This window comes from Hippichthys cyanospilos, chromosome 20, assembly GCF_059441005.1.
Source record: "Hippichthys cyanospilos isolate Australia breed blue-spotted pipefish chromosome 20, RoL_Hcya_1.0, whole genome shotgun sequence".
In the NCBI taxonomy this organism is placed as follows: domain Eukaryota; kingdom Metazoa; phylum Chordata; class Actinopteri; order Syngnathiformes; family Syngnathidae; genus Hippichthys; species Hippichthys cyanospilos.
Genome location: NC_142388.1, coordinates 13,417,171 through 13,478,118, shown reverse-complemented (window position 1 = coordinate 13,478,118; position 60,948 = coordinate 13,417,171). Strand labels below are relative to the sequence as shown.

The 60,948-nt window shown below is 38.8% G+C and overlaps 1 protein-coding gene and 1 pseudogene across 2 annotated transcripts; both read right to left on the bottom strand.

Annotated features, from left to right (window-relative positions):
* Nucleotides 1-531: 531 nt before the first annotated feature.
* LOC148407468 (uncharacterized) lies at nucleotides 532-35,002 on the bottom strand (annotated as a pseudogene).
* A 2,831-nt stretch (nucleotides 35,003-37,833) lies between these two features.
* On the bottom strand, nucleotides 37,834-44,910 carry LOC148407467 (intraflagellar transport protein 20 homolog). 2 transcript variants are annotated; one of them, XM_088404171.1, is made up of 3 exons: nucleotides 44,751-44,910; nucleotides 42,695-42,805; nucleotides 37,834-39,499 (listed from the first exon to the last, which is right to left on the bottom strand). In XM_088404171.1, the coding sequence occupies exons 2-3, from the start codon at nucleotides 42,744-42,746 to the stop codon at nucleotides 39,090-39,092; spliced, it is 462 nt and encodes a 153-aa protein (XP_088260297.1). In that variant the 5' UTR covers nucleotides 42,747-42,805; nucleotides 44,751-44,910; the 3' UTR covers nucleotides 37,834-39,089. The 2 variants fall into 2 exon arrangements, with proteins under 2 accessions (XP_088260297.1, XP_088260298.1); XM_088404172.1 differs by lacking the exons at nucleotides 42,695-42,805; nucleotides 44,751-44,910 and adding an exon at nucleotides 41,440-41,560.
* Nucleotides 44,911-60,948: the final 16,038 nt, after the last annotated feature.

Here is a 60,948-nt window from a genome sequence, read left to right as displayed (position 1 = left end):
AAATGTATCACTTCATTTGAGGACACCTTTTTAAATTTGTGGAGCACTTCTTTTTCATAACTTGGCTTAATAATTGTAAAAATAGCAACTATACATTTGCTATGACCAATATAATGCTTGGAATAAAGTACTGCTTTTTTGTGAGAACGAATGCACTGATTGCAATGAAAACAATGTTTTTATTGTGAGAAGATTGCTTTGAGAAGGAATGCCTTCTAAAATTTTGCCGTTGGAAGGCCAACCCAGAACAGCCTGCTCAGGTTCCAGCACAGATAACTTTACTTGTTAATTACAAAATATCTTGGAGCATGTCTTGCTACACGAGATGTTTTATCACACATGTACAAACCATCGACTTACATGCATGTCAGGCCACTGTACTTCCACGTCAAGAGGAGCCAACTGAGGTGGCTCGGGCGTTTGCTTAGGATGCCTCCTAAACGCCTCCCTGGAGAGGTGTTTCTGGCAAGTCCCACTAGGAGGAGCCCTTGGGGATGACCCAAGACACACTCAAGAAGCTATGTTTCCCGACTAGTCTGGGAATGCCTGGGGGTTCTCCCCGGAAGAGCTGGATAAAGTGGCTGGGGAGTGGAAAGTCTGGACCTCCCTGCTAATGCTTGCCCTGAGACATGAACCCAGTTGAGAGGTATTTAATAGATGAATGTCTTGTTTTTTTTTTTTTTTTGTGGGTGGGGTTTAGCCCTGTGGACATGAAGTTTTAACTGTTAGGTTCAAGCAACCTTGATCATTTAATAAACGACAAACATTTATTCTAACATTAACCCTAGCATGGTCCTTATATGTATTTATAAATAAATAAATTCAAAGAATACATTCAAATAAAATAAAACAATAAATAAATACATATGGAGGATTTTAAGTATTTAGGATCAGCAGTCCAGAGCAATGGAGAGTGTGGAAAAGAATTGAAGAAGCATGTGCAGGCAGGCTGAAACGGGTGGAGAAAAGTGGCAGGTGTGATGTGTGATACAAGAATTTCAGCTAAATTAAAAGGAAAGGTGTACGGGACTGTGGTGAGACCAGTGACGTTGTTTGGCCTGGAGACAGTGTCATTGAGGAAAAGACAGGAAGCAGAGCTGGAGGCAGCATAGTTGAAGATGCTCATGAAGTGACCAAGATGGATAGCATCAGAAATTGATACATCAGAGAGACAGCACATGTTGGAGTTTGGGGAGATAAAGTCAGGAAGGCCAGACTGAGGTGCTTCGGGCATGTCCAGAGATGAGATAGTGAATACATAGGTTGTTGGATGCTGGATTTGGGATGCCAGGCAGCAGGTCTAGAGAATGACCATTGGAGTGAGGGAAGATGGATGCAGAAGACAGGCTTCAATGGATTCACTGTGGCGATATATATATATATATATATATATATATATATATATATATATATATATATATATATATATATTATATATATACAGTGGTACCTTGGTACTCGACCGCCTCTATACTCGACCAAATCGGTGCTCGACCAAAAAATTCAAGTAGATAATGCATCGGACCTCAAACAGATTTTTGGTGCTCGACTAGCCGAGCCTAGCCGAGCCGAGCCGAGCCGAGCCGACCCGACCCGAACGCGCTCCTCGGCCCTTCTCGGCCAGCGGGTAAGCGCCAGTTCAACTCAGACCGCCAGCGGAGTAAGACGTTTGTTCGAGTATTTCTTCCCGGATTTAAACTTTTTCGTGTTGCTCTAGCCCTTAATAATGGGTCCAAAGAAAGACAGTGATAAGGGGAAGGCAAAGAGGAAAACAATGAGGACCACTATTGAACCGAAGAAGGAAATTATAGCAAAATATGAACGCGGTGTACCTCGCGTCGCAGTTAGCTAGCGTCATCATGGAAGGAGTAACTCCCTCCCGTCCTCTCCACATCCATTCCTGTATGCCATCAACCACTCTCCAAAACATAAGTAAATTATACAAAATGGTTTATAATGCTTTATTTATCTTTATCTTTATCATGTACTGCTTGTGCACATTTACTTGTGCACACATACTTTCCATTATTTCTTATGGGAAAATTGCTTTCGGTGTTCGAACAAATCGGTGCTCGACCACCACCTCAGAACGGATTATGGTCGAGTACCGAGGTACCACTGTATATGTATATATATATATATATATATATATATATATATATATATATATATATATATATATATATATATACACAGTGGGCCCCCGTGTTGCGAACTTAATCCGTTCAGGGGCTACGCTCGTAACTCGAATTGCTCGTATGACAGGCAATCCAAACCTATGTTAATTAGTGAATGTGTGCAACGCGTTCAAAAACCTTAGGTAAAAACATCACAACTTTATACACATATTAAAAATTAGTTACATAATCTACTGTACAGTTAAATTAAATAACATAAATATACAAAGGAAACATGATATTTACCTTTGGGGCGACGTGACTTGAGCTGGGTGGAGGCGGAGGGGAGCAGAGACCAACCCGCAGAATTTATTTATTTATTTTCTTAAACGGGAACTTTTCTCAAACTAGAACATATCACCGGCGATTTCCTTCTCTTTAATCCATAATGGAAGAAGCCTCTCCATTTTGTTGTTGACCGAGGTCCGTCCCATTACAAGGAAAGTCTTGCCCTTAGAAGATTGCCGAGCGGTTACGGCCAGACTCACGAGCAAGGTTAACTATGCATGCGCCTCCTTCGTATTTTTTTATTATCTCCTGCTTGGTTTCTATTGTCATCAGCCTCTTACTTCTTCCTTTACCGCCACTAGCAAGTTTAGAAGCCATGTCTAACAGATAAAGTTTGCAAAGTCTTCACAACATTCCTTCCTTCCGTTTTTGACTCATTTTCTCTCCTTCCTTCCATCCCGACCAGCTGTGCCATCAAGCTAGATGAAGTCGTTCGGCCAATAGCATATCGGCATTTCTGTGATTGACGTGATGACGGCCAATAGCATATCCGCATCTCCATGAGTGAGACCGGGACTGTGACCTTAATCGACCAATAGCATATCGGCATCTCCGTGACTGACTCCGTGACTGACACCGTGACTGAGACAGTGACTGTGACATTGTAAGAGCAATAGTGTTCAACGTTAGCTTGACAAGCGTGAACAATTGATTTCGTTGATGCAGCAACTCGAAAATAATTGTGCGAACACATTGACCGGCATGTTTGATTGTTCGTAAGACGAAAGGTTTGTGCGTTAGAGGGGGACAAAAAACGCCGCGGACCACGTTCGTAAGACGAAAAGTTCGTAAAAGAGGGAGTTCGTAAACCGGGGTCCCACTGTACGTATATATATATATATATATATATATATATATATATATATATATATATATATATATATATATATATATATATATATATACACTTTTCACAAATATGTATAATTTCATTGTTGTGACTGGTTTGTTTTCATAAAAGAATCCTGAGTTTTGATTTTGAAGCTACACAATAAATTATAACTTCTCTAAATTACACAAGCCAATAAATTAGCTTTGCTCATAGACATGAAAATACACTTTGCTTGCTACAAAATGTGAATTTACAAAAAAAAAAAAAAATATATATATATATATATATATATATATATATATATATATGAGCAAAGCTAATTTATTGGCTTGTGTAATTTAGAGAAGTTATAATTTATTGTGTACGCTTCAAAATCAAAACTCAGGATTCTTTTATGAAAACAAACCAGTCACAACAATGAAATTATACATATTTATAATCAGAGATGGGAAGTTCGTCAGCACTGACGGACTGTCCGTCAGTCCGTCACCAACGGACGCCTGTTTAGCCAACGAATGACAGGAATGCTCCCCAAAAATCGGTGAATTCAAAATGTCCAAGGTACAATTTCCTTATGTCCATCAGTGCACCACGCCCTTTTTTGCTTACTTAATTATAATTTAACTGACTTGTACGATTATCTACTATGTTGCTGCATCTTTATACTACAGATTTATAGATGTTTTGTGTTATTTTGTTTTAAATACGCATTGAAGAAATGTCTTCCTAATACAGCAGTCTGGGATGTGTTTGCACTGCAGGCGGTCACTCTTTCAAGCAACCAATGGCCTGCACTCAATTGGCATTTTTCTGATTGGTTCTTGGCCAGGATATTTTTTTTAAATTACCCTAATTAAAGAGTTTTTTTTTTTTTTTTGTATTTTGTATTAATTCGATCTCAGTAATACTTTGTTTACTTATAGTGCAATTGACATAACATTTAGACAAATTTAGACAAATGTTAATGAAATTGTCTTCTATAGTTGTTTGGCACGCAGTTATAAGGAGAACAGAAACTGGCGTTCGTTGAATATCATATGTTGCATGATAATGCAATCCAGTGGACATGATTGCTGATTGCAATCTCATTCCCTGCATTAAACATGATGGTGAATTGTAAACAAGAGCCCCTTGTTTACATTTCTTGTTTACATACTTTGTTTACATTAAACCCTAATGTTTACATTAGGGTTTTACTAGCTTTGTTTTTGTGTTACACTTCTAATACTGACTTGTGTTTCAATTGCAGTGCAACTGCAGAACCGCAGACAAAGTATTAATTGTAAGCACAAAAACAGAAAAAACAAATAGAATGAGTGTAGAAGTTGACCAGCACCTAACGAACAGCGGACTAGAAAAAAGTGTTAATTGCATTCTCGTCGTCTGCATTCCCTCAGATGTGGGATAATAAACATGGCTTAGTTAGAGTGTTCATCTTATATTAGTGTGTTGTATTTCAAATGCAGTGTAATTAAAGAACCACAGACATGGTGTTATTTGTAAGTGTGAGTACAAAAACAGAAAAAACAAATAGAACTAGAGCTGCAAGCAGCTATAAAGGGCCCTCGCAGACCTGTGCACGTTGGGGTATGAACAGGTCGGGGTATGAACAAGGACTATGAATGATGAAAAATTAGTTGTAGATCCCTTCAGTGCAGGACTCTTACCAAATATGTAAAATTTAGACAAGGTGGGACAATGTGGGTGGAGTAACTGCAGCTTTTATTGTTCCAATTTTGTGACTTTCAATGCCATATAGGCCACACCCACTGTCGAAACATCGTACTGATTTGTGGAGGGCATAAGGCATGGCCACTGGCTTTTCAGAAAACATTTAAGGGATATCACTTCAAGGGGCTCAGCAGAGTACATAAAAACATTAAGGATTTGCTATATTTTTTGCTGCCACTAGGTGGCGCTCGTACTATGATAAAAATCAGACTTGTAGGTGTGTTTCACATTGGACTCCCATCCCATATACGAAGTTTAAAAAATACCAGATCGTCTAGGTCCAATTACAGCAACTTTTACCGTTTTCGCGAGACATGGGATTTTGAGTTGGCATAGAGGCAACGGCCTTTATTGAAAAGTCATAAAAGTTGAGAACCTTAATGTTCCAATGTGTCATAGCTTTTCTGACCATTTTTTAGTTCATTTAGTCAAACAGGCATTTCACAGTACATAAAAGTATAAAAAATGAGATTTTTGTCCGCCACTGCGTGGCGCTGTAAATGATTTGAAAGTTTATCACATAGCTAAATTATTGCATTACTTTTAAAGGGCCAGGAAAGTTTCAGATGGTTTGAAGCTGTCATAGCTGAGTTATTAAGATTTTTGTCACTCTTGGCAAAGGAAGTATTAAACATAATTTGAACCTCCGCCCCCATCTTTTATGTCAAGAGATCTTCACGATATTGGGACTATGTGTGCCCCTCAGTTGGATAATTATTCATGCCAAAGTTGAAGGTAATGGGGTGAATCGTTTAAGAGAAAAAGGCACTAGTTTGAGACCAGCTAATGTCTAAGAATGGGACAAAACTGCACATTAAAAAAAATCATAACAATTTTTCTGTACATCCTAGCACATCACTTCTATTGACTTTTTTGTAGGCCTTGCAGTCCTTCATTTGCCTACAAATTTTCATAGCTGTAGGTCAAACCAAACAGGATTGACTATAATCTTTCGACTAATGACATTTTTTGCAGCCACTAGGTGGCGCTAGCTTTAAACTGGAATATATTTTTGTCGATATGTTCAGGAGAATATTTTCATCCAATGTGTGAAATTGTGAGCAGATCAGATCATCTGGGTCAAATTACAGCAACTTTTACTGGACAGATAAAGTTTCGGAATGAAAATGGTCGTAGAGGCCACGCCCATTATCGAAACTTCGTAAAATTTGGTGGAGGTCAGCAAGGCTGTCTAGAGGCTTTTCAGACTTAATTTCAGCGATATTACTTCAAAGGGCTCAGCTAAGCACATAAAAACGTTTAAAAAATGCTATATTTTTGGCTGCCACTAGGTGGCGCTCGCACTATAACAAAAAATACGTTGATAGGTGTATTCCGCATTGGAAACCCATCAAATATACGAAGTTTAGAAAAGATAAGACTATCTGGGACCAAACACAGCAACTTTGTTCGTTTTGGCGAGACATCAGACTGACATTTTTGTTTGCCACTAGATGGCCTTATAAGCAATTGAAGATGTTTTTGAAACACTTGTGTTAAGGGCTTGAGTCTCCATGTGTCTGTGAAGTTTCAGATTTTTCCAAGCTTGTAAAGCTGAGTTATAAAGGTTTGTTTCACATGTGGCAAAGTAATCATCAAAGGCATAATATAAAGCCCCGCCCCCAACATATTTGATGGCGGATCATCACAAAAATTTGAACAATTGTGCCTCACAGTCAGATAAAACATCACAGCAAATTTGAAGTCGATCGGGTCAAGCGTTTGGGAGAAAAAAGGAGCAGTTCGGGACCTGCAAATGAGCAAAAACGGGCCAAAAGTGCACATTCAAAAATTCATAACTCTCTTTCTGTACATCTGAGCACATGGCTCGCGCTGACTTTTTTGTAGGGCTCAAGGTCCTACATAAGGCTACAAATTTTTGGATCTCTAGGTCAAACGGGCCGGGAGTGAGAGGCTATTTTCCACTCATAAGGCCATTTTGGGGCCAATTACAGCCACTTTTTTCGTTTTGGCGAGTCATCTGACTTTGAGGTGGCGTGCAGACTACGCCCATTATCGAAAAGTCGTAAAATTTTAAAACCTTAATATTCCATGTCTTAATGATATTCTGACCAATTTTCATTTGTTTTACTCAAACAGACTGAGCACAATACATGAAATTGTAAAAAATGACATTTTAATCAACCACTAGGCGGCGCTAGTAGGTATTTAAAAAAACTTTTTTTAAAGGTGTTAAAGACATAAGTTTCCATGTGTCTATGAAGTTTTAGATTTTTTTAAGCTAGTACATCAAAGTTATTAAGGTTTTTGTCCCTCTTGGCGAAGGAAAATTTGAACACATAATTTGAAGCCACGCCCCTATCATATATCTCAGCGGATCTGCACCAAATTTTGCCCACTTGTGCCCCTATGTGTGAATATGGACCACAGGAAATTTGAAGGCGATTGAGTAAAGCGTTTAGGAGAAACAAGGAGCAGTTTGGGACCTGCAAACGTGCAAAAATGGGCCAAAAATGCACATTCAAAAATTCATAACTCTTTTTCTGTACATCTGAGCACATGGCTCACGCTGACTTTTTTGTAGGTCTCTAGGTCCTACATATGCCTAAAAATTTTCGTAGCTCTAGGTCAAACGGGCCGGGACCAGGTGCACTTTTTCAACCTTAGGTGGCGCTGCAGAGCCATTTTTTTTGCATTGTTTTGGGAAACACAAAAATATCCAATTTTTCACCGGGCCCGACAAATGTGCAAATTTTGGTGACTTTTCGTGCATGTTTAGGCCCTCAAAAATGGAAAAGCGCTGCACAGTAAATAATAATAATAATAATAACTAGAGCTGCAAGCAGCTATAAAGGGCCCTCGCAGACCTGTGCACGTTGGGGTATGAACAGGTCGGGGTATGAACAAGGACTATGAATGATGAAAAATTAGTTGTAGATCACTTCAGTGCAGGACTATTACCAAATATGTAAAATTTAGACAAGGTGGGACAATGTGGGTGGAGTTACTGCAGCTTTTATTGTTCCAATTTTGTGACTTTCAATGCCATATAGGCCACACCCACTGTCGAAACATTGTACTGATTTGTGGAGGGCATAAGGCATGGCCTCTGGCTTTTCAGAAAACATTTAAGGGATATCACTTCAAGGGGCTCAGCAGAGTACATAAAAACATTAAGGATTTGCTATATTTTTTGCTGCCACTAGGTGGCGCTCGTACTATGATAAAAAATAGGCTTGTAGGTGTGTTTCACATTGGACTCCCATCCCATATATGAAGTTTTGCAAAAATCAGATCATCTAGGTCCAATTACAGCAACTTTTACCGTTTTGGTGAGAAATCGGACTTTGAGCTGGCATACAGGCCACCCCTTTGATTGAAAAATCATAAAAGTTGAGAACCTTCATTCTCCACTGTGTCATAGCTTTTCTGACCATTTTTTAGTACATGTAGTCAAACAGACATTGCACAGTACATGAGAGTGTAAAAAATTAGATTTTTGTCCGCCACTAGGTGACGCTGTAAATGATTTGGATGTTTATCACATAGCTGTATTAGGGCATGACTTTTAAACTCCCTGCAAGTGTTTCACATGATTTGAAGCTGAAACAGCTGAGTTATTAAGGTTTTTGTCACTCTTGGCGAAGAAAATATTCAAAACAATTTGAAGCTCCGCCCACATCTTACAAGTCATGGGATCTTCACAATTTTTGGGAGATTTGTGCCGCTATATCTGCTAATAGTCCATGCCAACGTAGAAGTTAATCGGGTGAACCGTTTAAGAGAAAAAGGCACTAGATTTAGACCGGCTAATGTCTAAGAATGGGGCAAAATTGCACATAAAAAAAAATCATAAAAATTATTCTGTACATCTTAGCACATCACTCCTATTGACTTTTTTGTAGGTCTTACAATCCTACATATGCCTAAAAACTTTTATAGTGTTAGGTCAAACCAAACAGGAATAACTCCAATCTTTCGACTAATGACATTTTTTGCAGCCACTAGGTGGCGCTAGCTTTAAACTGGAATATATGTTTGTCGATGTCTTCAAGAACAGATTTTCATCCAATGTGTGAAATTGTGAGAAGATCAGATCATCTGGGTCAAATTACAGCAGCTTTTACTGGTCCGTTAAATTTTTGGAATGAAAATGGACGTAAAGGCCACGCCCATCATCGAAAATTCGTAAAATTTGGTGGAGGTCAGCAGGGCTGTCTAGAGGCTTGTCACACTTAATTTCAGCGATATTACTTCAAAGGGCTTAGCTAAACACGTAAAAATGTTTCAAAAATGCTATTTTTTTGGCTGCCACTAGGTGGCGCTCGCACTATAGCAAAAAATACGTTGATAGGTGTAATCTGCATTGGAAATCCATCAAATATGTAATGTTTAGAAAAGATAAGACTATCTGGGACCAAACACAGCAACTTTGTTCGTTTTGGCGAGACATCAGACTGACATTTTTGTTTGCCACTAGATGGCCTCACAAGCAATTGAAGATTTGTTTAACCACTTGTGTTAAGGGCTTGAGTCTCCATGTGTCTGTGAAGTTTCAGATTTTTCTAAGCTTGTAAAGCTGAGTTATAAAGGTTTGTTTCACATGTGGCAAAGTAATCATCAAAGGCATAATATAAAGCCCCGCCCCCAACATATTTGTTGGCAGATCGTCACAAAAATTTGAACAATTGTGCCTCACAGTCAGATAAAACATCACAGCAAATTTGAAGTCGATCGGGTCAAGCGTTTGGGAGAAAAAAGGAGCAGTTCGGGACCTGCAAATGAGCAAAAACGGGCCAAAAGTGCACATTCAAAAATTCATAACTCTCTTTCTGTACATCTGAGCATATGGCTCGCGCTGACTTTTTTGTAGGGCTCGAGGTCCTACATAAGGCTACAAATTTTTGTAGCTTTAGGTCAAACGGGCCGGGAGTGAGAGGCTATTTTCCACTCATAAGGCCATTTTGGGGCCAATTTCAGCCACTTTTTTCGTTTTGGCGAGTCATCTGACTTTGAGGTGGCGTGCAGACTATGCCCATTATCGAAAAGTCGTAAAATTTTAAAACCTTAATATTCCATGTCTTAATGATATTCTGACCAATTTTCATTTGTTTTACTCAAACAGACTGAGCACAATACATGAAAGTGTAAAAAATGACATTTTAATCAACCACTAAGTGGCGCTAGTAGGTATTTAAAAAAACTTTTTTCAAAGGTGTTAAAGACATAAGTTTCCATGTGTCTATGAAGTTTTAGATTTTTTTAAGCTAGTACATCAAAGTTATTAAGGTTTATGTCACTCTTGGCGAAGGAAAAATTGAACACATAATTTGAAGCCACGCCCCTATCATATATGTCAGCGGATCTGCACCAAATTTTGCCCACTTGTGCCCCTATGTGTGAATATTGACCACAGCAAATTTGAAGGTGATTGAGTAAAGCGTTTAGGAGAAACAAAGAGCAGTTTGGGACCTGCAAACGTGCAAAAATGGGCCAAAAATGCACATTCAAAAAATCATAACTCTTTTTCTGTACATCTGAGCACATGGCTCGCGCTGACTTTTTTGTAGGTCTCTAGGTCCTACATATGCCTAAAAATTTTCGTAGCTCTAGGTCAAACGGGCCGGGACCAGGTGCACTTTTTCAACCTTAGGTGGCGCTGCAGAGCCATTTTTTTTGCATTGTTTTGGGAAACACAAAATTATCCAATTTTTCACCGGGCCCGACAAATGTGCAAATTTTGATGACTTTTCGTGCATGTTTAGGCCCTCAAAATTGGAAAAGCGCTGCACAGTAAATAATAATAATAATAATAATAATAATAATAATAATAATAATAATAATAATAATCTGGAGAAAAACAAGAGGGCTCTCGCAGCGGTAGCTGCTCGGGCCCTAATAATAATAATAACTAGAGCTGCAAGCAGCTATAAAGGGCCCTCGCAGACCTGTGCACGTTGGGGTATTAACAGGTCGGGGTATGAACAAGGACTATGAACGATGAAAAAGTAGTTGTAGATGACTTCAGTGCAGGACTCTTACCAAATATGTAAAATTTAGACAAGGTGGGACAATGTGGGTGGAGTTACTGCAGCTTTTATTGTTCCAATTTTGTGACTTTCAATGCGATATAGGCCACATTCACTGTCGAAACATCGTACTGATTTGCGGAGGGCATAAGGCATGGCCACTGGCTTTTCAAAAAACATTTAAGGGATGTCACTTCAAGGGGCTCAGCAGAGTACATAAAAACATTAAGGAATTGCTATATTTTTTGCTGCCACTAGGTGGCGCTCGTACTATGATTAAAAAATAGGCCTGTAGGTGTGTTTCACATTGGACTCCCATCCCATATATGAATTTTTAAAAATATATGATCGTCTAGGTCCAATTACAGCAACTTTTACCGTTTTCGCGAGACATCGGATTTTGAGTTGGCATAGAGGCCACGCCCTTTAATGAAAAGTCATAAAAGTTGAGAACCTTAATGTTCCAATGTGTCATAGCTTTTCTGACCATTTTTGAGGTCATTTAGTCAAACAGGCATTTCAGAGTACATAAAAGTATAAAAAATGAGATTTTTGTCCGCCACTGGGTGGCGCTGTAAATGATTTGAAAGTTTATCACATAGCTGTATTATTGCATTACTTTTAAAGGCCCAGGAAAGTTTCAGATGGTTTGAAGCTGTCATAGCTGAGTTAATAATATTTTTGTCACTCTTGGCGAAGGAAATATTAAACATAATTTGAAGCTCCGCCCCCATCTTTTATGTCAAGAGATCTTCACGATATTTGGCCTATGTGTGCCCCTCAGTTGGATAATGATTCATGCCAAAGTTGAAGGTAATGGGGTGAATCGTTTAAGAGAAAAAGGCACTAGTTTGAGACGAGCTAATGTCTAAGAATGGGACAAAACTGCACATTAAAAAAATTCATAACAATTTTTCTGTACATCTTAGCACATCACTTCTATTGACTTTTTTGTAGGTCTTGCAGTCCTTCATTTGCCTACAAAGTTTCATAGCTGTAGGTCAAACCAAACAGGATTGACTGTAATCTTTCGACTAATGACATTTTTTGCAGCCACTAGGTGGCGCTAGCTTTAAACTGGAATATATTTGTGTCGATATGTTCAGAAGAATATTATCATCCAATGTGTGAAATTGTGAGAAGATCAGATCATCTGGGTCAAATTACAGCAACTTTTACTGGACAGATAAAGCTTCGGAATGAAAATGGTCGTAGAGACCACGCCCATTATCGAAACTTCGTAAAATTTGGTGGAGGTCAGCAGAGCTGTCTAGAGGCTTTGCAGACTTAATTTCAGCGATATTACATCAAAGGGCTCAGCTAAACACATAAAAACGTTTAAAAAATGCTATATTTTTGGCTGCCACTAGGTGGCGCTCGCACTATAACAAAAAATACGTTGATAGGTGTATTCCGCATTGGAAACCCATCAAATATATGAAGTTTAGAAAAAATAAGACCATCTGGGACCAAACACAGCAACTTTGTTCGTTTTGGCGAGACATCAGACTGACATTTTTGTTTACCACTAGATGGCCTTATAAGCAATTGAAGATTTTTTTAAACACTTGTGTTAAGGGCTTAAGTCTTCATGTGTATGTGAAGTTTCAGATTTTTCTAAGCTTGTAAAGCTGAGTTATAAAGGTTTGTTTCACATGTGGCAAAGTAATCATCAAAGGCATAATATGAAGCCCCGCCCCCAACATATTTGATGGCGGATCATCCCGAAAATTTGAACAATTGTGCCTGACAGTCAGATAAAACATCACAGCAAATTTGAAGTCGATCGGGTCAAGCGTTTGGGAGAAAAAAGGAGCAGTTCGGGACCTGCAAATGAGCAAAAACGGGCCAAAAGTGCACATTCAAAAATTCATAACTCTCTTTCTGTACATCTGAGCATATGGCCCGCGCTGACTTTTTTGTAGGGCTCGAGGTCCTACATAAGACTACAAATTTTTGGAGCTCTAGGTCAAACGGGCCGGGAGTGAGAGGCTATTTTCCACTCATAAGGCCATTTTGGGGCCAATTACAGCCACTTTTTTCGTTTTGGCGAGTCATCTGACTTTGAGGTGGCGTGCAGACTACGCCCATTATCGAAAAGTCGTAAAATTTTAAAACCTTAATATTCCATGTCTTATTGATATTCTGACCAATTTTCATTTGTTTTACTCAAACAGACTGAGCACAATACATGAAAGTGTAAAAAATGACATTTTAATCAACCACTAGGCGGCGCTAGTAGGTATTTAAAAAAACGTTTTTGAAAGGTGTTAAAGACATAAGTTTCCATGTGTCTATGAAGTTTTAGATTTTTTTAAGCTAGTACATCAAAGTTATTAAGGTTTTTGTCCCTCTTGGCGAAGGAAAAATTGAACACATAATTTGAAGCCACGCCCCTATCATATATGCCAGCAGATCTGCACCAAATTTTGCCCACTTGTGCCCCTACGTGTGAATATGGACCACAGCAAATTTGAAGGTGATTGAGTAAAGCGTTTAGGAGAAACAAGGAGCAGTTTGGGACCTACAAACGTGCAAAAATGGGCCAAAAATGCACATTCAAAAATTCATAACTCTTTTTCTGTACATTTGAGCACATGGCTCGCGCTGACTTTTTTGTAGGTCTCTAGGTCCTACATATGCCTAAAAATTTTCGTAGCTCTAGGTCAAACGGGCCGGGACCAGGTGCACTTTTTCGACCTTAGGTGGCGCTGCAGAGCCATTGTTTTTGCATTGTTTTGGGAAACACAAAAATATCCAATTTTTCACCGGGCCCGACAAATGTGCAAATTTTGGTGACTTTTCGTGCATGTTTAGGCCCTCAAAAATGGAAAAGCGCTGCACAGTAAATAATAATAATAATAATAACTAGAGCTGCAAGCAGCTATAAAGGGCCCTCGCAGACCTGTGCACGTTGGGGTATGAACAGGTCGGGGTATGAACAAGGACTATGAACGATGAAATAGTAGTTGTAGATGACTTCAGTGCAGGACTCTTACCAAATATGTAAAATTTAGACAAGGTGGGACAATGTGGGTGGAGTTACTGCAGCTTTTATTGTTCCAATTTTGTGACTTTCAATGCCATATAGGCCACACCCACTGTCGAAACATCGTACTGATTTGTGGAGGGCATAAGGCATGGCCACTGGCTTTTCAGAAAACATTTAAGGGATATCACTTCAAGGGGCTCAGCAGAGTACATAAAAACATTAAGGATTTGCTAAATTTTTTGCTGCCACTAGGTGGCGCTCGTACTATGATAAAAAATAGGCTTGTAGGTGTGTTTCACATTGGACTCCCATCCCATATATGAAGTTTTGCAAACATCAGATCATCTAGGTCCAATTACAGCAACTTTCACCGTTTTGGGGAGACATCAGACTTTGAGTTTGCATAGAGGCCACGCCCTTTAATGAAAAGTCATAAAAGTTGAGAACCTTAATGTTCCAATGTGTCCTAGCTTTTCTGACCATTTTTGAGTTCATTTAGTCAAACAGGCATTTCACAGTACATAAAAGTATAAAAAATGAGATTTTTGTCCGCCACTGGGTGGCGCTGTAAATGATTTGAAAGTTTATCACATAGCTGTATTATTGCATGACTTTTAAAGTCCCAGGAAAGTTTCAGATGGTTTGAAGCTGTCATAGCTGAGTTATTAACATTTTTGTCACTCTTGGCGAAGGAAGTATTAAACATAATTTGAAGCTCCGCCCCCATCTTTTCTGTCAAGAGATCTTCATGATATTTGGACTATGTGTGCCCCTCAGTTGGATAATGATTCATGCCAAAGTTGAAGGTAATGGGGTGAATCGTTTAAGAGAAAAAGGCACTAGTTTGAGACCAGCTAATGTCTAAGAATGGGACAAAACTGCACATTAAAAAAATTCTTAACAATTTTTCTGTACATCCTAGCACATCACTTCTATTGACTTTTTTGTAGGTCTTGCAGTCCTTCATTTGCCTACAAAGTTTCATAGCTGTAGGTCAAACCAAACAGGATTGACTGTAATCTTTCGACTAATGACATTTTTTGCAGCCACTAGGTGGCGCTAGCTTTAAACTGGAATATATTTTTGTCGATATGTTCAGGAGAATATTTTCATCCAATGTGTGAAATTGTGAGAAGATCAGATCATCTGGGTCAAATTAGAGCAACTTTTACTGGACAGATAAAGCTTCGGAATGAAAATGGTCGTAGAGGCCACGCCCATTATCGAAACTTCGTAAAATTTGGTGGAGGTCAGCAGGGCTGTCTAGAGGCTTTTCAGACCTAATTTCAGCAATATTTCTTCAAAGGGCTCAGCTAAACACATAAAAACGTTTAAAAAATGCTCTATTTTTGGCTGCCACTAGGTGGCGCTCGCACTATAACAAAAAATACGTTGATAGGTGTATTCCGCATTGGAAACCCATCAAATATATGAAGTTTAGAAAAGATAAGACCATCTGGGACCAAACACAGCAACTTTGTTCGTTTTGGCGAGACATCAGACTGACATTTTTGTTTGCCACTAGATGGCCTTATAAGCAATTGAAGATTTTTTTACACACTTGTGTTAAGGGCTTGAGTCTCCATGTGTCTGTGAAGTTTCAGATTTTTCTAAGCTTGTAAAGCTGAGTTATAAAGGTTTGTTTCACATGTGGCAAAGTAATCATCAAAGGCATAATATAAAGCCCCGCCCCCAACATATTTGATGGCGGATCATCACAAAAATTTGAACAATTGTGCCTGACAGTCAGATAAAACATCACAGCAAATTTGAAGTCGATCGGGTCAAGCGTTTGGGAGAAAAAAGGAGCAGTTCGGGACCTGCAAATGAGCAAAAACGGGCTAAAGGTGCACATTCAAAAATTCATAACTCTCTTTCTGTACATCTGAGCATAGGGCTCGCGCTGACTTTTTTGTAGGGCTCGAGGTCCTACATAAGGCTACAAATTTTTGGAGCTCTAGGTCAAACGGGCCGGGAGTGAGATGCTATTTTCCACTCATAAGGCCATTTTGGGACCAATTACAGCCACTTTTTTCGTTTTGGCGAGTCATCTGACTTTGAGGTGGCGTGCAGACTACGCCCATTATCGAAAAGTCGTAAAATTTTAAAACCTTAATATTCCATGTCTTAATGATATTCTGACCAATTTTCATTTGTTTTACTCAAACAGACTGAGCACAATACATGAAAGTGTAAAAAATGACATTTTAATCAACCACTAGGCGGCGCTAGTAGGTATTTAAAAAAACTCTTTTTAAAGGTGTTAAAGACATAAGTTTCCATGTGTCTATGAAGTTTTAGATTTTTTTAAGCTAGTACATAAAAGTTATTAAGGTTTTTGTCACTCTTGGCGAAGGAAAAATTGAACACATAATTTGAAGCCACGCCCCTATCATATATGTCAGCGGATCTGCACCAAATTTTGCCCACTTGTGCCCCTATGTGTGAATATAGACCACAGCAAATTTGAAGGCGATTGAGTAAAGCGTTTGGGAGAAACAAGGAGCAGTTTGGGACCTGCAAACGTGCAAAAATGGGCCAAAAATGCACATTCAAAAATTCATAACTCTTTTTCTGTACATCTGAGCACATGGCTCGCGCTGACTTTTTTGTAGGTCTCTAGGTCCTACATATGCCTAAAAATTTTCGTAGCTCTAGGTCAAACGGGCCGGGACCAGGTGCACTTTTTCGACCTTAGGTGGCGCTGCAGAGCCATTTTTTTTGCATTGTTTTGGGAAACACAAAAATATCCAATTTTTCACCGGGCCCGACAAATGTGCAAATTTTGGTGACTTTTCGTGCATGTTTAGGCCCTCAAAAATGGAAAAGCGCTGCACAGTAAATAATAATAATAATAATAATAATAATAATAATAATCTGGAGAAAAACAAGAGGGCTCTCGCAGCGGTAGCTGCTCGGGCCCTAACTAGAGCTGCAAGCAGCTATAAAGGGCCCTCGCAGACCTGTGCACGTTGGGGTATGAACAGGTCGGGGTATGAACAAGGACTATGAATGATGAAAAAGTAGTTGTAGATCACTTCAGTGCAGGACTATTACCAAATATGTAAAAATTAGACAAGGTGGGACAATGTGTGTTGAGTTACTGCAGCTTTTATTGTTCCAATTTTGTGACTTTCGATGCCATATAGGCCACACCCACTGTCGAAACATTGTACTGATTTGTGGGGGGCATAAGGCATGGCCACTGGCTTTTCAGAAAACATTTAAGGGATATATCACTTCAAGGGGCTCAGCAGAGTACATAAAAACATTAAGGATTTGCTATATTTTTTGCTGCCACTAGGTGGCGCTCGTACTATGATAAAAAATAGGCTTGTAGGTGTGTTTCACATTGGACTCCCATCCCATATATGAAGTTTTGCAAACATCAGATCATCTAGGTCCAATTACAGCAACTTTTACCGTTTTGGGGAGACATCAGACTTTGAGTTTGCATAGAGGCCACACCCTTTAATGAAAAGTCATAAAAGTTGAGAACCTTAATGTTCCAATGTGTCATAGCTTTTCTGACCATTTTTTAGTTCATTTAGTCAAACAGGCATTTCACAGTACATAAAAGTATAAAAAATGATATTTTTGTCCGCCACTGGGTGGCGCTGTAAATGATTTGAAAGTTTATCACATAGCTGTATTATTGCATTACTTTTAAAGGCCCAGGAAAGTTTCAGATGGTTTGAAGCTGTCATAGCTGAGTTATTAAGATTTTTGTTACTCTTGGCAAAGGAAGTATTAAACATAATTTGAAGCTCCGCCCCCATCTTTTATGTCAAGAGATCTTCACGATATTTGGACTATGTGTGCCCCTCAGTTGGATAATGATTCATGCCAAAGTTGAAGGTAATGGGGTGAATCATTTAAGAGAAAAAGGCACTAGTTTGAGACCAGCTAATGTCTAAGAATGGGACAAAACTGCACATTAAAAAAATTCATAACAATTTTTCTGTACATCCTAGCACATCACTTGTATTGACTTTTTTGTAGGGCATGCAGTCCTTCATTTGCCTACAAAGTTTCATAGCTGTAGGTCAAACCAAACAGGATTGACTGTAATCGTTCGACTAATGACATTTTTTGCAGCCACTAAGTGGCGCTAGCTTTAAACTGGAATATATTTTTGTCGATATGTTCAGGAGAATATTTTCATCCAATGTGTGAAATTGTGAGAAGATCAGATCATCTGGGTAAAATTACAGCAACTTTTACTGGACAGATAAAAATTCGGAATGAAAATGGCCGTAGAGGCCACACCCATTATCGAAACTTCGTAAAATTTGGTGGAGGTCAGCAGGGCTGTCTAGAGGCTTTTCAGACTTAATTTCAGCGATATTACTTCAAAGGGCTCAGCTAAACACATAAAAATGTTTAAAAAATGCTATATTTTTGGCTGCCACTAGGTGGCGCTCGCACTATAACAAAAAATACGTTAATAGGTGTATTCCGCATTGGAAACCCATCAAATATATGAAGTTTAGAAAAGATAAGCCCATCTGGGACCAAACACAGCAACTTTGTTCGTTTTGGCGAGACATCAGACTGACATTTTTGTTTGCCACTAGATGGCTTTATAAGCAATTGAAGATTTTTTTAAACACTTGTGTTAAGGGCTTGAGTCTTCATGTGTCTGTGAATTTTCAGATTTTTCCAAGCTTGTAAAGCTGAGTTATAAAGGTTTGTTTCACATGTGGCAAAGTAATCATCAAAGGCATAATATAAAGCCCCGCCCCCAACATATTTGATGGCGGATCATCACAAAAATTTGAACAATTGTGCCTCACAGTAAGATAAAACATCACAGCAAATTTGAAGTCGATCAGGTCAAGGGTTTGGGAGAAAAAAGGAGCAGTTCGGGACCTGCAAATGAGCAAAAACGGGCCAAAGGTGCACATTCAAAAATTCATAACTCTCTTTCTGTACATCTGAGCATATGGCTCGCGCTGACTTTTTTGTAGGGCTCGAGGTCCTACATAAGTCTACAAATTTTTGGAGCTCTAGGTCAAACGGGCCGGGAGTGAGAGGCTATTTTCCACTCATAAGGCCATTTTGGGGCCAATTACAGCCACTTTTTTCGTTTTGGCGAGTCATCTGACTTTGAAGTGGCGTGCAGACCACGCCCATTATCGAAAAGTCGTAAAATTTTAAAGCCTTAATATTCCATGTCTTAATGATATTCTGACCAATTTTCATTTGTTTTACTCAAACAGACTGAGCACAATACATGAAAGTGTAAAAAATGACATTTTAATCAACCACTAGGCGGCGCTAGTAGGTATTTGAAAAAACTTTTTTCAAAGGTGTTAAAGACATAAGTTTCCATGTGTCTATGAAGTTTTAGATTTTTTTAAGCTAGTACATCAAAGTTATTAAGGTTTATGTCCCTCTTGGCGAAGGAAAAATACAACACATAATTTGAAGCCACGCCCCTATCATATATGCCAGCGGATCTGCACCAAATTTTGCCCACTTGTGCCCCTATGTGTGAATATGGACCACAGCAAATTTGAAGGTGATTGAGTAAAGCGTTTAGGAGAAACAAGGAGCAGTTTGGGACCTACAAACGTGCAAAAATGGGCCAAAAATGCACATTCAAAAATTCATAACTCTTTTTCTGTACATCTGAGCACATGGCTCGCGCTGACTTTTTTGTAGGTCTCTAGGTCCTACATATGCCTAAAAATTTTCGTAGCTCTAGGTCAAACGGGCCGGGACCAGGTGCACTTTTTCAACTTTAGGTGGCGCTGCAGAGCCATTTTTTTTGCATTGTTTTGGGAAACACAAAAATATCAAATTTTTCACCGGGCCCGACAAATGTGCAAATTTTGGTGACTTTTCGTGCATGTTTAGGCCCTCAAAAATGGAAAAGCGCTGCACAGTAAATAATAATAATAATAATAATACTAGAGCTGCAAGCAGCTATAAAGGGCCCTCGCAGACCTGTGCACGTTGGGGTATGAACAGGTCGGGGTATGAACAAGGACTATGAATGAAGAAAAATTAGTTGTAGATCACTTCAGTGCAGGACTATTACCAAATATGTAAAATTTAGACAAGGTGGGACAATGTGGGTGGAGTTACTGCAGCTTTTATTGTTCCAATTTTGTGACTTTCAATGCCATATAGGCCACACCCACTGTCGAAACATTGTACTGATTTGTGGAGGGCATAAGGCATGGCCTCTGGCTTTTCAGAAAACATTTAAGGGATATCACTTCAAGGGGCTCAGCAGAGTACATAAAAACATTAAGGATTTGCTATATTTTTTGCTGCCACTAGGTGGCGCTCGTACTATGATAAAAAATAGGCTTGTAGGTGTGTTTCACATTGGACTCCCATCCCATATATGAAGTTTTGCAAAAATCAGATCATCTAGGTCCAATTACAGCAACTTTTACCGTTTTGGTGAGAAATCGGACTTTGAGCTGGCATACAGGCCACCCCTTTGATTGAAAAATCATAAAAGTTGAGAACCTTCATTCTCCACTGTGTCATAGCTTTTCTGACCATTTTTTAGTACATGTAGTCAAACAGACATTGCACAGTACATGAGAGTGTAAAAAATTAGATTTTTGTCCGCCACTAGGTGACGCTGTAAATGATTTGGATGTTTATCACATAGCTGTATTAGGGCATGACTTTTAAACTCCCTGCAAGTGTTTCACATGATTTGAAGCTGAAACAGCTGAGTTATTAAGGTTTTTGTCACTCTTGGCGAAGAAAATATTCAAAACAATTTGAAGCTCCGCCCACATCTTACAAGTCATGGGATCTTCACAATTTTTGGGAGATTTGTGCCGCTATATCTGCTAATAGTCCATGCCAACGTAGAAGTTAATCGGGTGAACCGTTTAAGAGAAAAAGGCACTAGATTTAGACCGGCTAATGTCTAAGAATGGGGCAAAATTGCACATAAAAAAAAATCATAAAAATTATTCTGTACATCTTAGCACATCACTCCTATTGACTTTTTTGTAGGTCTTACAATCCTACATATGCCTAAAAACTTTTATAGTGTTAGGTCAAACCAAACAGGAATAACTCCAATCTTTCGACTAATGACATTTTTTGCAGCCACTAGGTGGCGCTAGCTTTAAACTGGAATATATGTTTGTCGATGTCTTCAAGAACAGATTTTCATCCAATGTGTGAAATTGTGAGAAGATCAGATCATCTGGGTCAAATTACAGCAGCTTTTACTGGTCCGTTAAATTTTTGGAATGAAAATGGACGTAAAGGCCACGCCCATCATCGAAAATTCGTAAAATTTGGTGGAGGTCAGCAGGGCTGTCTAGAGGCTAGTCACACTTAATTTCAGCGATATTACTTCAAAGGGCTTAGCTAAACACGTAAAAATGTTTCAAAAATGCTATTTTTTTGGCTGCCACTAGGTGGCGCTCGCACTATAGCAAAAAATACGTTGATAGGTGTAATCTGCATTGGAAATCCATCAAATATGTAATGTTTAGAAAAGATAAGACTATCTGGGACCAAACACAGCAACTTTGTTCGTTTTGGCGAGACATCAGACTGACATTTTTGTTTGCCACTAGATGGCCTCACAAGCAATTGAAGATTTGTTTAACCACTTGTGTTAAGGGCTTGAGTCTCCATGTGTCTGTGAAGTTTCAGATTTTTCTAAGCTTGTAAAGCTGAGTTATAAAGGTTTGTTTCACATGTGGCAAAGTAATCATCAAAGGCATAATATAAAGCCCCGCCCCCAACATATTTGTTGGCAGATCGTCACAAAAATTTGAACAATTGTGCCTCACAGTCAGATAAAACATCACAGCAAATTAGAAGTCGATCGGGTCAAGCGTTTGGGAGAAAAAAGGAGCAGTTCGGGACCTGCAAATGAGCAAAAACGGGCCAAAAGTGCACATTCAAAAATTCATAACTCTCTTTCTGTACATCTGAGCATATGGCTCACGCTGACTTTTTTGTAGGGCTCGAGGTCCTACATAAGGCTACAAATTTTTGTAGCTTTAGGTCAAACGGGCCGGGAGTGAGAGGCTATTTTCCACTCATAAGGCCATTTTGGGGCCAATTTCAGCCACTTTTTTCGTTTTGGCGAGTCATCTGACTTTGAGGTGGTGTGCAGACTACGCCCATTATCGAAAAGTCGTAAAATTTTAAAACCTTAATATTCCATGTCTTAATGATATTCTGACCAATTTTCATTTGTTTTACTCAAACAGACTGAGCACAATACATGAAAGTGTAAAAAATGACATTTTAATCAACCACTAGGCGGCGCTAGTAGGTATTTAAAAAAACTTTTTTCAAAGGTGTTAAAGACATAAGTTTCCATGTGTCTATGAAGTTTTAGATTTTTTTAAGCTAGTACATCAAAGTTATTAAGGTTTATGTCACTCTTGGCGAAGGAAAAATTGAACACATAATTTGAAGCCACGCCCCTATCATATATGTCAGCGGATCTGCACCAAATTTTGCCCACTTGTGCCCCTATGTGTGAATATTGACCACAGCAAATTTGAAGGTGATTGAGTAAAGCGTTTAGGAGAAACAAAGAGCAGTTTGGGACCTGCAAACGTGCAAAAATGGGCCAAAAATGCACATTCAAAAAATCATAACTCTTTTTCTGTACATCTGAGCACATGGCTCGCGCTGACTTTTTTGTAGGTCTCTAGGTCCTACATATGCCTAAAAATTTTCGTAGCTCTAGGTCAAACGGGCCGGGACCAGGTGCACTTTTTCAACCTTAGGTGGCGCTGCAGAGCCATTTTTTTTGCATTGTTTTGGGAAACACAAAATTATCCAATTTTTCACCGGGCCCGACAAATGTGCAAATTTTGGTGACTTTTCGTGCATGTTTAGGCCCTCAAAATTGGAAAAGCGCTGCACAGTAAATAATAATAATAATAATAATAATAATAATAATAATAATAATAATAATAATAATCTGGAGAAAAACAAGAGGGCTCTCGCAGCGGTAGCTGCTCGGGCCCTAATAATAATAATCCGGAGAAAAACAAGAGGGCTCTCGCAGCGGTAGCTGCTCGGGCCCTAATAATAATAATAATAACTAGAGCTGCAAGCAGCTATAAAGGGCCCTGCAGACCTGTGCACGTTGGGGTATGAACAGGTCGGGGTATGAACAAGGACTATGAATGATGAAAAATTAGTTGTAGATCATTTCAGTGCAGGACTATTACCAAATATGTAAATTTTAGACAAGGTGGGACAATGTGGGTGGAGTTACTGCAGCTTTTATTGTTCCAATTTTGTGACTTCAATGCCATATAGGCCACACCCACTGTCGAAACATTGTACTGATTTGTGGGGGGCATAAGGCATGGCCACTGGCTTTTCAGAAAACATTTAGGGGTTTCACTTCAAGGGGCTCAGCAGAGTACATAAAAACATTAAGGATTTGCTATATTTTTTGCTGCCACTAGGTGGCGCTCGTACTATGATAAAAAATAGGCTTGTAGGTGTGTTTCACATTGGACTCCCATCCCATATATGAAGTTTTGCAAACATCAGATCATCTAGGTCCAATTACAGCAACTTTTACCGTTTTGGGGAGACATCAGACTTTGAGTTTGCATAGAGGCCACGCCCTTTAATGAAAAGTCATAAAAGTTGAGAACCTTAATGTTCCAATGTGTCATAGCTTTTCTGACCATTTTTGAATTCATTTAGTCAAACAGGCATTTCAAAGTACATAAAAGTATAAAAAATGAGATTTTTGTCCGCCACTGGGTGGCGCTGTAAATGATTTGAAAGTTTATCACATAGCTGTATTATTGCATTACTTTTAAAGGCCCAGGAAAGTTTCAGATGGTTTGAAGCTATCATAGCTGAGTTATTAAGATTTTTGTCACTCTTGGCAAAGGAAGTATTAAACATAATTTGAAGCTCCGCCCCCATCTTTTATGTCAAGAGATCTTCACGATATTTGGACTATGTGTGCCCCTCAGTTGGATAATGATTCATGCCAAAGTTGAAGGTAATGGGGTGAATCGTTTAAGAGAAAAAGGCACTAGTTTGAGACCAGCTAATGTCTAAGAATGGGACAAAACTGCACATTAAAAAAATTCATAACAATTTTTCTGTACATTCTAGCACATCACCTCTATTGACTTTTTTGTAGGTCTTGCAGTCCTTCATTTGCCTACAAAGTTTCATAGCTGTAGGTCAAACCAAACAGGATTGACTGTAATCTTTCGACTATTGACATTTTTTGCAGCCACTAGGTGGCGCTAGCTTTAAACTGGAATATATTTTTGTCGATATGTTCAGGAGAATATTTTCATCCAATGTGTGAAATTGTGAGAAGATCAGATCATCTGGGTCAAATTACAGCAACTTTTACTGGACAGATAAAGCTTAGGAATGAAAATGGTCATAGAGGCCACGCCCATTATTAAAACTTCGTAAAATTTGGTGGAGATCAGCAGGGCTGTCTAGAGGCTTTTCAGACTTAATTTCAGCGATAGTACTTCAAAGGGCTCAGCTAAACACATAAAAACGTTTAAAAAATGCTATATTTTTGGCTGCCACTAGGTGGCGCTCACACTATAACAAAAAATACGTTGATAGGTGTATTCCGCATTGGAAATCCATCAAATATATGAAGTTTAGAAAAGATAAGACCATCTGGGACCAAACAGAGCAACTTTGTTCGTTTTGGCGAGACATCAGACTGACATTTTTGTTTGCCACTAGATGGCCTTATAAGCAATTGAAGATTTTTTTAAACACTTATGTTAAGGGCTTGAGTCTCCATGTGTCTGTGAAGTTTCAGATTTTTCCAAGCTTGTAAAGCTGAGTTATAAAGGTTTGTTTCACATGTGGCAAAGTAATCATCAAAGGCATAATATAAAGCCCCGCCCCCAACATATTTGATGGCGGATCATCACGAAAATTTAAACAATTGTGCCTCACAGTCAGATAAAACATCACAGCGAATTTGAAGTCGATCGGGTCAAGCGTTTGGGAGAAAAAAGGAGCAGTTCGGGACCTGCAAATGAGCAAAAAGGGGCCAAAAGTGCACATTCAAAAATTCATAACTCTCTTTCTGTACATCTGAGCACATGGCTCGCGCTGACTTTTTTGTAGGGCTCGAGGTCCTACATAAGGCTACAAATTTTTGGAGCTCTAGGTCAAACGGGCCGGGAGTGAGAGGCTATTTTCCACTCATAAGGCCATTTTGGGGCCAATTACAGCCACTTTTTTCGTTTTGGCGAGTCATCTGACTTTGAGGTGGCGTGCAGACTACGCCCATTATCGAAAAGTCATAAAATTTTGAAACCTTAATATTCCATGTCTTATTGATATTCTGACCAATTTTCATTTGTTGTACTCAAACAGACTGAGCACAATACATGAAAGTGTAAAAAATGACATTTTAATCAACCACTAGGCGGCGCTAGTAGGTATTTAAAAAAACTTTTTTTAAAAGTTTTAAAGACATAAGTTTCCATGTGTCTATGAAGTTTTAGATTTTTTTAAGCTAGTACATCAAAGTTATTAAGGTTTTTGTCACTCTTGGCGAAGGAAAAATTGAACACATAATTTGAAGCCACGCCCCTATCATATATGTCAGCGGATCTGCACCAAATTTTGCCCACTTGTGCCCCTATGTGTGAATATGGACCACAGCAAATTTGAAGGCGATTGAGTAAAGTGTTTAGGAGAAACAAGGAGCAGTTTGGGACCTGCAAACGTGCAAAAATGGGCCAAAAATGCACATTCAAAAAATCATAACTATTTTTCTGTACATCTGAGCACATGGCTCGCGCTGACTTTTTTGTAGGTCTCTAGGTCCTACATATGCCTAAAAATTTTCGTAGCTCTAGGTCAAACGGGCCGGGACCAGGTGCACTTTTTCGACCTTAGGTGGCGCTGCAGAGCCATTTTTTTTGCATTTTTTTGGGAAACACAAAAATATCCAATTTTTCACCGGGCCCGACAAATGTGCAAATTTTGGTGACTTTTCGTGCATGTTTAGGCCCTCAAAAATGGAAAAGCGCTGCACAGTAAATAATAATAATAATAACTAGAGCTGCAAGCAGCTATAAAGGGCCCTCGCAGACCTGTGCACGTTGGGGTATTAACAGGTCGGGGTATGAACAAGGACTATGAACGATGAAAAAGTAGTTGTAGATGACTTCAGTGCAGGACTCTTACCAAATATGTAAAATTTAGACAAGGTGGGACAATGTGGGTGGAGTTACTGCAGCTTTTATTGTTCCAATTTTGTGACTTTCAATGCGATATAGGCCACATTCACTGTCGAAACATCGTACTGATTTGCGGAGGGCATAAGGCATGGCCACTGGCTTTTCAAGAAACATTTGAGGGATGTCACTTCAAGGGGCTCAGCAGAGTACATAAAAACATTAAGGATTTGCTATATTTTTTGCTGCCACTAGGTGGCGCTCGTACTATGATTAAAAAATAGGCCTGTAGGTGTGTTTCACATTGGACTCCCATCCCATATATGAAGTTTTAAAAATATATGATCGTCTAGGTCCAATTACAGCAACTTTTACCGTTTTCGCGAGACATCGGATTTTGAGTTGGCATAGAGGCCACGCCCTTTAATGAAAAGTCATAAAAGTTGAGAACCTTAATGTTCCAATGTGTCATAGCTTTTCTGACCATTTTTTAGTTCATTTAGTCAAACAGGCATTTCACAGTACATAAAAGTATAAAAAATGAGATTTTTGTCCGCCACTGGGTGGCGCTGTAAATGATTTGAAAGTTTATCACATAGCTGTATTATTGAATGACTTTTAAAGTCCCAGGAAAGTTTCAGATGGTTTGAAGCTGTCATAGCTGAGTTATTAACATTTTTGTCACTCTTGGCGAAGGAAGTATTAAACATAATTTGAAGCTCCGCCCCCATCTTTTCTGTCAAGAGATCTTCACGATATTTGGACTATGTGTGCCCCTCAGTTGGATAATTATTCATGCCAAAGTTGAAGGTAATGGGGTGAATCGTTTAAGAGAAAAAGGCACTAGTTTGAGACCAGCTAATGTCTAAGAATGGGACAAAACTGCACATTAAAAAAATTCATAACAATTTTTCTGTACATCCTAGCACATCACTTCTATTGACTTTTTTGTAGGTCTTGCAGTCCTTCATTTGCCTACAAAGTTTCATAGCTGTAGGTCAAACCAAACAGGATTGACTGTAATCTTTCGACTAATGACATTTTTTGCAGCCACTAGGTGGCGCTAGCTTTAAACTGGAATATATTTTTGTCGATATGTTCAGGAGAATATTTTCATCCAATGTGTGAAATTGTGAGAAGATCAGTACATCTGGGTCAAATTACAGCAACTTTTACTGGACAGATAAAGCTTCGGAATGAAAATGGTCGTAGAGGCCACGCCCATTATCACGCTACCATATACCACGCTATATTTTTTGCTGCCACTAGGTGGCGCTCGTACTATGATTAAAAAATAGGCTTGTGGGTGTGTTTCACATTGGACTCCCATCCCATATATGAAGTTTTAAAAATATCAGATCGTCTAGGTCCAATTACAGCAACTTTTACTGTTTTTGCGAGACATCGGATTTTGAGTTGGCATAGAGGCCACGCCCTTTAATGAAAAGTCATAAAAGTTGAGAACCTTAATGTTCCAATGTGTCATAGATTTTCTGACCATTTTTGAGTTCATTTAGTCAAACAGGCATTTCACAGTACATAAAAGTATAAAAAATGAGATTTTTGTCCGCCACTGGGTGGCGCTGTAAATGATTTGAAAGTTTATCACATAGCTGTATTATTGCATGACTTTTAAAGTCCCAGGAAAGTTTCAGATGTTTTGACGCTGTCATAGCTGAGTTATTAATATTTTTGTCAACCTTGGCGAAGGAAGTATTAAACATAATTTGAAGCTCCGCCCCCATCTTTTCTGTCAAGAGATCTTCACGATATTTGGACTATGTGTGCCCCTCAGTTGGATAATGATTCATGCCAAATTTGAAGGTAATGGGGTGAATCGTTTAAGAGAAAAAGGCACTAGTTTGTGACCAGCTAATGTCTAAGAATGGGACAAAACTGCACATTAAAAAAATTCATAACAATTTTTCTGTACATTCTAGCACATCACTTCTATTGACTTTTTTGTAGGTCTTCCAGTCCTTCATTTGCATACAAAGTTTCATAGCTGTAGGTCAAACCAAACAGGATTGACTGTAATCTTGCAACTAATGATATTTTTTGCAGCCACTAGGTGGCGCTAGCTTTAAACTGGAATATATTTTTGTCGATATGTTCAGGAGAATATTTTCATCCAATGTGTGAAATTGTGAGAAGATCAGATCATCTGGGTCAAATTACAGCAACTTTTACTGGACAGATAAAGCTTCGGAATGAAAATGGTCGTAGAGGCCACGCCCATTATCGAAACTTCGTAAAATTTGGTGGAGGTCAGCAGGGCTGTCTAGAGGCTTTTCAGACCTAATTTCAGCGATATTACATCAAAGGGCTCAGCTAAACACATAAAAACGTTTAAAAAATGCTCTATTTTTGGCTGCCACTAGGTGGCGCTCGCACTATAACAAAAAATACGTTGTTAGGTGTATTCCGCATTGGAAACTTATCAAATATATGAAGTTTAGAAAAGATAAGACCATCTGGGACCAAACACAGCAACTTTGTTCGTTTTGGCGAGACATCAGACTGACATTTTTTTTTGCCACTAGATGGCCTTATAAGCAATTGAATATTTTATTAAACACTTGTGTTAAGGGCTTGAGTCTCCATGTGTCTGTGAAGTTTCAGATTTTTCTAAGCTTGTAAAGCTGAGTTATAAAGGTTTGTTTCACATGTGGCAAAGTAATCATCAAAGGCATAATATAAAGCCCCGCCCCCAACATATTTGATGGCGGATCATCACAAAAATTTGAACAATTGTGCCTGACAGTCAGATAAAACATCACAGCAAATTTGAAGTCGATCGGGTCAAGCGTTTGGGAGAAAAAAGGAGCAGTTCGGGACCTGCAAATGAGCAAAAACGGGCTAAAGGTGCACATTCAAAAATTCATAACTCTCTTTCTGTACATCTGAGCATAGGGCTCGCGCTGACTTTTTTGTAGGGCTCGAGGTCCTACATAAGGCTACAAATTTTTGGAGCTCTAGGTCAAACGGGCCGGGAGTGAGAGGCTATTTTCCACTCATAAGGCCATTTTGGGGCCAATTACAGCCACTTTTTTGTTTTGGCGAGTCATCTGACTTTGAGGTGGCGTGCAGACTACGCCCATTATGGAAAAGTCGTAAAATTTTAAAACCTTAATATTCCATGTCTTAATGATATTCTGACCAATTTTCATTTGTTTTACTCAAACAGACTGAGCACAATACATGAAAGTGTAAAAAATGACATTTTAATCAACCACTAGGCGGCGCTAGTAGGTATTTAAAAAAACTTTTTTTAAAGGTGTTAAAGACATAAGTTTCCATGTGTCTATGAAGTTTTAGATTTTTTTAAGCTAGTACATCAAAGTTATTAAGGTTTTTGTCACTCTTGGCGAAGGAAAAATTGAACACATAATTTGAAGCCACGCCCCTATCATATATGTCAGCGGATCTGCACCAAATTTTGTCCACTTGTGCCCCTATGTGTGAATATGGACCACAGCAAATTTGAAGGCGATTGAGTAAAGCGTTTGGGAGAAACAAGGAGCAGTTTGGGACCTGCAAACGTGCAAAAATGGGCCAAAAATGCACATGCAAAAATTCATAACTCTTTTTCTGTACATCTGAGCACATGGCTCGCGCTGACTTTTTTGTAGGTCCCTAGGTCCTACATATGTCTAAAAATTTTCGTAGCTCTAGGTCAAACGGGCCGGGACCAGGTGCACTTTTTCGACCTTAGGTGGCGCTGCAGAGCCATTTTTTTTGCATTGTTTTGGGAAACACAAAAATATCCAATTTTTCACCGGGCCCGACAAATGTGCAAATTTTGGTGACTTTTCGTGCATGTTTAGGCCCTAAAAAATGGAAAAGCGCTGCACAGTAAATAATAATAATAATAATAATAATAATAATAATAATAATAATAATAATAATAATCTGGAGAAAAACAAGAGGGCTCTCGCAGCGGTAGCTGCTCGGGCCCTAATAATAATAATAATAACTAGAGCTGCAAGCAGCTATAAAGGGCCCTCGCAGACCTGTGCACGTTGGGCTATGAACAGGTCGGGGTATGAACAAGGACTATGAACGATGAAAAAGTAGTTGTAGATGACTTCAGTGCAGGACTCTTACCAAATATGTAAAATATAGTCAAGGTGGGACAATGTGGGTGGAGTTACTGCAGCTTTTATTGTTCCAATGTTGTGACTTTCAATGCCATATAGGCCACACCCACTGTCGAAACATCGTACTGTTTGTGGAGGGCATAAGGCATGGCCACTGGCTTTTCAGAAAACATTTAAGGGATATCACTTCAAGGGGCTCAGCAGAGTACAGAAAAACATTAAGGATTGGCTTTTTTTTTGCTGCAACTAGGTGGCGCTCGTACTATGATAAAAAATTGGCATGTAGGTGTGTTTCACATTGGACTCCCATCCCATATATGAAGTTTTAAAAATATCAGATAGTCTAGGTCCATTTTCAGCAACTTTTACCGTTTTCACGAGACATCGGATTTTGAGTTGGCATAGAGGCCACGCCCTTTATTGAAAAGTCATAAAAGTTGGGAACCTTAATGTTCCAATGTGTCATAGCTTTTCTGACCATTTTTGAGTTCATTTAGTCAAACAGGCATTTCACAGTACATAAAAGTATAAAAAATGAGATTTTTGTCCGCCACTGGGTGGCGCTGTAAATGATTTGAAAGTTTATCACATAGCTGTATTATTGCATGACTTTTAAAGTCCCAGGAAAGTTTCAGATGGTTTGAAGCTGTCATAGCTGAGTTATTAAGATTTTTGTCACTCTTGGCGAAGGAAATATTAAACATAATTTGAAGCTCCGCCCCCATCTTTTATGTCAGGAGATCTTCACGATATTTGGACTATGTGTGCCCCTCAGTTGGATAATGATTCATGCCAAAGTTTAAGGTAATGGGGTGAATCTTTTAAGAGAAAAAGGCACTAGTTTGAGACCAGCTAATGTCTAAGAATGGGACAAAACTGCACATTAAAAAAATTCATAACAATTTTTCTGTACATCCTAGCACATCACTTCTATTGACTTTTTTGTAGGTCTTACAGTTCTTCCTTAGCCTACAAAGTTTCATAGCTGTAGGTCAAACCAAACAGGATTGACTGTAATCTTTCGACTAATGACTTTTTGTGCAGCCACTAGGTGGCGCTAGCTTTAAACTGGAATATATTATTGTCGCTATGTTCAGGAGAATATTTTCATCCAATGTGTGAAATTGTGAGAAGATCAGATCATCTGGGTCAAATTACCGCAACTTTTACTGGACAGATAAAGCTTCGGAATGAAAATGGTCATAGAGGCGACGCCCATTATCGAAATTTCGTAAAATTTGGTGGAGGTCAGCAAGGCTATCTAGAGGCTTGTCAGACTTAATTTCAGCGATATTACTTCAAAGGGCTCAGCTAAACACATAAAAACGTTTAAAAAATGCTATATTTTTGGCTGCCACTATGTGGCGCTCGCACTATCGCAAAAAATACGTTGATAGGTGTGTTCCGCATTGGAAATCCATCAAATATGTAATGTTTAGAAAAGATAAGACCATCTGGGTCCAAATACAGCAACTTTGTTCGTTTTCGCGAGAAATCAGACTGACATATTTGTTTGCAACTAGGTGGCCTTATAAGCAATTTAAGATTTTTTTAAACACATGTGTTAAGGGCTTAAGTCTTCATGTGTATGTGAAGTTTCAGATTTTTCTAAGCTTGTAAAGCTGAGTTATAAAGGTTTGTTTCACATGTGGCAAAGTAATCATCAAAGGCATAATATGAAGCCCCGCCCCCAACATATTTGATGGCGGATCATCACAAAAATTTGAACATTTGTGCCTCAGAGTCAGATAAAACATCACAGCAAATTTGAAGTCGATCGGGTCAAGCGTTTGGGAGAAAAAAGGAGCAGTTCGGGACCTGCAAATGAGCAAAAACGGGCCAAAAGTGCACATTCAAAAATTCATAACTCTCTTTCTGTACATCTGAGCACATGGCTCGCGCTGACTTTTTTGTAGGGCTCGAGGTCCTACATAAGGCTACAAATTTTTGTAGCTCTAGGTCAAACGGGCCGGGAGTGAGAGGCTATTTTCCACTCATAAGGCCATTTTGGGGCCAATTACAGCCACTTTTTTCGTTTTGGCGAGTCATCTGACTTTGAGGTGGCGTGCAGACTACGCCCATTATCGAAAAGTCGTAAAATTTTAAAACCTTAATATTCCATGTCTTAATGATATTCTGACCAATTTTCATTTGTTTTACTCAAATAGACTGAGCACAATACATGAAAGTGTAAAAAATGACATTGTAATCAACCACTAGGCGGCGCTAGTAGGTATTTAAAAAACCTTTTTTTAAAGGTGTTAAAGACATAAGTTTCCATGTGTCTATGAAGTTTTAGATTTTTTTAAGCTTGTACATCAAAGTTATTAAGGTTTTTGTCCTTCTTGGCGAAGGAAAAATTGAACACATAATTTGAAGCCACGCCCCTATCATATATGTCAGCGGATCTGCACCAAATTTTGCCCACTTGTGCCCCTATGTGTGAATATTGACCACAGCAAATTTGAAGGCGATTGAGTAAAGCGTTTAGGAGAAACAAAGAGCAGTTTGGGACCTGCAAACTTGCAAAAATGGGCCAAAAATGCACATTCAAAAAATCATAACTCTTTTTCTGTATATCTGAGCACATGGCTCGCGCTGACTTTTTTGTAGGTCTCTAGGTCCTATATATGCCTAAAAATTTTCGTAGCTCTAGGTGAAACGGGCCGGGACCAGGTGCACTTTTTCAACCTTAGGTGGCGCTGCAGAGCCATTTTTTTTGCATTGTTTTGGGAAACACAAAATTATCCAATTTTTCACCGGGCCCGACAAATGTGCAAATTTTGGTGACTTTTCGTGCATGTTTAGGCCCTCAAAATTGGAAAAGCGCTGCACAGTAAATAATAATAATAATAATAATAATAATAATAATCTGGAGAAAAACAAGAGGGCTCTCGCAGCGGTAGCTGCTCGGGCCCTAATAATCTGGAGAAAAACAAGAGGGCTCTCGCAGCGGTAGCTGCTCGGGCCCTAATAATAATAATCTGGAGAAAAACAAGAGGGCTCTCGCAGCGGTAGCTGCTCGGGCCCTAATAATCGGGCCCTAATGAGTGCAGATAAAAGTAGACCAGCGGAAGAACAACGGACAAGTGTCAAATTTCGCCCTATAGTCGTGGCGGTAGGGGGGAAAAAATACACTGACGGACTGACAATTACAATGATGGATTAGAAAATAAAAAGACAAATTTTAAAATGTAATTTTTAAAATGTGTAAATGTAATAAAAAAACGTATACAAGTTTGGGTACATTTGTGATGTGTAAATTTTAAATACATTTCACAATACTGTATATGTGATCTTATATATGAATGGAAAGTCACCTCTCTGGCGGGGAAGGAGCCTGAGCTGGTGTGCGAGGCCGAGAAGTTCCAACTAGATATAGTCGGACTCGCCTCCACACACAGCTTGGGCTTTGGTACCAGTCCTCTTGGGAGAGGTTGGACTTTCTTCCACTCTGGAGTTGCCTGTGGTGAGAGGCGCAGAGCTGGTGTGGGCATTCTTGTTGCCCCCCGAACCCGTTGGTGTAAGGGATGCCGTCAAGCTGAAGGAGTCCTATCGGGCTTTTTTGGCCTGTGGGACTCCAGAGGCAGCTGAAAGGTACCGGCAGGCCAATTGGAGTGCAGCTTTGTTGGTCGCCAAGGCAAAAACTCAAGTGTGGGAGGAATTTGGTGAGGCCATGGAAAGCGACTTCCGGACGGCTTTGAAGAAATTCTGGTCCACCATCCGGCGTCTCAGAAGGGGGAAGCAGGGCACCATTGACACTGTGTACAGTGGAGATCAGGCACTGCTGACCTCAACTCAGGACGTTGTGAACCGGTGGGCAGAGTACTTCGAAGACCTCCTCAATCCCACCGACACGTCTTCCTCTGAGGAAGCAGAGTCTTCGGGCACCGAGCTGCGCTCTCCCATCTCTGGGGCTGAAGTCACTGAGGTGGTCAAAAAACTCCTTGGTGGCAAGGCCCCGGGGGTGGATGAGATCCCCCCGGAGTTCCTGAAGGCTCTGGATGCTGTAGGGCTGCCTTGGCTGACATGCCTCTGCAAAATCACGTGGACATCGGGGACAGTGCCCCTGGATTGGCAGACTGGGGTGATGGTACCCCTTTATAAGAAGGGGGACCGGAGAGTGTTTTCGAACTACAGAGGAATCACACTCCTCAGCCTCCCCGGTAAGGTCTATTCAGGGGTGCTGGAGAGGTGGGTCCGTCAGGAAGGCGAGTCTCAGATTCAGGAGGAGCAGTGTGGTTTCGTCCTGGCCGTGGAACAGTGGACCAGCTCTACACCCTCAGCAGAGTCCTCGAGGGTGCATGGGAGTTCGCCCAACCAGTCTACATGTGCTTTGTGGACTTGGAGAAGGCGTTCGACCGTGTCCCTCGGGGATCTCTGTGGGGGGTGCTTCGGGAGTATGGGGTACTGAACGTCCTGATACAGTCCCTGTATGATCGATGTCAGAGCTTGGTCAGCATTTCCGACAGTAAGTCGATTTCGTTTCCAGTGAGGGTTGGACTCCGACAAGGCTCCCCTTTGTCACCGATTCTGTTCATTACCTTTCTTTCTAGGCGCAGCCGAAGCATTGAGGGGGTCCGGTTTGGGAGCCTCAGCATTGCATCTTTGCTTTCTGCAGATGATGGTGCTAATGGCTTCTTTAGGCCATGACCTCCAACTCTCACTGGAGCGGTTCGCAGCGGAGTGTAAAGCGGATGGGATGCAGATCAGCGCCTCCAAATCTAAGATCATGGTCCTGAAGGAATCTAGAAAAAAGCTTCTTGCCTTAAACTAGTTCCTAGCGTGTTCGTTTTGGTTGAAAGATCGCCCATACCACAACATAGTGAAACAATTGATTTAATCCAGACAGAGTGGGAAAGTACACGAGGCCTCGGGCCAGTCCTGCCATGGGTCGGAGCAGAAAATGGCAACGTTTCAACTTCAACATTCAGTTCTTATACCCTTTTGGGGCATCTAGTCTCACTGTGGAATACAAGTGTGTGTTTGTGTGTGCGTGCACGTGCGTGCGTGCCTGTCGGTGTGTGCGTGCACGTGCGTGCGTGCCTGTCGGTGTGTGCGTGCGTGGGGGCCTGTTTGCGTGGGGATGGTGTCTTCAAAAGTCTTTGTTCTGTCGGCCATTCTTTGAAGCGGGAGGAAGTCTGAGCACCATAAAACCCTGACTGATATCTTCTCTTAAAGGCCACACCTAGCCTTTTGTTCCTGGTGGAATGTTGGTCGGGGGATGCCATCTGTTCCTTTTGGAGGTGCCGACTTGTCCCCAATTCCCCTGGGCCAGGACCATATCTGCTTTATACTGACATTACATCGTCTCAATCTTTATTAGAATAACACAGTTCCATGTACACACTATTTTATTGATATATTGAATTTGAAAAATATGAATTTCCTTCAGTCCTCAGTCGGAAAAGGGTGGAATTCCCTTTCCGGGTCGGGGATGAGGTCCTGCCCTGAAGTGGAGGAGATCAAGTATCTCGGGATCTTGTTTACGGGTGACGGTAGGATGGAGCGTGAGATCGACAGATGGATCGGTGCGGCTTCTGCTGTCATGCGGGCTCTACACCGGTCTGTCATGGTGAAGAAAGAGCTGAGCGGAACGGCGAAGCTCTCTGTTTACCACTTGATCTACATTCCTGCCCTCACGTATGGCCACGAGCTGTGGGTCGTGACCAAAAGTATAAGATCCCGGATACAAGCGGCCGAAATGAGTTTCCTCCGCAGGGTGTCCGGGCTCTCCCTTAGAGATAGGGTGAGAAGCTTGGTTATCCGGAAGGGCTCAGCATCAAGCCGCTGCTCCCTCGCGTTGAGAGGAGCCAGCTGAGGTGGTTCGGGCATCTAGTTAGGGTGCCCCCCAGACGTCTCCCCGGTGAGGTGTTTCGGGCATGTCCCACTGGAAAGAGGCCCCTGGGACGACCCAGGACACGCTGGAGGGACTATGTTTGGATGGATGGATTGATTGATGGAGAATTCTGGGAAAGCAGAACAAATTCTTTCTTTGATTGTCTCTTGGCCAGAAAATGCAAGTTTTTTTTTTTTAATTCCCGAATTAAAGACTTTTTTTTTCCAGTAAATTCGGCCTCAGCAATACTTTGTTTTACTTGTAGTGTATGTGACGGATGAAATTTAGACAATGTCAATGACATCGTCTTCTGTAGTTGTAGGGCAGGCAGTTTTGAATGAGAACCGACATCCACCGTTTGAGTGTCATGTAAAGCACGGTAATGCCATTATTGCTAATTGCACTCTCATCCCCTGCATTCCCAATGTGGAATAACACATGATAATGTATTATAGCCTCGGGTTATTGCACAAAAATATTTAGTATGAGTGCAGACAGAAGTAGACCAGCGCCTGAAAAATGACGGACCAGAAAGAAAAAAGTCAAATGTCGCCCTCTACTGGTGGTGGAAGGTTGGGCAAAAATACAGGGACGGACAGACACAGCGACGATTAAAAAATGACAGACCCATGATGATGGAAAGTGGGTGGGGCTCTGACAAATGTTGGACTAGCAAAAAAAAGAATGTTGCCCGCCTCTGAATACTGCATTATAAAAATCAAACCTCTCAGAGTCTAAGGATGCCCGTTTGAATTTCTACTTTTGCTAGCTATCCGATACAGCATAAGTAGCTACTTAAACACCAAACTCAGACTACCTGCAGTACGAGTTTTCTGGGACGCACTTGAATTTACTCTTGATTCCTACTTTTTTCAAGCCTAATGCCATATCACAGTATATTGCAAAGCCAAGTGTTTGTTGTGCAAGCATCTTGATATTTATTGCATCCTAAGGATGTTATGTTAAAATAGGATGTTAAAAAGGTTCAAAAAGTTTTAAAAATTGATTTAAATCAGCAAGCAAAATGAGCATAACAACACGTTTTTTCTCCAGATGACACAAAAAAGAAAAAATTCTCAGGTCATGGTGTTTGCATTTGTAGAGGATAAATGCACTCTTATAAAATCTCAGTAGCCTACAATACCCAGTTTTTCAGTAAAAAGGAATGTGATAGAATTTCCTTTGCATTTTTATTTAAGAAAAAACACGTAGTTAATTTATTTGAATGGGGAAAATGCTGATTTAAGACCATTATTTTTAACTTTTTATGAAAGTAATCACAAATACATTTATTTTTTTGTATGTTGTGGTTGGTAGTACGTCGGGAATACTTACAGTAGGTCCCCTTATAGATAGATATTGATTTGTATACCATTTTTAAACACTGCAGAAGCACACATGTAGCAGATTAATAATTTATATGATGAGGACTAGAGCTCACACCTCAGCACTATGCATAGCATGCTTTTTGAATATCTGCAGACGCAAGTGCATAACAACCCCCTGAAGGTTTGATTTTGAAGTTTTGCACAAGTGCTAGAATTACCCTTCTGGGTTTTTTCCACCATTCACCCACATGAACAGCTCATGTCTTTCTGATTGATAGATTATAGTTAAATGTATTTGGCCTGCTAAATTTAAATTAATTTTTAAATTTAAATGAATTTAAATTATTTTTTAAGACACTGAGGAAAAGGTTCTTTTAATAAAACAAATGGCACATGTGTTCGCTAACAAAGAATTTATTACCGTAGTCTTAGCCAATGACGTTGTTGGTCTTTTTTTTTTTTTTTTTTACCCATACAGAGGTTTTCCAGATACCTGTACGAGGAAATCAAATCACTTCTCACTGAATCCATATTAAAACTACAGCACCACGAACGTGATTTGTGATATAACATGTTTAATCACTGGAATGAGTAACAATTGTTGAAAAAAAAACAAAAAAAAAGCCTTAACTTTTTCACCGAATGAAAAAAAATATGGAAAAAAAATAACTACACATTTTAGGCACCTTAAGCGCCAATGACATGAGTCTTTTACGATTAAAGAATTTTTTTTTTTTTTTAAATCAATTGAAATGTATTAGGAAATAATAACAAGCAAACTATAATGAATATCCTGAACTCACAAAATGCATTTGAAAAAAAAAACCAAATGGTTAAAATCTAAGTATCCCAAGGAATATTGATAAAAATAAAATCCACAGAAAATGAGGGTGCCCCCCCAAAAAAAATAAAAACATGAAATAACCTTTTTAACTTGACTATTGTATATAAAATGTATTATTAATGTAGTTAGCAAAAATCATGCCCGAAACGAATAACAAGACTATTTGCTGTACTTCCACTTTGCGGCACCAATAAATGATGCCATTGATCAGTTGCCAAATTAAGGCATGACAGCAGATCGATTTCGAAGAAAATGTGTCATATTTCCCAATCCAGCCTATCAGATCTGTGGAAAATGTAATTAAAACCTGCACTTGGTTTCACAGCAATCAAGTTTCACATTACAAAGTTTTTAAAATCACAACAGTATTTTTAAACATTATGTCTACCAGTTAAAATTACTCACTCCAAGATCATTTGTCAGTGATTACAGCTGCCTCTCAGAATTTTTTTTCAGGTGTTTGACAATTTAAATGTGGGATTAGCAACACGTTTTGGCCTACATGACTATGCAACTTTTTTTCTGTGGATCTTTTAAATATTGGAGAAAATGACTGTGTTACAATGCAGAGGGACACGTTTGGTTTTGAAATCCTCGTAGTGACTAAATTGTTATTTTGAACTACGTTTCAAGTTAAACACAATCCAAAGTCATTTTCTAGGAAAAGTGTTTTATTCATTTGAACAATTTTGTAACTATATGCAATATTTGATTTAAAATCATTAGTACTGATAATAAAAAGTATTGAATATAGTATCAACATTAATGCTGCATTTCTGCAAACTGGCAAAGTAGGAGGTTTTGATCTCATCACTTTTGCAAAATGTACTGGTTAATAAACTCATTCTGTTCGGCCTCTACCTTCGACAAGGTCTCATACTCAATCTGATATCGCTTCAGTTGCATCATCTTCTCTGCAATGAGAGCTGAAAGTTGCTGCTGCTGGGCCTCCCGTTGCTTTGCCACAAACTTCAGCAGGTTTCTTGTTCCAAGGGCCTTCAACTTTTCTTTCTCCGTCTCGTTTGCCAGCTCATCCACCAGTTCCATCAGACCTTCAATTATCTTCAGAAACTGCACAATTTTGTCCAAAAAATCTCTGCAGTCTTCTTTGAGCTCTGACGTCTTTTGGCTGACATCCGGCTCGAGTGCGCGTAGCTTGTTGAGCTCATCGAAATAACAGCCCACCTCTGCCAAGGCATCTTTAGACATAGTCTGCAGAACTGTCAAAACATAATTTACGTTATATACACAAATTACTTAGACATATCGCATGTGCTTTCTTAACCCATTCAATTACAAACACATATTTCTATGTGTTTTTACAATTCCACATATTCAATACGGGTACCTATGTATATATCTTTTTCATTTTTTATCCATGTGTTTGGCTAAAGGGAAGTTTAAGGCTATGGAGTAAGATGGCTGTCAAAAAGACGTATGTGTGTTTCAGCATTCGACTCTCGTGAGACACCACTTCATGTTTTTGCGTGAATGTCTCCTTTGGATTTGTGGATCTGATCCTTTGCATGTGTGGGTGGATATGCAAAAAATTAAGATGACGTCATGCCAAGCTACCAGGCAACGTCAGTCGTTCTGCGAGTCATTTGCGCAGCGCAAGTGTAAAGTAGAAAAAAATTACCACATCGAACGTGAACTGAGCACCCAACAGAAGCTTTCAAAAGATTTCAATCTCAAGCATAATGGATGCAAATTTTTAGTAATGCTCAAATGACACTTTTGTGGGCCATTTGTGGCCATTTAGGGCCAATTTATTAGAAAATGGCGTCATTTTGGGGAGCTTCTGTAACAGCTTACATTTGAATTGCTCACACAAACGCTGAAATAAAGCTACGAAATAAAGATTAGTTACACAGAGATTGTAATGTTATTTATTGTTTACGTATTTATTGTTGTGGTTACGTGACAGTTAATCTCTTAAAAAAACACAGATGAACCAATTTAGAATTTATATGAATGATTTTAAAACGATGATTTTAAAACAACATATGAATTTGGAGACAGGTCATTAACTTGCAAGCTACAGTCTTAAGCCTGTCAGTCCAATTTCATTAAATAATTTACGAATAGATTGGACATTCACGTTGATGTATGGGATAAGAAGGCTGTCAAAAAGACGCATGCATGCGTGACTAATGGTGACACGATGACTCGCAGATCAACTGCTATTGCCCGGTAGTTCGGTGTGACATCATCTTAATTTGAATATCCAGAGCCACGAATGCAAAGGATCCTCAAATCCAAAGGAGAGATTCATGCAAAGACGTGAAGTCGTTTCTCGCGTGGACATAGTCGTGCAAACGAGAGTTGTATTCAAAATACCTTGCACTCGCAAGTTTTCAATTCATAAACTCAATACAATTTAGATTCATACTCATATGAAAACAATACAAATGCAATACAATCTAGAGTCCTACTCATACGAATGGTTAAACACGAATGTGTCATTTTGACAAAGATTTTACTCCATATAAGGGCACTCAACACACCAAGCCAACATCAGGTGTTGGAACTCAACACGCGGCGTCAGTTTGTTGTGGCGAAAAACCACCGGACCATCGGAATTCGTCGCAGGGCGTCAGAAAAAGCTGAATCATGTTGGGGCTGTGACGAAAAATCTTCACTGAGCGACAGTTTGGCAAGTGAATTGAACTCAGGACTGAACTGTGATGCGGCAAGTCACATTTCAATGTTTCATATTTTTTCAAAGGGTGTATTCTAACATAATATTGACTGATCTAAAATGTTGAATAATTTTAGGGTGTACTGAAAAAGGATCTTGTTGGTGACACAAGAATGCCATCCCACATCAGCAATGTTTCCAATCATAAATACATAAACACTCCTTACTGAAGGTAGAATTAATCACTGTCTAAACACATTCACTTTGTGAAGGGTGCATCTGGCATTATACAGAATAAACAAGATGGGTACCTTGAAAGCCAAAACAGGAAATACCAAATAGGCCTTATCTGATAATTGTATAACTGATACAATAATGTATAATTAAGTAACTGTACAACATAAACTATCTTTGTCCTCATCAGAATGTGATGGTTCAAATCTAATCTTATATTGAGTTAATTATACAAAAGTGTTCTGTTAATAGCATACTATTGATATGATGAGCAATAGAACTTACTTGCCCTAAGAAGTAGATATCAATCAGTATCTTGGAAACAAATCCAGAAAACAGATTATTGACTGTTTTGGGCACTGGAGTATCCTATTTTTATTTTTATTTATTTATTTATTTAAACATCTTTTTTTTTCTCTTGTGGTAAGGTCTTTATGTCACAAAGAATCAAAGCTTGAATGTAGCATCATTTGTTTATGATTAAGCTTCACCGGCTGACATCATCAACAAACATTCTGTGACAAACACATTACTGTTGAGGCAACTTCAGAAGATTTTGGTAATGACTGGTGAGACATCAAAAATTTCAAGATTGCAAGGTTGGAGGGATTTGACAAATCACTCAGATTTAACCCATTATATGTTTAATCATAACTACACACTTAAATGTTTGTAGCTGGTAAAAGAAATCCAGGGATGATGCCTGTCACAGAGTTATTTTTATCCCCAACAATTCTGTTGCCAATACGCCAACAGAAAATAAGGGCAATTACCTAAAAACGCCTCAAGAGGGAGGCGTAACCAACCTACACAACCAATCCGACAGGTCATGACAGTTGTTGTTAATCGTAAAGCGGGATAAATACCTTAAATAGGGGACGAAAAATTCAATATTCCACATCATAACATGAACAAAACCAAGGATGTTGTAACCCGGGGGTCCACTGTATACACACACACACACACACACACACACACACACACACACACACACACACACACACACACACACACACACACATCAGACATCCGGGTTACGGCATCCCTGGCTTACATTTTCTTCACGTAAAAAGTCTGGATGCAAAGTCAAGTGCACTTTATCACAAGATGTTTTTGACTTTTTTTTTGGTTTTGTTTTGTGAGGTAGAAGAAAAACGGGAACGTGGCTCATAGGCCCAGTAGTTGGTACGTTTGCCTTACAGTTCAGAGTCCCGAGTTCAAATCCAGCTGGCTCCAGCCTTCCTGTGTTCTCCCCAATCCCGCGCGGGTTTTCTCCGAGCACACCAGCTTCTTCCCACATTCCAAAAACATGCATGGTAGGTGTATTGGACACTCTAAATTGTTCTTAGGTGTCTTTGGGTGTGTGGATGGTTGTTTGTCATTGTGTTCCCTGCCATTGGCTTGCCACCAGTCCAGGGTGTCCCCTGCCTACTGACCAATGACTTGCTGGGATAGGCACCAGCAAGTCAGTGACCCTGGTGAGGATAAGCGGCAACAGATAAAGGATGGACAGAATGAAAAAAAAAACTTTGAAACATACCCATCGCTGCAACACTTGTGGTCCTCGCTTCATTGATCCTCATAGTAGACATAGTCAAGCCACACAGAAAATGATACTGCGTGGGAAAACAAATGCTTCCCGTCAGGATATCTGCAAAGGAAAAATGTTGATATTAGTTCAAAATTGTTCATCCTTTTCAGATGATTATACTTTAGCTTGTAAGGCCAGCATTCCAGCAACAATCACAGCAAACAAGTAGAACTTGGTGACTTATAGCAAGAGCGAGGTGTGCTCGACAGTATCAACGTAGACTACTACACATTTTCGATTTGAACTCTACTTGGTAAAAAAAGTAGTTCAAAGATAAGCGCATTGAGGGCCTTGCAATGTGGAAAAGTGCTACATCTTCCTGACACCCAGATTATGCATTTGCATCCACTGTAGTGGACATTTGGTTTTGGTCTATCTTTTTACTCAACCAAGGATCCCTAATAAAAAGGATATCCTGGCCTATCCAAAAATGTCTCATGTATTTGGGAAGGATGCAGTTATCAGTTTAGTCATTAAAAAAAAAAAAAAAAAAACACACACATATCACTATTGTTTTCCTTTGGGAAATCATTGGACTATTGCTATCAGAATTATTTGTGATGTGTGCAAGCAATTGGCTCATGCAGATCAAAGTAGTCAAAATCTGACAAGACACCCTGCTGATTGTTGCTGGATGTGTTGAATTAGGGAAGTCACAAATTTGCTTGCATTATTGCTATAATCGGGGCTTTCGTTAGCTAATAATTTCTTTATGTGGTACAGTGAAATATAAATTCACTAATGTTTATATGACAGTTGCATGGCAATTTGCAAGGTAAATGCTTACAAGACTGCAGGTTGTAGGGAAGAATGCCTTTGTAGGGAAATACATTGTAAAACATCTAACCGATATGATATTGTTTGTGATATTGTTAGTCATTTTGTTTGTGAAAAAAATATAATGAGAAGTACCCCACAAAAATTGCGTCAACATAAAATTATAACTGGATTCTTTTTCAAAATCCTAATACAGTATTTAGAAAATAAAGACACATCTGCTTTAGTTGATGCGCTAAATAGTAAATTCAGTGTTGGCTTTGGAGGCTTTGTAGTGTCTCCCTAAAAGTGTTCATCTGCAGTGATTTTGTTTGCCCAGGCCTGTGAGGGTTTTGCCTTCTTACTGTAACTCAAATCTGGGAAGTTTGGAATTTGAGATGATGAGATCTTTAAATACGTCAGGGTGTGAATAGCTGCAAAAAAAAACAACAACGTTTTTTTCCCCCATTAGATGTTTTACCATTTTGTATTATGTTTAGCAAACGTGCAGTTAAGTCTAAAGTTGTAAACAATAAAACACTGCAGTCACCTCCTGACCAAATACGAAATTACATTTTTTTTAAATGTTTCTGTTCCTGTTTTTATCATTATTGTTATTATCGACGTTGCGACCCCTGTGGGGTTAAGCGGCTCTAGAAAATGGATGGATGGACGTTGGAATTAGGACAATTGTAAATGTAACAAGAAATGTACTTTTACATTTGACAAGAGAGGCTAAAGTTATTTCATTTTCTTTTACAAGGTAAATCTACGTCAATAATTCGTTTTAAGTTGTGCATTTAGTTTTGCGTTTTGTGTCGCTTTCTTCGTAAAATAATACAGTACCAGTATTAAGCCAATCGTGATTGCCGTACACACTGTATTCGTATTGTTTAGCTTCACTTATGTCATATCAGTTTAAAACTCAATTCCAACAAATCCTACTGAAAAATGTTATTTTCATGTTAATTCTACATCGAGTTTGATTATGAAAAATAAGCTTGAATAAGTCTTCACATGCCTAAATCTCAGTCACATTTAACTAAAGACTTCTCTTGAAAACAAATTAGTAGTTGTAACATTTTGGAGCAATAAAAGAATCACTTTAAACCACATTAAGACGAAGCAATACGATGAAACAAAAACAAAAATAAAGACGAGCACAGTATTCTCAAGGCACAGATATGTTACATTGAACACAAACAAGTTCGATCTACGTCTGCTATCTTGCAACAGTAAGTGAATTTACCAGGTGTCCCGTTGGGTATTCCTTTAGCCAGAAAAAAAGAGCAAAATAGTGATCATGATCATCATAGCAAGCTACTAAGAGTCCCAAATACAAGACAAAAAAGGTGACAAAAGATATTTCGACGTCGACGAACAAACAGGAAGTACATGCGGAGGTTCCATCCAAATTCACGCGAGATTAATTCCTTCTCTGAGCCAATGAAGATTCATTGTTGCCGATGACATCACGAGTTGTTAGGTCAACCAGGCGCTCAATTGCGCATTTTTTTCTTTGTCATGACAACCAGCCGTCGAAACGTGTCCTCGACACATTTATAAACAGTACCATCAGTCTCTGACTGCATGCTTTAAAAAACAAACAAATACCTACCGAATTTAATGAGCGTTTTTTTATATTTGTAGAGAACAATTATGCTTTTTTGTTACTGTTTCTCATTTGTGAAAAAAGGTTTCGTCCATGTGTGCATGCACATCTATGAGAAAAATAAATGCAAATGCATATTTCGTTTTCTTGTGCTCGGTTTGACTCGTTATTAAGTCCAATAACTCTTTCAGGCACCACCCCAGAGCGGTGGTTCTCAAACTTTTTTTCAGTGATGTACCCCCTGTGAAATATCTTTTCAGCCAAGTACCCCTTAAAAAGGGCAAATCATTTGGAGGTAAAAACAAAGAAACAAACAAACAAAAAAACATGCCATCAGACTTATTAAAATATGGAGCCTTTCAAACTTAATTTGTTTTCGTCCACAAAAAAAAATTATCAACCTAAAGTTTCCTCTTTTGGATCAAAGAAGAAAAATGTTTAAAAAAAAAAAAGTAATTGTTAATAAATATTGTGCCACAGTGTCAGACCTGCTCTCAAAAAAAAAATCATTTCCTTTATGATTAATGAATATTTGTCTACAAAAAATAATCAACATAAAGATTTGTTCTCAAAAAATAATTATAAATAAATAATTGTCCACAGAAAAAATTAACACAAAGCGTTCTGTTTTAGGATCATAGTAGAGATGTGTTCACAAAAACAAATCATTAAATTGACATGTAACGAGAGGTGGCACATGAGGAGTTGGGTTGAACCATTCTAGTATGTAGGAGGATCTGTCTTTTTACAAAAATGAATTTGAATAACCTACTGAACATAAAATTTGTTTTAAAAACTCATACAGTATTTTACTGAAACAAATAATTCAATTATTATTTTTTAAAGGATTTTTGCATGTTTGTTTTATTTTATTTAAAATATCGAGTATCCACTGAAGTTCCTTCAAGTACCCCCAGTGTTCCAGCTAAACTGCGCGCGTGTGCAATTGTGCGCTGCTCGAACGTTCTCAGCACACGAGAAAATCTATGCTGCGCAAAAAAACAAAATGCAATATAAACATTAAATAATATCTAATAGTAGACCTCATCTTATCTGATTAATTAGACCAATAAGAGTTTTCTGTACCATTTTGCATTGTGGACAGCTGGTGACAAGTGTCCAGCCAGTGATTCGATAAATTTCACTTACACTATTCATCCAATCAAATGCATTGACAGAAACATTCCCTGCATATACTCACTGTGCAGGTTGGCTAGTGCAGAGTTAAGAGACGCAAATGCTAAACCCTTTTCCTTGCAAAACGAACAAGCAGCGAGCAGCGACACACCCACTCACCAAGCCAAAGTAAAAAAGAAATGCACTTCTTTTAAGAAATGCACTTTTAAGATGGAATGGCTGTCGCGGTATATGCACATAGAAGAATAAGCGATGAGTGGGTGAGATTTTTTTCTTTTTCACAACTTGTGACTGGTTTATTGCCATGGTTACAGGTGATACACATTACACTGTCTTGTGTAAAACACTTATTGCTCAAGATATAAGAAAAAAATAATAATAACAAACTTGTTGAAAATGAGCAAAAATAGTTGCGATTTGTTTGGCAACATTGTGCAAGTTGAGACTTCTGGCTACCTGGCTTTCTCGTACACTTGCCCAGGTGCTAATAAAAAGAATAAAATACAAATTTCCACAAGTCTATCTTTGAGTCAATAAAATCCTAAATTGATTTCCACAGTAGTTACAAAGCTCTTCAAATAAAAATACTTAAATTAAAAGGCAAACATTACAGTAAAGAAACTGTGCTCTAATTTGCAATCAATTTCATCTGCCCTCTGTAATGCTTGCCCCAAGGCTCTTAAAGGGCCAGTATCATGCATCTCCCTGCCTTAAAAGGGCAGTAACATAAATGTCCATTGGGCAGTGAGCCAAAACAACCAACAAACAAATAAATAACTTTCTTCCTCCTGGCCATTCCAAAAACTGAAATTTACATTACCTCTGTTTTCGGGTTCAAAAACAATAATAATTCCAAATGCTGTGATTTGGCTCCTACAAACATGTCACTCATAGATGTATTGTTCTCCCGTATTGGTCCTGAACAACGCTTTTCACCTCAGCCCTTCATAAATGACGGGATAAGCACACAATAGCACAATACCGGTCCACAAATGCAGTATGTTTAAACGTTGTTGGACATCATCAGGTTGTGCTGTTTACATGAATTCTTACATGAATTCTTGGAGTTCCGAGCTGCCTTGCGTCATCAAAGCCCCAAATGATCCCAGTTTTTGCTGTGGCTCAGTCCAGGGCTGCAGCCAGGCCCCTGGATATACTCAGAGCCACCCCTCCGTCTTTGTTCATTAATAACAACATGTGAGTTATGTGATATAGGTCACTCTAGGAGCGACATCAGATGTGCACACAGTGACTCACCGTGTGCATGTCTGAAGTTCCTCAACTTGGTCCGAAGCCTGCTCAGGGAGCCTGTGTGAATGCTGGGGTACCATTTAAAAACCACTGCCCGAGAGTGCCAGACGATTTTGTGCATTTTCAATCACCTTTAAAGGCCGAGAGAATATTGTGTGCTATGTCTGTGTAAACATGGGTGGGATCATGTGGAAGATTGGATTCCATTCCTTCCAAAAAAAAAAACCAAACATGTATGATGGTACTACCTTATTCTGTCTTTTAATAATTATTGTTTTTAAATGGGTCATTTGAGTGACACCACGTTATTTTGGACAAAATTAGGATAAAAACTTTTTTTTTGTAAAAAGATGGCCTTTGTTTTTAGTTTGTTTTAGTGCTCTCATTTGTCCGTCCCTTCTGTAAAATATGGAAAAAAAATAATGAAAATGTGTCTTTGATGGCAAAATAACGTTAACATTCGTTCATATTTGACAACATAGTTACACATTTTGTGTGATGTGTGACACATTCTCCAGGATGCAAGCAGAAATTGCAACATTTGCACACCCAACTTGTTGAGAGATATAATTTTGTGTTTTGCTCGATATACAGAAGCACTATGCTAAATGTCAGCATTTCTCTTCCCGGTTTGATAGAAGATTCTGTATCAGAATCCACTCATCGAATCACTTGGTTTGGTGAAGTCACCGTCAGATTCTTCATCAAGACGTAAAGGTATGCGGTGGTTTTTAATGACATAGACGCATGTAACCCATATTCACAACTTCAGAATCCACTTATCATCTGTCCTCATCATTTGAACTTGCCTGAGACATACTTAGCCTAATTTTGAGCTGATTTAAACTCAATTGCTTGCGCTTTTGCCCTTCACACTGGTTCTCTCTCGTCCTCCCTTCCCACCCCCTAACTGAACGGCTCCAGTTCTTCTTCTTGGTCTGGCTGTCTTACCCAACGTGAGCAACACTGTTCATCACTACAGCGCTCAACTGACTAAATATTAAGGAAAGCGCAAGTCAAGGATCTCAGCTACTCATGTATTTAAAAAAAAGTGCATATTTGATGATCATTCTCATAATTGGCACACAACTTAAAGTGTACCTTGGAAGCTTGGAAAAAATACTGTATATATGATTCATCAGGAAAAATTGCAACTAATTGAATGTTGTTTGGACTGGCTTTGTTAGTGCAAGTTTGTATGAGCTGACTAAACTTTCTGTCAGAGGCGCCATGCCTGAAGCCATACAGTATTTGCTTCTGGAGGCCTAGCCGTGACATTGATAGGCAAGTCTGGATGCAGCTTGCACATGATTCCAGTCTTTGGACACTATAAATATGCAATGAAAAGTGACTGAGTGCCCCAACAATAAGAGGAAAAACAAAAGCAAGCAGTACTTTTATATGTCTACACCTATTAATTGAGACCAGGAATTCATTACAGAGGTGGCTGCATAGAGTGGATATCAGACCCGCAGTGTAAACTTACCAAGAATAAAATGACACAGGCACAATTTACCGGGCAGTATCCAATAGGGATGGGAGGCTATCTGTTAATTTGTTTTATTTATTTATTTTTTTTAAAAGTTTTGTTTGGGCCAAAAATACAATGAATACACAGGGAGAACAGCTGCCTGTTATCGACTCCATTACAGTGAAACACCCAAACGTCAGCCAAATGTTGTGAAAAGACCAGTCAATGCTTCAAAATAAACTGCATTTTGACAAGTAGTGTCTAATACAAACAGCCTTGTTAAGCTTTTGTTTTGAAGTTTCCCTGAAAGTTTTTACAGCTGATCATGGTCTACTCGATCATCATTATCAGCTCCGAGGTAAACAAGGTGTGTCTTTTTTTCGATTGGTGTTCCTTCGAATGACGTCTGTTTTTTAATGTTTGAGGGTAAGAATGTATAATATTTACCTATTTAATACATAGTAAAAAGCAAAATTGAGAAGGGGTGAGAGAAAAGACCCCATTGACATGCAAAGATAACCTAGGTTACACATTAAAAAGAGGAACTTGGACAATGGGCAATCCATTTAACTTGACACAAGTCTGAATGGTACCACATTCAAGTGGAGAATATCCTGCTTTAAACAGCAAAATGGAGGGGCAATGTCTCCATTACATTTCAACCTGAAAGAACAGGCTTCTGTACTGTCGAAAAACTTACTGGTTAGACAGCTGCTCAGGAGCGGCATGCATGCACTTTTTGATCAAGCTACTGAGGTTTGTACAGGTAAATCAGCCTTCAACATTCACCATTTTCTTGGCGTTGGTGTTTATGGCAACAAAAGAAGAAAATATCAATCTTTGGCATCTATTCAAAAGAAGACCAAAAGAATGCCTTCCAAGGAGGCATTTCGTAAGCTGAATTCTTTGGAACAAGAGGTGTTCGTAAGTAGAGGCACCGATGTATTGAGAATCAAGAGTGTTATATCAAAGACAGCGAGTGACAGACAGTGATGTCAAAGATAAGGGTAGGTACAAAAAGATAAAAAAAGAACAGGGTCTGGCTAAGGAAACCAAGTCTGATGGCTAATGGCATTAGTTTTCCAATGTGTCCATATTTACTTTTTTTTACTACTTACTTTATAGTCACATTTTATGTGATTCATATTTAATATAAATGTTTTTGCATTGACTCTTCCGAAGGTACACTTTTATGTATTTTACAACATTCTCATCCGTGGCACTGTAAGATTTAACAATATTATCTAAACTGTTTTAACAGTATTTTAGCATGTTTGAGTGCTAGAAAATGTGTCTTTTGTAGTAATTCCGTTAATGCTATTGTACTTGTTAATTTTATTTTCCTCCCACTGCTTGTTGTTAATCATTAACATGGTTAAGTCTCAACCGACCAGTTTAGGGGTGCTAGGATACTGAAAGTGAATGTATAACAATGTGTGAGATGGTGGCAATGCAAGTAATTGAAGGCGGAATGTATACAAAAAAAGGCGTTTCAATGTTCCGAATATGATAAAAAAAAAAAAAAAAGAAAGTTATGCTCCTCTGTAACCGCCCTTTATCAGGGCATTAAACTCACCATGCATTTCTAAAAGACTGCTACATGCATTTATATGTTGGTGACAGCTTATCACTGCATGGAACATCCTGTCATTCATACTATGCTTTTCATTTTATTAATATTTGCAGAGAGCTGGAGCTAATCCCCTTTGACTTTAGGTACAGTACATGGCCCAAATACAGATGTATGGAATCTATATAGTGTCCAATTGAAATGACCATTTATCTAGTAATAATTGAAATCTTATATCAAAGCTTGACCGAGCTCTTTTGAAAACAAGATAGTGTAGAATATTCCTTAAAGGTCATGTAAATTTGTCAGAACCAAACCAGAGGATGAAAGGCTGCTTTTTTTATGGAAACTCTCTTTTTGAGTATCATGGAACATTGCTTCATGCTCCAGTTACAGCAGGACCTTAAATAACCTACTTTTCATCTACTGCACTTCACCATCTAGTAACATCACTTTTTTGTGTAGTTAGGCCAGCCTGTACGGATTTGAAAGAAATTGAATACTATATAATAAAACTCTGCACGTGAGTCCAAGAGTATCTTCATTTAGACCAGAGTACAAACATATTGTCATTTGTCTGACAAACAAGGTGGCAGATATTAAAAGGTCAAATATGAATAAATAAGTAAATAAATAAACTCACTGTTTAACAACAGGCTGGGTTCAGTAAACAGGCATTCAATCAGTGGAGCTGGAAGTGTCAAACAATGTCAAAAACCAACGGAAAAGGTTGTTTTTCAAACAATATCAAAACCAACTGTCATGACTGGACATGGTGGCGTAAGGAGGTGTGGAATGTGGGAAAGATGGAACCAAAAAAATGCTGGCTGAGAGGGATGAGGCTCAATAAAATGCTGGTTTAATAAAAAAAACATAAGCTGGGAGAACAGGAACCAAAAAATGCAAAGTACAACCTAAATGCTGGACACAAACTCAACTTACGGGGGGCTACAAGGAACGGGGGGCAACACGGGAATGATGCGTGCCCGGGAAGCGCGACAGCAAGACAACGAGGGAAGACATACAATGACCCGACAAGAACTGAATGCCAGCTGGGCACTTAAATAGACTACACACAACGAGAAGACACGACACAGATGGGGAGAGACAAAAGGCAGGGGAAGTTGATTGGATGACAAGGAGGGCAGGTTTACAGTCAGGTGGAAACCAATCATACTAACAAGGCTCGACACAAGGGAAACCAAATGAGCAGGACAAGATCTAAAAAGAAACCCACAGCTTGAGAAAACCAAAATTCCCCCAAAACAGAAAACCAAACCCGAAATCACAACGGATACGTGAAACCAACGGAAGTTCTTTTTCATACAAATATCCAAATCTGAATTTGTTATGACATTTTGAAACAGAATGAATTGCAAGGGCTCTAAAACCCAAAAAATCCCAATGATGACTACAAGTAAATATCAAGTGTAGTTTACCTCAAATGTCATTTGAAAAAAAAGTTAAATATCAATATGCATAGTGTATACAGACTTTTATTTGACAAATAATATGTATTCACTTGTACCTGTAGTTAGTAAATTTTAATAAATGACACATGGTTTTACAGACTTCCAAATTTATGCTGGATGATCCTCTAGAGCAGGGGTAGTCAAGTGGGGTATAATCCAGAGCCATAATCCAGCCTTTTTTTTATTTTTCCCCTCAACCAACACACATTATTCAAATGATCAGGTCATTAGGAGGGATTGCAAAAACCCAATAATGACCCTGATTTAAATCAGGTGTGTTAACTGAGGCGCAATATTGAAAACTGTCTGCATTGTGGCTCTCTTGGACCGGACTTGATCACCCCTGCTTCTTGAGTATGGGTGCACCAGGTTGAAAACCGTTGCTATAATTAACCAGCACACAATCTGGATTGTCTTTTCACACAATAAAATACATAATTTATATAGGCTTGCATGCAGTTCATTTTCATTACTTTTTGTCTGACATTTCATCTGTTTTGCGTGATGATTCACCTAGCCAGGACTGGTGTCGCATGTCAATGGAAAATGTTACATTTGGATCAGTTATCCAACTTGGCTTGTAAAGAGCTGGATATGAATGACCCCCTTTGGTCATGCCAAACTTGCAGAGTTTTTTCTTCTTGTGCAATGAGCTGCGCAAATTGTCCTTCAAGCCTTTGAACCTCTTCCATGTCCCTAGTCTCTTCTGTCACAAAAGTAAATGAGTTTTTCTGTATGTTGTAGTGAAATCGTAAATTATCTGAGCAGAGGATGGTTCTCACTGGAAAATACTTCATTAATCTGATACAACCCAAAATCTGGCTAATAGATATGTATTTGTATGCAGGACTAATGGTTGACCTTAAAAAATAGATGTTCAATTAGTATGTACAGTGGTACTTCTACTTACAATTGAATTTGTTCCGTAAGTAATTTCACAATGGAAATCTTTCATAAGTAGAGCAGCTTTATGCATGTAAATAGCCTAATCAGTTTTAAGCCCCTCAAAATGTTCCTCAACCCTTTAAATGAATAGTAATCAATTATAAAAATGCATCAAAAACAGCAACCAAACTTTAGTGCATAATAATCAAATTATAAAGATTAATACAATGCTCCCAAACTCTTTAAATTAATCATATTAATCGTAGCAGTTGACAATATGAATGCAATTCATTTGTTTGCCTTGAGATGGTGCTGGTGTGTTGGGGATGAGTGCAGAGAGAGGATGTTTAATTTACATGTTTTTATTTTACATTTACAGTGATCCAGGAATCATTTACAAGTCCACAGGAGCAATCATATTTATATTTAGGATCATTTTGAGAATGTAAGTTTACTTAAGTTTAGTTTGCGGTCATGCAAAGTGCTTCCTGTGTGATTTCATTGCTAAAGTGCTCACAAAATTCTTACAACGTGCTAACAACGCTAATCTCAGACGCGGCAGCCCAAAGTGTTACAGTACATATATGTTTTTTATGTAAATTTGTACAATGTTAGCCATAGATAATGTAATTTTTATGTTTTTTAGTTCTACAGAGTAAATTGTTGGTGGGATGTGTGTGGATGATATAAAAAAATATGAAAAGTAGAAGAATACAGTCAAACAAATGTCAGTGCAAAAAACTATTGTGGGCAAGCCACCGTATTAATAAATGATATAAATGCATCACAAACTGTATCAAATATGGTAGACATCACAGATTGTAATATATTACATTAAAGTAAATACAAAGTCTTTCATATCTTGAATTTTCTCTCGTTACTAGAGACACTATTTTTCTGAGGAGGCATTTTGTAAACTGAATTCCTCGTAACAAGATGCTTTCATAAGTAGCGGTACCGATGTATTGGAATCAAGGAGTGTTATATCAAAGACATCAAGGGACAGTGGTATCAAAGATGAGGGCAGGTAGAAAAAAATCAAAGACGTAGAGGGTCTGGCTTTAGAGACCAAGTCTAATGGCTAATGGCATTAGTTACAAAATTTCCAAAGTGGCCATATTTTTATAATATATTGGCCATATTTTTATAATTTTATATAAAATTATAATTATTTTACTGCTTATTGTATAGTCACATTTCATGTGGTTCATATTTAATATAAGTGTTTTTGCACTCACTTGTCTTATGAATCCATCCAAAATGTAATCACCAGGCAGCAGTTATATTGTTATGTATCCAATACAGTACTATGACATCCATCCATATTTGCGATAACCTCGAGCACACCCACGACTGTGAATGGATGGATAAAAGCGGCCTGATCTCAGGATACATGATCACTGCCATGAGACAAATATTTGAATTTTTTCACTTGAATCAATCCAGTGTAAAAACACCTAAGACAAGCATCAAAACAAGTACCTACTCCCAAATTCAAAAATAATCTTATCGCTCCCAAGAAACAATACATATGATTATGTATTGTGTAAATTATGTAAAGTAATACATATAATACAGTTTTACCAATTATCCCTGATACACTATCTTTGAGGAGCCACTTGGTATGAGTGATGCAGACTTCAGTCAATTAAGCATTTTAGTGATTTGAGAAACACACCGATGACTCAAATTGCTCCATCAATTCTTTGGCGAATAGCATGGAAAGAAATTGAGTTCAAAGGTGAAATCACTGGTGACCTGAAGTTGACACCCATCTAGAGATCGACACATACAGTGCAGTATTGCAAACATGCTTCTGTAGATTTCTGCAGAATGTGATCCAATGAAGTCAAAAGGTCTTCTGTCAGAATATAATTGTATCACAAATTGCAGTTTTGTCATTTTGCTTTACTTCTGCTCACAGTTTCATAAGCTCACTCAGAAAAGCAAAAACATTCTGTGGACATCAATGTAATGCTTAGTGTGACCACCAAGCACAGCTTTATGCTCTTCGAGATCATCTAGTACAGGAGTGTCAAAAACATTTGGGTTGCTTGCTAGAAGAGGGTGGATTGAAACTCAAAAACCACGTGAATCAACACATGTACTCCATTTGATACTTAATAATAATAATACTAACAATAATTGACATATAATTACATAGAATGGAAGCACTCCCCAAGACTGGTTAGCGTGTCCACTTCACAGTGCGGTGTCCGGATCTGGCCTTCCCGTGTGGCGTTGGCAACGTTCTCTCCGTACCTGCATGTAGTTTGTCTTGGGACTCTGTTTTTTTTTTCATATTCCTAAAACATGACTGCTGGTTGTATTGAATACTCCAAATTGCCCTTAGGCGTGATTGTGAGTATGATTGCTTGTTCATTTTGTTATGTGCCCAGCGATTTGCTGCCTACCAATTCAGAGTCTGTGCCCCCAATGCCCGAAGACAGCTGGGGAAGGAAGTAAAATGGATACGATAATGGATACCTATTTTTTTATTTATTCACAATCAACTTGTTTTTATCTTTAAACACAAATGATTTTTTTGGGTACTACTTTATGTAGTGATCCATTGTTTTTTTGTGGTTAGTGGGGACCGCGCTCCCCTCCGCGAAAAGTAAAACCCGTAAAGTCGCCCACCGACTTTTCAAATAAAAAAAAAAAAAAACATGTATATATATATTTTTTAAAATGAAAAGTCTTCATTCTATACATATTATTTCAGACAAATATTACTATAGTCCACATATTTACTTATATTAAATGATTAAACCTTATACACTGCAACCAGGTAGCGGTAGCATGACAATGAAAAATACGTTTGTAGATGTCTTCAGACTCCTATATTGGTTTTCGTTGACACACTGTGAGGCTTTCTTGCATGCTGGACACATGAGGAAACTATAAATGCATTTGCCATGGGCCCTCCTTGGTTGTGGAACTACTGCAGTACACATATTTACTTAAGTCTTAAATAAATAAACCTTATACACTGTACAGTAAGTAAACAATTCCCTCTTTCCTTTGAAGTCTCACGCAGCTGCGGTCACATTAGCAGCAGCCTGGACGTTAAATTAAAGTCTTAATCTGTAGGTGCTCAAACATGATAACAATGAAGAGTTTATACTTGAAATACCATTTTATTATAAAAGAAATCGTGCCCGCGATCTCGGGCAGATTTTTTAGGGGGAAAAAAAAGCTCTACTGTACTGCGGAGAGACAGCTGTGACAGTTTCTTGCATGCCACACAGACAAGGTAACTATAAATGCACTTGCCACAGGCCCTCCTTATACACTGTGCAGTAAGTGAACTGTTTCCCCTTTCCTTTGACGTCTCACGCAGCTGCAGTCATATTAGCTGCGGCCCGGTTGTTGAATTAAAGTCTAATCTGTACATGATCAAACATGATAACACTGGCGAGTTTACACTTGAAATGCCATTTTATTATCAAAGAAATCTAGGGAAGAGATTTCTAGCGGTCTGGTGAACGTCTGTGCTCCTTAGTTTGCCTCTGCTGACAATGTGTGTGAGTGTGCCTACTGCCTCGACAACTGCGTTTGCCCTGTGTGCGTTTCATGACTGACATGGCACGTCCCTGTGGGTGTAAAAGCAGGAGTTTGGGCGGGAGAAGATTTCAATTCCACAGGGACGTGCTGTGTTAACTCATTAACGCACCCCGGCACACGTTGTTGTCAACAGGCAGAGGCAGAAGAGCAGAAGTTCAACAGACCGTTGGAAATCTCTTCCCAAGATTTCTTTTATAATAAAATGGTATTTCAAGTGTGAACGCCCCAGTGTTATCATGTTTGATCATGTAGAGGTTAGAATTTAATTCAATGCCCGGGCCGCTGCGAATATGACTGTGCCACTTGGGTGAAAAGAAAACAAATACATGATAGATAAGATGACATGCCTCCAATTTCCTCCCGCATTCCAAAACATGCATGGTGGCTATTGGGAATGGAATGAGATATCACATGCCAAGATTTCCCATCCCTGACCCTGACCATGAAAAATTAGCCTATAACAAAAGTGACTTTCCTTTTACATTTGCACACTTGGTTGTTCATTTTCTTACAGTCAGTTCAATGAAAAGAAAATGTTTTGAAAAGAGAAACATTTCTATTGCACAAAATTATACATTATTTTCACTTTAATCTTGTTTTTTCGGGGATGTTTTTCGGGGATTTGTGTCTTGCCTCATCTTATGTAACCAAGTTTATAGTAAAAGGGTAGTACCCTTTTTTCACAGTAGATAACCCTTGACCTCATCAGGAAAATTATCGTATCTTGTGGGACTATAGTAGTAGTACCCATTTTCTACAGTAGATAACTCTTGATCACATCAGGTAAATTATATTTTTTGGACAATAGACCGTACTGGTATATAAGGTGAACCAGCAAAAATTGGCACGGATAAGTCAATGTTTTCCAGAAAATAATCTATCTAAAATAATCTGTTTTATGACTGAATCGTTAAACTGAATCAATAATAGAAACAACGTTTAATATCCCTTCCCTAATCGATAATTGAAAATGAATTTTAACACACCACATTTTCATGGAAAAAAATGTTTTCATCCCCCTTTCTCTTGTCCATAGCGTGCACCCTATCTCACAAAACCAACCACCCATATCCACTGCACTGTCACCGATTCCCATGTGAAATGATGATAGAGGATGTTGCACTTCACAATGTTCTCTATCAGCAATTTCCAAGGACTAAATAATACTATAGCTTTTAATTAAGCAAATCAAACTTTCAAATGATAAACCACTTTGACATGATCTACTTGCCCCATGTCCCCAAGCACCAACACAATTAAAATCAGCAAAAAAGGATTAATGGATTATTGCGAGACATAAAATAAGCTTGGGTGCATTGGGAGTTCATCTTGTATCCATTTTCACGCCCTTTGTCCAGCACAGAGGCTGAGTGAGCGTGAATTTGTTAATGTAACCAAGTATCAGCTGTCTACAGTATGTAGGTAGGGTACCTGGTCTTTTTTAATTTTGCTTTGTAGTAGAGCTGGGTATTGTGTCTTAAAAGTGTATTACGGTATATTGCATTGCAACAAAGGCGTATAGCGATATGTATGCAATGTTTGTAACAAATAAATGGCATATATGACATATATGATAACAAAGACTGGAAAAAAACAGACGGGAATTATTAGTATTGACAAATTCTAATTCTTTTTCGGAAGCCACACAACAATGACATTTATTGACTGCGTTCATATGTCCACAGCAGTTGAGAATACTTTTTACATCGCACTGATGTGGCAGGAATATAGAGGAAGCACGTTGCTACAAGTGCCTCTTATTGTGCACCACTCCCCACTCTTATTTTTCTGCCAGTTTTGCTTTTCAGCCGTCAACGAAACAGATCTGTGAAGTCACTTTTGTTGGTGAAAAAAAATCGGACAAAAACCAAAGAGAAATCTACTGTTATAATTTATCAAATACGGTGAAACCTTGAGATATGGTCACTTTTGTAAATCTGAAACACACTTTACTTAACCCCCAACAAATACAGTATATAATTTACAGATATGAACAAAGGAAAAGATGAGTAATTTTGGAACATGAGATTTACTCACTTTTGCTATAGTTTTTATATTGTTGCCAAACTGTTGGTGCGTCTTTTGTCTTGTAATATAAAATGCCAGAATTTGACCCTAAAATTAAGGGTGCATCCTATACACAGGGCCGGCCTATGTTTGGGGAACTACAAGTATGTTATGTTAAAATCATGTTCTGATTGGCACAAAGCTTCCCGACTCCCCACTCACCTGCACATGCAAAAGACCACTCTGTTTTATGCAACATTTAACTTTTGCATTTATTTCCTTCCCACATTGATACGCTTGCATGAAATTTTTTTCAATTTCACATTCTCTCTTAACTCTTTCCTGGCTAGTGACAAGTAATATTGTCTTATAAAATACTTGTTGTCTGCCAGTTACTACATTTTTTTTTTATGAACAGAGTGATGACTCTTGTGGCCAGCGTTCTTCTTAATTTTAAGCCTATTGAGCACTGTAGTAATTAAATGTGACCGTTTGATGGGAGTGTTGCTCTCGATAGCTACGAAAGAAGTGATCAGTGGGTTGCATTTTTCGATAACGGTTGGCACTGAAATAGTTAATTAGGCTTTTGAGTCTTGAGGAGGGAACATCCGTCCACATCCTGCCATGGTCATGGTCATGAGTATGAGGACAATGAAAGATGACACCCTCTGACCGACACAGACTCTGAGTGGAACAAAAAGGCTCAGTTTCTCTGCTTAAACTTTAATGTATGTTAGAGCATTCTGAGGTCAGACTAGCAAAAACAGATCCCATAGCGTCCTCAAAATAGCAAAATCAATACATGTACCGTATGTAACGAGGAGTAGCCATGCTGAGACATGATGAGGAAAAGAGCACATCACAAAGGGGCAGTATGAATGACATTTCTCCTTCATATGGCCTTGCCATTATTTTCAAGCTGTCTCTGCATCCTATCCCCGAGTGAGTTATCTCTTCCATTATGACAAGGCCATGTCCATATTCAAACAGAAAGCCTTTCTATTTGACGAGAGCACATGCTTGAAGCTGTGTCCTTCACTCCTATTTACTGTGCAGTATGCCCTGTTCATATACCTTCACCTCAGCACTTACGCTGTCATGCTCTTTAAGTGAAAAGCATCAAGTGTGGTCTTAACTATTACCTGCATGCTGCAGCAATTGCCTTAATTTAGTAACGTGTTTTCACTTGTTAGTTTCAGGTTCTCCCAACTCCTATCAAGTTTTAAAACACCAAGGAACTACACATTTATTTTTCAGTGCCAGTAATCTTCTTTCCAATACTGTAATCCAGTGGTTCTCATGGGGGTGGGAATTCCCCTAAGGGGTGCAGGTGCACTTCTTATGTGGTGTGTAATATTTTAACAGAGTTTTTTTTTTTTTTTTGCCCCCATCAATAAAGGCCAAACGCATGGGTGTGTTTTATAATTGGTAACTTTAAAATGATAATTTTTCTTTCATTCAACTCCATTCAAGGAAAAGTGATTTGTCAGCCATTTACGCTTAGTTTTGATGCACAGATGTGTATTTTTATATCGGCCATACTTGTACTTCTAATAATTACCATAACAAGTTGATGTCAGTTGGGTGTCAGAAGCAAATGCCTATTGCAACTAACAGTAGCTCATGTTAGCTAAGGTTATGTTGACATTATTTTCAATAAAAGAAGGAAGCAGACTGAACTAACGTTCGAGTCCATCATCCTTGTTCACACTCAGGAATATTACTAAAATGGAGAGGATCATGTGAAAGTTATGATGTCTCCAGCTTATTCAATCAAGAGTGCACCGGTTAGAGAACACAGAAAGGTATTCCATTTGACTCGTTTATAATTGCTGTCTTTTGGTATATATACGCGATCATAAACTTGGTGGGACACGGATGCTGCACAACTTCAGGTATATATGGTAAAATGAACTCGAGCTGCTGTTGCTACTGCTTTTTCACTTTAACATGGCGCTGCGTTCACTGACTGCTCACAATGTGAGGAATCTGAAAAACACTTAATTTAACCCGCAACAAATATGTAATTTAAGAATAATTTAAGAATATGAACACAAGAAAATATGAAGAGTTTAGGAAGATGAGATTTATTCTGTTTTGCTATAGTTTTTACATTGTTGTCAACCTGTTGGTGCGTTTGTTGGTGCACTGTAACATAGAAAATACCGTACTTTGACCCCAAAGTTAAGGATACGTCCTATACACAGGTGCGTCTAATATTTGGGGAATTACAGCATGGTCTATCCTGTGCATTTCTAAAATTTAATAAACCAGTCATGGATGACACAACACTTTTTTTTGTTATACAAAATTAGAATCAATAAAGGGGAAAAAAAGGTGGTGATTCTCTTTTTTTTTTAAATTCAAAATTTAGTCTCACAAGGATGTCTTTAAAGCGAGAATTATGACATCAAAGGAAAGTCAGAATTTTGACCAGATGTTTAACTTCAAAATGTAAATTCAGAGAATACATTC

Coding starts and splice junctions, on each gene's coding strand:
- LOC148407467 (XM_088404171.1), bottom strand. CDS start 42,746: ATGTCTACTATGAGGATCAATGAAGCGAGGACCACAAGTGTTGCAGCG. Junction 39,500..42,694: donor CACAAGTGTTGCAGCGATGG/GTATGTTTCAAA, acceptor ATGTTTTGACAG/TTCTGCAGACTATGTCTAAA.